The 69,746-nt window shown below is 47.4% G+C and overlaps 2 protein-coding genes across 2 annotated transcripts; one reads left to right on the top strand and one right to left on the bottom strand.

Annotated features, from left to right (window-relative positions):
- Positions 1-4,462: 4,462 nt before the first annotated feature.
- ZP3 (zona pellucida glycoprotein 3) lies at positions 4,463-11,757 on the bottom strand. Its single transcript, XM_049903763.1, has 8 exons — positions 11,446-11,757; positions 9,359-9,477; positions 8,458-8,561; positions 8,209-8,386; positions 7,988-8,105; positions 5,348-5,439; positions 5,066-5,214; positions 4,463-4,686 (listed from the first exon to the last, which is right to left on the bottom strand). The coding sequence occupies exons 1-8, from the start codon at positions 11,755-11,757 to the stop codon at positions 4,463-4,465; spliced, it is 1,296 nt and encodes a 431-aa protein (XP_049759720.1).
- A 29,135-nt stretch (positions 11,758-40,892) lies between these two features.
- SSC4D (scavenger receptor cysteine rich family member with 4 domains) lies at positions 40,893-50,508 on the top strand. The gene is made up of 10 exons (XM_049904852.1): positions 40,893-41,058; positions 42,684-42,719; positions 42,973-43,278; positions 43,906-43,983; positions 45,085-45,399; positions 46,868-46,945; positions 47,514-47,585; positions 47,693-48,004; positions 48,816-48,893; positions 49,552-50,508. Exons 1-10 carry the CDS (start codon positions 40,893-40,895, stop codon positions 49,866-49,868), a joined length of 1,758 nt encoding a protein of 585 aa, XP_049760809.1. The 3' UTR covers positions 49,869-50,508.
- Positions 50,509-69,746: the final 19,238 nt, after the last annotated feature.

A 69,746-nucleotide genomic window follows, 5' to 3' on the forward strand; every position in this document is an offset into this window, starting at 1 on the left:
GACTTGATTTGTAAACTTTCGCTTAAAGCACAATAAAAATTATTTTTAAAATATGCAAAAAAAAAAAATCAAAACTCACTGTCATGGATTGAATTGTGTCCCCCAAAATATCTGTCAGCTTGGCTAGGTCACGATTCCCTTGTATGATTGTCTACCATTTTGTCATCTGAGGTGATTTCCCTGTGTGTTGGAAATCCCATAACTATGATGTAATAAAATGGTTTATCGGCAGTTATATTGATGAGATCTACAAGATTAGATGGTGTCTTAAGCCAATCTCTTTTGAGATATAAAAGAGAGAAGTGAGCAGCAAGACAGAGGGACCTCATACTGGCGAGAAAGCAGTGCTGGGAGCAGAGCATGCCCTTTGAACCTGAAGTTTCTGTGCTGAAATTCTCCCAGACCAAGGGATGATTGACGACAAGGACCTTCCTCCAGAGCTAACAGAGAGAGAAAGACTTCCCCTGGAGCCGACGCCCTGAATTTGGACTTGTAACCTATTCGACTGTGAGGGAATAAAATTCTCTTTGTTAAAGCCACCCACTTGTGGTATTTCTGTTATAGCAGCACTAGATGACGAAGATGCCGAATTTTGAACATAACTTATTCTGAGAGGTTATTCTATATGCATACAGGGAGATCATTTTGATTCCAGAAAAAGCAAATGGCTCAAAGAAGATAGGTACAATGGGGCTTATATAAAGAGATGATCCATTGCTGTTGAGTGGACTCAGAGTGAGCCTATAGGACAGAGTAGAACTGCCCCATAGGGTTTCCAAGCACCAGCTAGCTGGTGGATTCAGATTCAAACTGCTGACCTTTAGGTTATCAGCAGAGCTCTTAACCGCTGCACCACCAAGGCTCCATTAAAGAGAATAGAGAAATATAGACCAACCATTGGCTAAACTTAACTTGGTTGATTGAATCCTTCTCTCCCTCTTTTACTGAGATCTCGGACTATCAGTTCACAGTATAGTCTCAAACCTTGATCCAACCATATCTTTGGATATTCAAATTTAGTAAGCCTGGCTTCGAGCAGGAAAGAAAAGATTTGCAATTTAGGGTGAAAGAAAAGTTATTGGTAGATTAATTTTGGCCAGCAATTTCTTTAAAGTGAATATCTGGTTTTGTGAGTAAGAAAACCCCAAAATCAAAGCAAGATATCTGTTCTCAATTTCTCTCTTTGGCACTAGCAAACCTGGGTTCTACAGAGTGAAGGCAACCATCACCCAGTGATATTGGGAACGACTTGGGTCTCGGGCAAGGTTGGCCAGCCCACTATGAAGAGCCTCACACTGCACAGCCTAGAGAGCACGACCTCCCATTCCGTGTGTAAGGAAAGGTACAAATGAAAATAAGAGGTTTTGATTCTCCCTGTGTTGTAGGATAAAAAACATCACAAAGTTTAGCAAAGCAAAAAGAAAGGGTTATATTCAAAAGCAAAAGTGGCAAGTGGACAAGCATGCTGCCGGAGCTAATGTCTACCCAAATCCAAGGAACTATTACAGAACAAAGGTGGGAAAAAGGGACAAGCATGCTACCACAACAGCTGTGTCTGCCCCAGTTCAGAGAATGTTGCAGAACAGGCAAGAATGGGAAAACAGACAAGCATGCTGCCACAGCCATGTCTGCCAGAGTCCAAGGCAAGTTATAGAGTCATCGGTATATATTAATGTTACAAATGGACGAAACCATTGAAAGCTTTACCTTTTCACCGATTGGCCAGAAACTGTGATCCTACATTTTGAATCATCTTTCTTAACAGTCAATGGTACAGGTTTCAGTAAGGACAGTCAGGAAGGCCTTCATTGGTCCAACAAATTTCTGTTCACTAAATGTCAATAGAAAAAGGTAAGAGTAGGAAGCCTTTTGTGTCTGTTTGATTGGCTTTCTATGAGAAGTTCCCTAAAAGATATTTTTCTTTCCTAACAGATAATTTTCAAGATTGTCCCATCTATTGTCTTTATCTTAGGGCCCAGTTGATGTGTCCTTGTGAGTCTTTGTGGGCCCAGCTCCAGCTGGGTCACATTCTCTATGCTCAAAGACAGGGAATAATGACTCCAATATTATTTTCTAAATCACCTGTTCAGGATAAGGGAAGAGGTTTCCTTCCTTCTGGGTTCCTTCAGAATTCTTTTTAGGTAACTTATAAATTCCTTGTCTCTTTGAGAAGCATGGGAAACCCTGGTGGTGTAGTGGTTAAGTGCTACGGCTGCTAACAGAAAGGTTGGCAGTTCAAATTCACCAGGTGCTCCTTGGAAACTCTATGGGGGAATTCTACTCTGTCCTCTAGGGTCCCTATGAGTCGGAATTGACTCAAGGGCAATGGGTTTTTTTTTTTTTGAAAAGTATGTAACTCTAAGAGGTCTCCTGAAAGACCTGACAGCTTTCACCTCTTTGAAATGTAACTCCAGGTGAGCCTCCCCTACCTTCCTGTTTCCTGGAAGATTAGCCTCACTTCAGGTATCCTGCCATAAAAAAAAAAAAAGATGCTAGAAAGTTGGCAATTTTGTTTTAATTATGAATGTAATGAGCTGTATCCACTCAGCTGTATAATTAAAGATAAGATTTCTTTTTGTATTGGGTAAGATTTCTTTTTGCCTGTGGTGCGTCACATTCTGGTTTAATGCTTATTCAATAATAAAATTTTCTTTCTCTTCTGTTTTTGCGGAGGGGTTTTCTGGGTTGAGAGTAGATTTCGGTTTTAGTAACTTTTTCCCAACACATGTTATGAGCGCCTGGAAGGCAGCTTAGAGATAGGGTCCCAAGCTCCCTGGGCATCCCTGGGGCACCACTCCCTTGCTAGAGGCTCACAGGATCTGGGGAAGGAAGGCCACTTCATTGGGGTGTAATGTAAAGGGGCTTCCCTTCAATGACAACACAGAACAGGTCCCGGCCCTCCATAGGCCTCCTACCCACCCTACAAAGCAAAGGCTCTCATCTCAGGGCTGGGGACTTGGTCAAAAAGAAGTTCACAGCCCCAGATGTGCTCCTCAAGGCAGCTCTAGGCTCAAGGTGACTATTGTCCAAGACCAGAGGGGAAGCAGAACTAAGGACCATCCTGTCATCGCAACCCAATCATCTGAACACACTAGCTTTCTGCCTGCTCCTCCAGGGAAAGGGGGCTGTAACCGAACACTGCTCAGGTTCTTTTCCTGTCCTATTAGTCGCTTGAGATAAGACGGACACTAAATTGCAAGGGAAACAAAGTGCCAAGTTTATTGTCTTCTCAAATAAGGAGCAGTGAGGGGTCTAGGGACCATAAGACCACGTGCTCCCCATCTGAGGGGTTGGGGAACTTTTTATTTCCAATGGCATCCGGGGGTTAGGTTTGGCACCTGGAACTCTCTGCCCTTGCCCTCCCACGTCCACATTTGGAGATCCGGATCTTCTGTCAGATGTCCGTGTGGCTGGACCCCTCGCTTCTCAAATGGAATCAGGTGGAACCATGGGCTGGGAAATATTTTCTGGTGACAGTCTGGTCCAGGGTCTGGTGAAGGACTCGATCTCTATCTGCACATGCTCCAAGGTCTAGCTTAGGCCAGCTTAGTGGACAGAGCCACTATCTGCTGCGACTTCCTGGAAAATCTTGCTCAAAACAAACTCGTGGTTAGCAAGACAGGGAAAGGAGGGGAAGGGGTGTTGATTGGGGATTTCAGGGCTAGAAGTCCTCTTTCCTCCCTGCTCTCCAACCTAGAGTCAGATCAGTCGTGTCCAGAAGAGATACAAAACCCCTTTGCTAGCCTAGAAGCCAGACTGGCCAGGCTCACTCCACTTTTGCCCCATATTAGGAACTGTGTCTCCCCAAAATGTGTCAGCTTGGTTAGGCCATGATTCCCAGTATTGTGTGACTGTCCATTTTGTCATCTGATATTTTCTTGTGTTGTAAATTCTAACCTCTATGATGTTAAATGAGGCAGGACAAACTACAGGATTAAGATATCTCTAGTCAGTCTCTTGAGATAAAAGGAGCAGAAAGAAGGGACCTCATGCCACCAAGAATTAAGAACCAGGAGGGAAACATGCCCTTTGGACCCAGGGTGCCTCTGTTGTGAAGTTCCTTAGACTAGGGGGAGAGTGATGACAAGGGCCTTCTCCCAAAGCTGACAGAAAGCCTTTCCCTGGAGCTGGTGCCCTGAATTGAGACTTCTAGCCTCCTAGACTGAGAATAAGTTTTTGTTAAAGCCACCCACTTGTGGTATTTCTGTTATAGCAGCACTAGATGACTAGTCTCCTTGGAGACATCAGGTCCCAGATTACATTTGCCCCTGGGAAAAGCAGCCCTGTCCCCAGGAAGGCTACGTTGCCTAGAACCAGGGAGAGTACAGTTTGCCTCCCATTGTACAGACAAACACTGGAGGTATGGTAGTATTTGTTGGATTGTACATTTCAGCCCACGGCAGATATTTCCAACCCCTACACCCATAAACAGTCACCACACTACACACTTGAGGTTGCTTTTTTATTGGGAAGCAGACACAGGACACATCACAGGGTAGGAAACAGCACGCCACCTGGTGGCAAGACCCAGGACAACAGCAGCCAGAGTCAAGGTCACCACCACCACCAGGCCTAAACCCAGTGCCATGGAGCTGTGAGCAGCAGAGGTCCATTCCTCCATTCCATGGTCACCAGCCTTCCCCAGGAAGATCAGAGGCCCCACAGTGACGTCTGCTTCTTCTGCCACTGTAAATGATACCCAAGTTTACCTTAGTTCCCTGCCCCTGCTTCCTGCTCCAGGAATCAGCTCAGAAGTTGTTCCTGTTCTTAGCTGCTGAGCTGGGGGGTTTCGCCCTAACAGTTGTATTCTCTTCCCTACACCCCGAGTTATGTTTCAGTAGAATCCCAGGATAATAGCAGTGCTGCCCTGGCTGAAGCTGGGATGGGGGCTTGGAGCCCCTCCTACTTATCCCTAAGCTTTGTGGCAGAAGGCCTTAAGCCCCAACCCCCTAGGGGGGAACAGCCTGAATGGGGACAAGTTTGCAACACTGTTCTCCCATGAAGTGGCAGCAGGTACCCTAGATAGTAGGGTGGGCAATAGCCCTGTGGCTGCCCTAAGACATACCATGCCTGCGTTTGCGGGAAGCAGACTTCTGCTGCTGGCTCGTTAACAGCTGCTCTGTGGGGGACAGCTTCCTAGAAAGGCCTGGCCTGCCACAGTCACCCTTGTTACAGCATCCACAGATGTCATCAGTGCCTTCTACTGGGGACCAGCTAAAAAGGAAAGAAGAGGTTTATCAGGGTTTTGCTGCCTGCAGGAAAGTCCGCTGATTAACGTGTATACTGGAGGAATAGACGTGAGGGGTGACTAGCTGGGTTCTACTCTAGTCATAAGATCTGATCTTACCTGTTGGAAGACTTGCTGAAGGAACAGGCTTTGTTTAGTTGGTCTGGGGCTTGGTTGGCTGGAGTGACCTTCAAATGGCAGGTGATATAGATCTGGAAGTAATAGCTATTATTAGGCAAGCCAGTTCTTAATATAATCTTTAACCCTGTGAGGATGAAGAGCCCCATTTTGGAGATGCAGAACTAGAGTTCCAAAGGTTAACTCACCTAAGATTGCAGAGCAAGTAGCAAATCTGATCCTAGGTTGAGACTCATGATCTTTACCTCCCCAACCTTTCGGTGAACTTGTCTACTTAGCATGCTGAACCCTGGGCCCATAAAGTGAGAACCTCAGGGATGGTGCTGGGGAAATAGGACACTTAAGTACTTAGCAGGGCTCTTAAGGCTGCCACCTGACTAGATGACATGCTATTTTTCTTCTTTTTCAGGAGATGTGATTGTGAGCATTGATCCATTTTTCAATGTAGAATTGAATGGGGCAAGTTACTTCTGTGACTTGAAGTCCTTAGGTACTAGAGATCTCTTCAACTAGCTTCTTTGGAGTTCTCATTTCATACCTGGAGTCAGCTTTCTGGCTATTTCCTTAGGCAAGCTTCCCTGATCTGCTATTCTTTCTCAGGTATATGCCTCCTATATGTTGTTAACCTGCCATCAGGTCAGCCCAACTCTGACTCCATACACAACAGGAACAGAACACTTCCCAGTCCTATATCATCCATGATCAGTTGTAGATCAGACCATTGGGATCCATTGGTTTATACTGGCTGATTTCCAGAAGCAGGTCACCAGGCCTTTCTTCCTAGTCTTATTCTGAAAGCTCTGCTGAACCGTGTTTAGTATCATAGCAACATACGAATCTCCACTGACAGGAGTGGTAGCTATGCATAAGGTACACTGACTGGGAATCGAACCCAGGTCTCCTGCATGGAAGGTGAGAATTCTACCCGAGACCACCAGTGTTCCCTAGCTGCCCTATAGGAATCTATTATCAATCTGTCCATGACATGTGAACCAGAAGGTGACACTAGACTAGTACCCTGGCCTAGACCTGGCAGAACTATAACTTCTCAGAAATGGTACTTGACCATCCTTGTCTAACAAATGCTCGAGAAGGCGCATGAGTAGCCTGCCTGGAGCCAAGGGCTCCAAAACCCAATTGAGCTATCAACTCCCCTGCAAGATCATGATCTCCTTATCCCAGTAGAGCTGGTACCCAATCCTACTACCTCAAGTAGGCGCTGATCCACTTGTCAGAGTCATCCCCAGGTCAGAGTTTCCCTTCATATTCTAGGTAGGTCTTCAATACCTGCCTGCCCTACTCTGCACGGACGTGGAGCCTCCTAGCTGAAAAACTTCTGCAGAGCTACAAGCCTTGGCCACCACCTAGTGGCTAAGTGTATCAGCAGGAAAACTATCTCAAAAAATATGACACCACTTAAGTTCTTTGGGTCTTTTAACAAGCCAGGGTACACTTCTAATTATCTGTCTTCTGTAAACCTGCCTTGCTCTGTGCTTCTAGCTACCCCATTAGAGAGGAGCTTCCTGATCCTTTAGCATCCCTAGTTCAGGAAAGGAACTACTTTTATCTTTAGCTTCCTTCCAGTACATTCTTCTGGTGCTACCTGGAGCCTATGCTATCTTGGTGGCTTTGCTCTAGCTATTGAATAAAGTTGTTCCTTCTCTTTATGTGCTATGGCTCTGCCGAGTCATTCTTCCCCACTGCTGGAGAACTTTCCTAGAGCTTAGGCTACCTCCCGTTGATCAGCACTGTTCTCTAGTTGTAGTTACCCCCATTCCCCCGGCTCCAGTTCCTGGAGATGCAGATACTAGCTTAATTTTAACCCATGCTGATGGCCACCACCTGTGCTAAGATCCACCCCCCCCCCCCAACCTTTTACCCACTGGACCACCTCTGAAGTCAGCCTTGACTTGTAAATTCTCAGCCCACTGCAGACAAACTAAATCAGAAACCCTGAGGGTAGGGCCAACAACGTGTTCAATAAGCCCTTAAGGTGGGGCTTATGCACATTCAGGTTTCAGAAACACTGATCTAGACTATGATCAAGCCCAAGAAGCCATCCCATTAAAAAAAAAAAAAAAAAAAAAGAGAGAAAGAAAATCTTGCCCTTCAAGGATACCTCCAGGAAGGCCGACAACTACTTTTTGTCAAGTCTTTCACTCAACCCTTGCTCATCTGGGTTCCTGCCCTGCTGACCTAGGCAAGGTCAAGGTCCATGGTTGTATGGTTGTTGGTCCTCATCTTATTTGAGCTGTCAGCTGAGCCTCCTGGGGCTCCCATTCTCATTTGTTTTATTCCTACAGCCCCTGGCTCCTTCCCCATCCTTTGTGGGGTGTTTTAAACCTATTTCTTTAAAAGCTTATGTTGCTTATGCCTTCTCTGGGAGCATTGGTGACACACTGGTTATGAGCTCGGCTGCTAACCAAAAAGGTCCACAGCTCGAACCCACCAGCTGTTCCTTGGAAACCCTATCTCCATCAAGCTCATGGCTGTTTCTGCTTGGAAAGTTAGAACAGGAACAAAGCAATCAAGTTGGTTGCTTACACGGAGAGCTAGTGAATGACAGGATTTTAAGCTTGGTCAGAGTTCAGCCTTATCGCAGAGTAGAAGAAAAGCTATTACCGTGTTTCTGGAGTCATTAGCGAAGTGGAACACATCCACTGTGAACTGGAGAGTATCTGGACCCGGTCTGGGGGCTCTGAATACAGAGGAGGCATCGGAGAGACCGTCCACAAGACAACTGTGACGAAGACAAAAATGACATTAGAGCCTATGTAAGGTGGCTGTTGGGTTGTCAGGAGCCCCTTGTTGTAAAGTTTCCCTAAACATAGCCCAGCCCTCACCCGTGGAAGTCCACAATGGTGTGATGAGGGGAGGTGGTCCTGGCTGGCGTTGGCGTAGCCACACAGTGGTCCACAAACAGTCGCAGTGGCATATGGCTGCCCAGGCGTACCTCTGCCTGAAGATGGGCTGTGTCTCCCAGGCGGAAGGTAGGAGTCCTCTTCTCAGTGCTCCAGTCCTCTGAAAAGCAGTCCAGGTTTAAAGATGCCAAGAACTTTCCCCGCCAGACCCCTCCAGCCCTCCTTGCTTACCCTCCATCAGGCGCAGAGAGAATGCCAACTTCTCCTCTGAGAGCACCGTGGTCCTGAAGGGCACCCAAGTGGGCAAGACCGCATGGCTGCTTACATTGCCCTGCCTGGGAGAAGAGCAACAGTTGTTGCCCACCTTCCCCAGGGCTCACCCCAGCTGGGCCCCCATGGAGGGGGTATCTCATTTCTACCCTACTGCAAGAATCCTCAGCTGCAACCAAGCTGAACAGTCTAAGCCTGCCCCTTGACCTTCTAGAACTCCCACCTCCTCTATAATGGGACTCCATTCTTGGGTCCATCCAGCCCTCCTGTGACAGCATCTGGACTGCAGCATGAAGACCACTACATCTGAAGCTAGAAGCTTGGTTTCTAGTAGGGCTTCAAACCAGTTCTGGTTTGAACTCCCACTGAGAATTTGCATTTCTAGCAGGTTCCCAGGTGATGCTGTTGCTGCTGGTTAGGGACTTTTCTGAGAACCACTGTATAGCAGTGGTTCTCAAAATTATACATAAGAATCACCTGGGATCTTAAGATGTAGGTTGAGTCAGCATATCTGGGGTCAAAATGTAAGCCCTGATTTCTAGACCCAGATCTGCTCTCCTTGTTGACTAACCCTAGAGGCTTGGGGGGGTGGGGGTCAGAGTCTGAGGCCAGCAGTGCCTTCTCTGCACCCCCCAGGATTCTGTGGCTGCTACTAAGAGGTAGCCTAATTTGGGATGCATTTAGGAGGATCAAACTAGACCCAGCAAGTCCTACTCCCACCTAGGGCTAAGGACAGTAACCACAGCCTCAAATATGTGGTGTCTCCCAGCTGGGCCTGCAGGTGTTACAGGTAGGCTGATAGTCAGGTATGAGGGTGAGGGGCCTTTGACTCAGGGCTGTGGCAGGTTCGGTCTTCACTGACCTGGGATAGTGGCACTCTATGGGGACCTCAGCATGGTTAGTCCTCAGGATGGACAGGTTTCCCACAGGGCGGGGGCTGTGGAGCAGGAAGGTGCTGTACACTAGAGCATCATCAGTCACCTGAAGGAAAAACAAGGTGTTAACGCTTCCAGGATCAGGTACCCAAGGTGCACCTGCCCCAGGCAAGGATGGCAAGGGCAGCCTGCCGGGGGCTGGAGAGGGGAAATACAGGATCAGTAATAAAACCTGGCTTTACCGACCTGAATGAGAGCCTGGATAAGGGCACCATTTTGCACCTCAGATTCTTCACCTCTGAATGGTGACACCACCTCTAGAGTCTCTGTCAACTAAGTGCCAGACACCAAGCGGTGCCTGATGACTAGACAAATCGGGATATGCTCTCTCCTCCTCCTGCTGCCTCCCCCACCTCACCGTACACAGGTTCCTTTTTCAGAGGAGGCCTAGGGCCAAGAAAGTCCATTTCACAGGGAGGGCAGCTGGTGTAGCTGTGGCCCAAGGCAGGAAGAACACCAAAACAAAAACCAGATCCATTGCCATCGAGTCGGTTCCGACTCATAGCAACCCTATAGGACAGAGTAGAACTGCCCCATAGAGTTTCAGAGCGCCTGGTGGATTCGAACTGGCCTTTTTTGGTTAACAGCGTTAGTAGTACTTAACCACTACACCACCAGGGCATCCCAGGAAGCGCGCAGGCAGGTGCTATCAGGGCAGTTTGTACCCTCCAATTGTGCTGCACCAGAGGCCCAGTTAGCTTCCTGCCCTGACTGGCTCAGTCCTCAGAGTAGGGCGTCCCAGTTCTCTCCTAGCAAATGTCCCAGGCAGAACTGGCTGCCTGGTTTGTGGAACCCAGTGCAAAGTGAAGATGTGAAGCCCCTCGTTCAAGAATTAGTTTCACAGTGGCAGCAGAGCGTTAAACCAAGCCTGAGACACAGCTCCAACACCTGTGACTGACCCTGGCCCCAGGTGATTCTTACTGTACTAGGGAAAGGAATTGCCAAGGTTTGCTCCTCACTGGAATCACCTGGGGTCTGAATACTGATATCTGCCTCTTACTCCCCTTCTGATTTAATTGGTACAGGGTGCAGCCTGGACAACAGGTTTTTAGATGTTTCCCTCAGTGATTCTAATATGTAAAGTTTGGGAATTACAAATAACTCCTGCAGCTCTCTGCCAACACGCCCCGACCCCGGAAACAGGGGCCGTGAGTCCTCAAGGCAAGTCTGGGGACTATACCTAACACCGGAGCTCTGGCTAGAGGACTAGGCTTGGCCACACCCACTTGGAGTCCAGAAGGCTGGGGCCTCACAGTTGGAGGGAGGACAGGCCTTCCACAGGGCTAGGAATTCCCCTGGGGAAACACAGCTAGGGCCCTGGGTTCTGGCCCTGCGTTGCTGAAAGACCCCTTCCTTGTAATCTGAGCTTCTGTTTCCCCACTGCTTTGGGGGAGTGATCTGTCTGTGATTCTCTTTATATGAGGTCCCTTATTTTTTAATTTTTTTCAAGCACCTGCCTCTCCCACTTGAGCTACCTCTCCCACTTGAACTACCTCCAAAGATTGGATTAAGGTCTGTCTCAGGTTCTTGAACACAGAGGTGACGGTATTGCCTTCCTCCTCCTTTTACCCACTTTTAATTCAGGGTGGCCAAGCCATTAGACACGAGTGAGGAGGCAGGTCAAAATCTGGTCTTCCACAATGATTATTTCTGGGCTTTCTGAAGTGTCAAAATCTCTCTTCCATACAAGTGTCTAGTGCCCCCAACCAAGTGCCTGATGCCCTATCCCACACACATACCCACGCACACTGTCCTGTAGGCCTATATCTCCTGGATTCCCTCCAGGGGGTTCATAAATCCTTAGGAGGAATTGGGGTAGGGTGCCCCTTCTGGCCCAGAGTTCACTGCTGCCTCTGGACCCTACCCCACCTCCCTGATTCAGGCAGCTAGAGGTCTCCTGCCCCATCCCCAGCTTCAGGCCTCAGCTGCTCCACCTCCTCCACCCACGAGTAAGAGGGAACTGCTCTCGTTCCATCTCCCCCTCCGCCTCCCACGACTCCCACCCAAGCCTCACCTGCACACGGTTGCCACACTCATGCAGCCCAACCTCAAACCTGACCACGTCGCCAGTGTCCTCAGAGACCAGGGGCTCACAGTGCTCAGGGCCCAGGGTGAGGTCTGAAGGTCTGACGAGCTTCCCAGTGCCAAAGAAGTTTCTGCTGACAGTGACCACCAGCTGAGCCTCCAGGCATTCCACCAGCACAGGTTGTGGGGATGACACAGGGCCATGGGCTCCACCCTGAAGGAGCCAGAGGGGGTGGGGGTAGCACAGCTCCGTCCCTCCCCAGAGCAGAAGGCAAATGAAGAGCCTGTAGCTCAGCCCCATGATACCTGCAGAGCCACGCCAGCACGGTCCACAGCAGTACCACCTAGCCATCTTATACTCCCAGGATGATGGCCCACTCACACCTGGGCTCCCACGTGCCTCCCTTCCCCAGCCAATCCACTGGGCTAGGCACTTGCCACTCAAAGCGGTCCCTGGTCCAGCAGAATGGGGTTCACCTGGGAGCTTGTTAGAAATGCAGCATCTCAGCCCCCACCCAGCCTACTGCATCAGAATCTGGGTTTTAGCTATCTCCAAGTGATTTGTATTTACACGGAAGTTGGAGAAGCGCTGAGCTGGCAGCCTGGTCAGCCGTGACTTCTGACCCCTTCTCTATGCCACCCTACACATCCAGCCCTTTGCTGGCCCTGCTTTCAGGAAGCTCACAGCCCAGTAGGGAGCCAAGAGCTGTCACTAGGTTGATGGGAGGGAACAGGAGTAAGGCCTTGATTGAAGGGTGGGGAGAATTTGATCAGAAATGCCAGGAAGCACAGTCCAAGGGGAGAACAGGAGGGGCATCAATTAAGAGACAAGAGGAGTTTTATGACTAGAGGGTTCAGACAGAGGCAGCTGTGTGAACAGAGGTGTAGAAAGGGGAAATCACTGGTCAGGCTTGGGTCGGGGGGTACCTAGGAGCTCAGAGTTGCTGAAGCATCAGGCCCTGGGGGTGGGAGGTCAGGTGGCAGTTTAGGAGGCTGGGGAGGTGGGCAGGGAGGATCAGGAAGGTTCCAGGCTGAAATGTTAGACTTTGCCTTTTGGGCTAGGGAGGTCATGGGAAGATGTTGAAGCAGGTGAATGATCTGGTCAGCTGTGGCTAGGAAGGGGCAGGACTGGTGACAAGAGTCAGGAGGCTGCTGCCCTTGTCCTCACGGAGGGTGGTGAAGGACTGACAGACTCAGAGTCTACCAATGGCCTACTGTGTGGCGGGCCTGGGCGAAGCTCCTTCAGCTCCTTGTCTTTGACCTGATCAGCAGAGAGAGCCAGGTGAAAGCCCACCCCAATGGTCTGTTCCTGGTGAAACACCTCCCTCTGGGTTTCCTGCCTGACAGGCCCAGAAGGAGGGTACCAGCTGAAGCTGTGGCACTGGGACAGCTAGCTGGGGACACTGTGTCCTAAGAGAGGACCCTGCTGGGAGAGGCTCATCTGCATGCTTGTTACCTTTAGCTGTGTCTGCTGGTTGTACTGGGATTAGGGTTGGGCCAGCTGGGGACCAGAGAGCAGAGCCTCCCTGAAGTCTCATATCTGTCCCCTCTTCCTCCCTGCCATGGAGCTAATACCCCTTAGAGGGTTCAAAAAAAAAAAAAGATATGGAGAAATCAGTGGAGGTAGGTGTGTGATTCTAAGGGGTGAGCATGTATGATGAGGAAAGTCTGGGTAAAGATGAGAGAGAGGCCGTAGCACATGGAGTGGTGGTGATCATGTGGAGGGAGGCCTGTATGCCCCTTTTCAGGAAAGCGGATGTGCCTCCTAGAGACCCCCTATCACCCAACCTCATCCCAACCCCAGCCCAGATTCTAGAGTCTTTTGCATTTTGGGGGGAAACACTGCCCCCTTGGTGCCAGAACGTACCAACCACAAACATGTGGCTGCCGGTCCCGAACATTTTCCTTAAAATTCTTCAGAGGCCAGATACTGGTTTCTAAACATCATTCTCCTCTAAGAACAGGATCTAGGGTTCCTTAGAGAAATGGCTAGTTCCAGGACCAGGAAAGTACAAAGTGAGCCCGGAACATCTTGTTATGCCAAAAATGCTCAAAAAGTGATGAGGACATCTCAAAATAATGCAAGAACCAGCTTGAAGGGAGGGGAGATCCTAGTGGCCAAATTGGGGACATTTGTGCATCAAAATGAATGATGACAGGACTACACATTGATTGAATAAGAATCCGTGAGCATCCATGCTGAGCATACATACATACGTACATACAAACACGCACCTAAACGGAAAAAAAGGAAACTCTCCCGTACAGTAGAATGCTGGCTAATAATCATAGAAGGAATGTTGGATTTAGGGGAGAAAAAAAAATTTTTTTTTTTTCAACCATCATGGCAGTGTAAGAGATTTAGGCAAGAATTATGAGTGGATGTTAAAAATTACTTGATGAAGGTTTGAATAAGAACAGGACATTTCCACAGTCTCAAAGAGTCTCCTCACAGATTACTTATTAATTACAAAGGAATCAATTCTTACTTTACAGTGGCTAAATCTAGCAGGTATCACTTTAGCCAAGTTGACAAAGTTAACGTAACCATTAGTGGAATAAGCTGACATCTTCAGCCTCTTGATGGGAAGCAGCGGGGAGGAGCCCAAATCTCCTCTGTGGGATTCCTGCCAAAAATTCACAAACCTGAATCTAATCATGAGGAAACATCAGTCAAACCTGTTAAGAGACCTTCTACAAAACATCTGACCTCTACTCTGTAAAAGCTTCAGTGTAATGAAAGAAAGAGAAAGGCTGGAAAACCCCAGGTTAAAGGAGACTGAAGTGACATGGGAAACTCTGGCGACGTAGTGCTTAAGTGCTACGGCTGCTAACCAAAAGGTTGGCAGTTCAAATCCACGGGCTGCTCCTTGGAACCTCTGGGGCGCAGTTCTACTCTGCCCTATAAAGTCAATATGAATCGGGATCAATTCTACAGCGATGGGTTTGGTTTTGGGTTTGGAAGTGACATAGGAGTCCCTGGGTGATCCAAACAGTCAAAGTACTTGGCTGCTAACTGAAAGGTTGGTGGTTTGGGTCCATCCAGAGGCACCTCAGAAGAAAAGTCTGGTGATCTACTTCTAAAAACTCACCCACTGAAAACGCTATGAAGCACAGCTCTACTCTGACATGAGTTGATTCCAACTTGATGGCAAGTGGTTTGTTTTTTTGGAAGGGACATGAGTCACACGACAACTAAATGCAAGGCTGGATCTTGGATGGGCTCCTGGAATGGGGAGGGGGGCTGGCATAAAGGACATCACGGGGACAATTGTGAGATTTGAATATGGACTATATGTTAGATAGTAATATCACATCAACTTTAATTTCCCGAATTTGGAAATTATACCAGGAGCCCTGGTATCCCAGTGGTTAAGAGCTACAGCTGCCAACCAAAAGGTCAGTGGTTCGAATCCACCAGTTGCTCCTTGAAAGCCCTATGGGGCAGTTCTACTCTGTCATACAGAGTTGCTATGAGTCAGAATCGACGTGACCGCAATGGGTTTTTTTTTTTTTGGTAAGAAAACTTTTGTGTTCTTAGGGAATACATGCTAAAGGGGTAAAGGGACATGAAGCCAGTGGTCTAGAAAAAAATGAGGCTATATATGTACATATGTAAGTATATATATAAGTGTGTGTGTGTGTATGTGTATATACATATATGTATACATTTGTTGTTAGTTGCTGTTGAGTTGGCTTCAACTCACGGCAGCCCCATGTGTAATAGAACGAAATGTTGCCGAGTCCCGTGCCATCTTCGTGATCACTGGTATGTTAGAGTCCGTTGTCTGTGCCTACTGTGTTAGTCCATCTCACTGAAGGTTTCCCTCGATTTTGCTGACCCTCTAGCAATTACAATGCCCTTTTCTAGTGATTGGTCCTTCCTGAAGATGTTTTCAAAGTAAGCCAGGTGAAGTCTCACCATCCTTGCTTCTAAGGAAGAGTCTTACTGTAGTTCTAATACTGATTTGTTCATTCTTCTGGCAGTCCATGGTGTATTCAATATTCCTTGCCAGCACTACAATTCTAATGCATCAATTCTTCTGTATGTGGTGTGTATGTCTATACGGTGTGTATGTCTATATGGTATATATGTATACATGGTGTATATATACAGTAAAACCTGCTAAACCCAGAACCTGTGTAAGGCAGTAAGGCAGGGAGCCTGTTGGAGAAGGAATACTCAAATGTATTCCACTAAAACAAGCAATACAAGAGGGATACTACTACACCCTGTCAGAAGTGAAAAACTTACGAGACTTGGAAAAACAAGGCAGTCCTGTCAAGTTCTGGCTCTCACAGGTTTCACTGCACATACACACACACACAAAGAGAGGGAAAACCTATGTAGTAAAATGTTGATATTTGCTGAGTGCTGAATCCGGGAAAAGGGTAAATGGGAATTCTGGGTATGATTTGTGCAACTCTCCTGTCAGTTTAAAACTATTTAAACATAAGAAGTTAAAAAAAAAAGAACAAGTGAGAAAAAAGACAATGGGACCCATTTTCAGAAGAAGGTTGTTAACCAAGTTCACAAACCAACTGCTAAAACCAAACAAGAGGTTCCTCAAAATAAAACCAAACAAAGATGTATGAAATCTTTGAGGAAAAGATTACAAAACTTTATTGAATGTCATCAAAGAATGCCTAACTACGTGAAGAGATATTTCATGTCCATAGGGAAAAATTCAATATCAGAAAGATACCACTTCTCCCAAATTATAATTTCTGTCAAAACCCACACACATATGAGTAAGTGTGTGGAACTTGACAAACTGATTCTAAAATTTATGTGGAAGAGCTAAGGGGCAAAGAAGCCAAGACTTTGAAAGAAAACAAACAATATGGGGGGACACATCTTTCACTGATATTAAGACATATTATAGAGTTTGGAAACCCTAGTGGAGTAGTGGTTAAGTGCTACAGCTATTAACCAGAGGTCGGCAGTTGGAATCCACCAGGCGCTCCTCGGAAGCTCTACCGGGCAGTTCGACTCTGTCCTACAGGGTCGCTATGAGTCGGAATCGACTTGACGGCAGTGGGTTTGTTTTTTTTTTGTGGAGTTATGATAATTACAAAAGCATGGTATTAGCACAAGGTTAGAACAGAAAAACTGGAATGAATGAGAGAGCGTCAAAACAGCCACTTGCATATGTAGAAACAGAACACAGAGAACAGATGGACTTTTCAATGAAAGGAACTGTGAAAATTATTTTCCATATGGGGAAAAAAATTGGATTTCCTCTTCACACTACGCATAAAAGTTAACCTGAAAGCGAAAGAGCAAATCTTTAAAATTTTTACCACTAGGATGAAGTGGTAGGTGCTGATGGGGTTATTTCTTAAATAAGACCCTCCCCCCACCCCACCCCACCCCAAAAAACACGGCACAAATCAAAAAAGAAAAATGACTTCTGAGGGCACTTTCATAATATGACAAAATACTTGCCACAATAATTTCCGTTTGATTATTCACGATATATCAAAGACCAGATTAAGTACCTTAATCCTTACACTCATATAACCAAAACCACACCCGGTGCCGTCGAGTCCATTCCGACTCATAGCGACCCTATAGGACAGAGTAGAACCGCCCCATAGAGTTTCCAAGGAGCACCTGGCGGATTCGAACTGCCTACCCTTTGGTTCGCAGCTGTAGCACTTAACCACTATGCCACCAGGGTTTCCTACACTCATATAGGAAAACATTATTAGCCTCATTTTACGGCTGAGGGGGCAAGCACTTAGACAGGTTAAGGAACTTGCCCAAGGCCACACAGCCAGCAAGGACCCAAACCAAGATTCAGCCCAGATCTAGGGGACCCCAGTTCCTGTTCTTCTACCTCTACACCTTACTATCCCTCTGATACTTTACATTAGAGTTCATAACACCCAGCAGACTGGAAGCAATCCATATTTTTGCCTACTCCAAAGAAAGGTGATCCAACGGAAGGTGGAAATTATCTAATGATATCATTAATATCACACCCAAATAAAATTTTGCTGAAGATCATTCACCAGTGGTTGCAGCAGTACACCAACTGGGAACTGGCAGAAATTCAAGCCGGATTCAAAAGAGGATGTGGAACGAGGGATATCATTGCCAATGTCAGATGGATCCTGGCTGAAAGCAGAGAATTACCACAAAGATGTTTACCTGCGTTTTATTGACTATACCAAGGCATTTGACTGTGTGGATCCCAGCAAATTACAAATAACATTGTGAAGAATAGGAATCGCAGAACACTTAATTGTGCTCCTGAGGAACCAGTGCATAGACCATGAGGCAGTTGTTCAAAGAGAACAAGGGGATACTGTATAGTTTAAAGTCAGGAAAGGTGTGTGCCAGGGTGGTATCCTTTCACCATACTTATCCGATCTGTGTGCTGAGCAAATAAACTCAGAAGCCGGACTATATGAAGAAGAACGGGACATCAGAATTGGAGGAAGACTCGTTAACAACATGTGACATGCAAATGACACAACCTTGCTAGCTGAAAGTGAAGAGGGCTTAAAGCACTTGCTGGGGAAGATCAAAGACTACGGCCTTCAGTATGGCTTATACCTCATCATAAACAAAACAAAAATCCTCACAAGTGGACTAATAAGCAACATCATGATAAACAGAAAATACTGAAGTTGTTAAGGATTTCCTTTTACCTGGTTCCACAATCAACAGCCATGGAAGCAGCAGTCAAGAAATCAAAAGATGCATTGCATTGGGCAAATCGGCTGCAAAAGCCCTCTTTAAAGTGTTAAAAACCAAAGATGTCACTTTAAGGACTAAGGTGATCTTGACTCAGGCCATGGTGTTTTCAACCACCTCACATGCATGCGAAAGCTGAGCAATGAATAAAGATGACCGAAGAAGAATTGATGCCTTTCAATTATGGTGTTTGGGAAGAATATTGAATATACCATGAACTGCCAAAAGAATGAACGAATCTGCCTCAGAAGAAGTACAGCCAGAATGCTTCTTAGAAGCGAAGATGGCGAGACTTCATCTCATATACTGCAGACATGTTGTCAGAAGGGATCAGTCCCTGCAGAAGGACATCATGCTTGGTAAAGTAGAAGGTCAGCTAAAAAAAGGAAGACTCTCAACAAGATAGATTGACACAGTGGCAGCGACGATGGGCTCAAGCATAACATTGTTAATGAGATTGGCGCAGGACCAGGCAGTGTTTCGTTCTGTCATACATGGGGTCGCTATGAGTTGGAACTGACTCAAACGCACCTAACAACAACAATAACAACAATGTGGGTGTGGGGGTGGAATAAATACATCCAGACACACAACTCCAACACAAAGAAGTGTTCAAAGTTTACATGGCTGTCTCCTCGACTAGCTCATATTGGGTATTCAGTTGGTGCTTAAAAAATAGTACTTTCTTTTCTGCCTGTCACCCTGGGAATGGCTGGCATGTGATAAAGAATAGGAATAGCCACAAATTGTGAGGCAGCTGGAAAGTGCCAGACACATATGCACACACAGATAATCCTACTGCCATTTCATTAATTCCAGAACCGAGCTTCTGCTGGAGGGATCCCAATGGTTTGAGACTGGGCACATTTTTTTGTGCAGTGGGTGAGGTGAAAAGACATGTAATGGTATAAAAGGAAAGGGGCTTTAGAGGCTTGAGAAACTTTTCACTATCTCATTATTAAATGTCAAATAGTATATAAAATATACCTCCTTTGTGACCTTGATTGCTGCCAAGGAAAATAAATATTTTGTACAATGTTTTGGCTTTTTATTTAAAATTATCTTCAAAAATACAGAAGTGTCTAAAGGAGAAATACAATCCACTCCCTCCCACCCCTAACCATTGGTAACCATTGTCACTGTTAACAGTCTGTGGGGAATCCTTCCAGGCTCTTTCTTCTATGCATGTATAAAAAAAAAAAAAAATTTTTTTTTTTTTATAGCCATTTAAAAAGACACTGTCTTAGTCATCTAGTGCTGCTATAATAGAAATACCACAAGTGGATGGCTTTAACAAAGAGAAATTTTTTTTTCTCACCGTCTCGTAGGTTACAAGTCCAAATTCAGTGTGTCAGCTCTGGGGGAAGGCTTTCTCTCTCTGTCGGCTCTGGAAGAATGTCCTTGTCCTCAATCTTCCCCTGGTCAAGGAGCTTCTCAGGTACAGGGAGCCCAGGTCCAAAGGATGCACTCTGCTCCTGGTGCTGGTTTCTTGGTGGTATGAGGTACCCAACTCTCTGCTTGCTTCCCTTTCCTTTTACCTCTTGAGAGATAAAAGGTGGTGCAGACCACACCCCAGGGAAACTCCCTTTACTTTGGATCACAGAGGTGACCTGGGTAATCCCACCCTAATCCTCTCAACATAAAATTACAATCACAAAATGGAGGACAACCACACAATACTGGGAATCATGGCCTAACCAAGTTGACACATATTTTGGGAGGGGTACACAATTCAATCCATGACACTAAATGCAATATGGTAAACTGGATTGGATCCTGGAACATAAAAAGAACACTAAGGGGAAGACTGGTAGTATCCAAATAAAATCTGAAGTTTGGTTGATATTAATGTACTAATGTTAATTTCTTACTTTTGACAAATGTGCCACGGTTGTTTAAGATGGTAACAGAATGGGAAACTGAATGAAGGGTGTATAGGAACTCTCTGTACTGTTTGTGCAACTTTTCTATAAATTTAAGAAGTTTCTTTAGAAAATACACTTACGATGTGGAGAAATTAGAATCCTCATTACGTTGCTGATGGAAAAGCAAAATGGATCAGCCACTGTGGAAAACAGTTTGGTGGTTCTTCAAAAAGTTAAACATTGAACTACCATAACCGCATCCAAAACCTTTGGCCACAGAGTTGATTCCAACTCACAGCAACCCTATTGGGACCCTGTAGGACAGTGTAGAACTGCCCCGTAGGGTTTCCAAGGCTGTAATCTTGGCAGACTGCCACATCTTTCTCCTGCGGAGCGGCTGGTGGGTTTCAACCTCCAACCTTTTGGTTAGCAGCCAAACACTTAACCACTGCACCACCAGGGCTCCTTTAGAACTACCATATGGTCCAGCAACTCCCCTGCTAGTTAAAACAGGTATCAAACAAATGCATGTACGTGGATGTTCATAGCAACACTATCCGTAATAGCCAAAAGGTGGATACAACCCAAATGTCCATCAGCAGACGAATGGATATAGAAAAGGTGGTATATCCATACCATGGAATATGATTCAGCCATACAAAGGAGCAAAGTTCTGATAGATGTTACAACGTGGATGAACCTCAAAAACATTCTGCTGAGGCACAAATTGCACAATGCCGTGAATGTAACTAAATCCCACTGAGCCGTTATGCAAATTTCACCTCAATAACTTCCTTGTACATGTATCTTTGCACGTCTGCATGAATATTTCTGTAGGGTTAGTTCTTAGAAGTGAATTTGTGGGTCAAAGCTATACGTGTTTAAAATTTTCATGGATACAGCCACATTTTTGCTCCACAATGATTAAATCCATATTTGTTCCCATCATATGATAATTTCTGTCTCACCCACACCTGGCCTTTATACTCCTTGTCCCTAAGGTTCACACTAATCCAGCAAGTGGGGAGCTATTATCCATCTTATATTCCTTACCAGACAGAAAAAAAGGGAGGGATGTGTTATTGTGAGGATTAAGTTAGATGATGTTTGGAAAATACCAGATGCATGGCAGCACTAAGTCATTGTTAGTTTTCATCCTTTTTTACTTCATCCTTATTCCCCTGAAAACATGAAAATCTTTTTTTAATAATATTTTATTGTGTTTTTTTCTTTCTTTTTAATTGTGCTTTAAGTGAAAGTTTATAATTCAAGTCCGTTTCTCAAACAAAAACTTGTACACACATTGTTATGTGACCCTAGTTACTCTCCCTACAATGTGGCAGTATACTCCTCCTCTCCACCGTGTATTTCTTGTGTCCATTCAACCAGCTCCTGTCCCCTTTTACCTTCTCATCTCGCCTCCAGACAGGAGCTGCACATTTCGTCTCATATATCTACTTGAGCCAAGACCCACACTTTTCACCAGTATCATTTTACATCTTGTAGTCCAGTCTAATCTTTTCTGAAGTGTTGGCTTCAGGAATGGTTTTAGTTCTGGGCTAACAGAGAGTCAGGGGGCCATGTCTTCTGGGGTCCCTCCAGTCTCACTCAGACCATCAAGCCTGGTCTTTTTACTAGAATATGAGTTCTGCACCCCACTTTCCTCCGGCTCCATCAGGGACTCTCTGTTGTGTTCCCTATCAGGGCAGTCATTGGTGGTAGCCTGGCACCATCTAGTTCTTCCAGCCTCAGGCTAATGGCATCTCTGATTTATGTGGCTCTTTCTGTCTCTTGAGCTCATGTTTTCCTTATGTTTTTTTGTATTCTTTATTCTCCTTTGCTCCAAGTGGGTTGGGACCAATTGATGCATCTTAGATGGTCCCTTACCAGCTTTTAAGACACCAGATGCCACTCACCAAAACGGAATGCAGAACGCTTTCTTAAGAAACTTTGTTATGCCAACTGACCTAAACGTCCCCTGAAACCGTAGTCCCCAGACCCCTACTACTCTGGCCCTCAAAGTGTTTGGTTGTATTCAGGAAACTTCTTACCTTTTGGTTTAGTCCAGTTGTGCTGATTTCCCCTGTATTGTGTGTTGTCCTTCCTTGCACCTAAAATAATTCTTGTCTACTAGTTAGTGAATACCCCTTTCCCCCCTCCCCACCCTTGCAACCATCAAAGAATGTTTTCTTCTGTGTTTAAACCTTTTCTTGAGTTCCTATAATAGTGGTCTCATACAATATTTGTCCACCTGCAACTGACTAATTTCACTCAGCATAATGCCTTCCAGATTCCTCCATGTTATGAGATGTTTCACGGATTCATCATTGTTCTTTATCTTTGTGTTGTATTCCACTGTATGAATATACCATAATTTGTTTATCCATTCATTCATTGGTGGGCACCTAGGTTGTTTCCATCTTTTTGTTTTTGTGAACAGTGCTGCGATGAACATGGTTGTGCATGTATCTATTCGTGTAAGGGTTCTTATTTCTCTAGGATACATTCCAAGGAGTGGGATTGCTGGATTGTATGGTAATTCCATTTCTAGCTTTTTAAGGAAGCGCCAAATCGATTTCCAAGGTGCTTGTACCATTTGACATTCCCACCAGCAGTGTATAAGTGTTCCAGTCTCTCCACAACTTCTCTGACATTTATTATTTTGTGTTTTTTGGATTAATGCTAGCCTTGTTGGGGTGAGATGGTATCTCATTGTAGTTTTGATTTGCATTTCTCTAATGGTCTTGAGCGTTTCCTCACGTACCCGTTAGCCACCTGAATGTCTTCTCTGCTGAAGTGCCTGTTCATATCCTTTGCCCATTTTTTAACTGGGTTATTTGAATTTTTGTTGTTGAGTTTTTGCAGTATCTTGTAGATTTTAGAGATTAAATGCAGATCAGATTTGTTGTAGCCAAAAATTTTTTCCCAGTCTGTAGGTTGCCTTTTTACTCTTTTGGTGAAGTCTTTGGATGAGCATAAGTGTTTGCCTTTTAGGAGCTCCCCGTTATCTAGTTTCTCTTCTGCTGTCTGTACATTGTTAGTAATGTTTTGTATTCTGTTTATGCCGTGTATTAGGGCTCCTAGCTTTGTCCCTATTTTTCCTTCCACAATCTTTATCGTTTTAGATTTTATATTTAGGTCTTTGATCCATTTGGAGTTAGTTTTTGTGCATGATGTGAGGTATGCATCTTGTTTCATTTTTTTGCAGATGGATATCCAGTTATGCCAGCACCGTTTGTTAAAGAGACTATCTTTTCCCCTTGTAACTGACTTTGGGCCTTTGTCAAATATCAGCTGCTCATACGTGGACGGGTTTATGTCTGGATTCTGAATTCTGTTCCACTGGTCTATGTATCTGTTGTTGTACCAGTACCAGGCTGTTTTGACTACTGTGGTGGTATAATAGGTTCTAAAATCAGGTAGAGTGAGGCCTCCCACTTTGTTCTTCTTCTTCAGTAATGCTTTACTTATCCGAGGCCTCTTCCCTTTCCATATGAAGTTGGTGATTTGTTTCTCCATCTCATTAAAAAATGCCATTGGGATTTGGATCAGTATTGCATTGTATCTGTAGATCACTTTGGGTAGAATAAACATTTTCACAATGTTGAGTCTTTCTATCCATGAGCAAGGTATGTCTTCCCACTTATATAAGTCTCTTTTGGTTTCTTACAGTACTGTCTCATAGTTTTCTCTGTATAGATCTTTTACATCTCTGGTTAAATTTATTCCTAAGTATTTTATCTTCTTGGGGGCTATTGTAAATGGTATTGATCTGGTGATTTCCTCTTTGATGTTATCTTTGTTGGTGTAGAGGAATCCAACTGATTTTTGCACGTTTATCCTGTATCCTGATCCTTTGCTGAACTGTTCCGTTAGTTTTCTTGTGGATTCTTTAGGGTTTTCTATGTATAAGATCATATCATCTGCAAAGAGAGATACTTTTACTTCTTCCTTACCAATTTAGATGTCATTTATTTCTTTTTCTAATCTAATTGCTCTGGCTAGGACCTCCAGCACAGTGTTGAATAAGAGTGGTGATAAAGGGCGTCCTTGTCTGGTTCCCATTCCCAAGGGGGAATGCTTTCAGACTCTCTCCATTTAGGATGATGTTAGCTGTTGGTTTTGTATAAATGCCCTTTATTATGTTGAGGAATTTCCCTTCTATGCCCATTTTGCTGAGAGTTTTTATCATGAATGGGTGTTGGACTTTGCCAAATGCCTTTTCTGTATCAATTGATAAGATCATATCATTCTTGTCTTGTTTTATTTATGCAATTGATTAAATTAATTGTTTTTCTAATGTTGAACCATCCCTGCATACCTGGTATGAATCCCACTTGGTCATGGTGAACTATTTTTTTGATATGTTGTTGAATTCTATTGGCTAGAATTTTGCTGAGGATTTTTGCGTCTAAGTTCATGAGGGATATTGGTCTGTAATTTCCTTTTTTTGTGGTGTCTTTACCTGGTTTTGGTATCAGGGTTATGCTGGCTTCATAGAATGAGTTTGGGAGCATTCCAACCTTTTCTACGCTCTGAAATACCTTTAGTAGTAGTGGTGTTAACCCTTCTTTGAAAGTTTGGTAGAATTTTCCAGTGAAGCCATCAGGGCCAAGGCTTTTTTTTGTTGGGAGTTTTTTAATTACTTTTTCAATCTCTTTTGTTATCGGTTTATTTAGTTGTTCTACCTCTGTTTGTGTTAGTTTAGGTAGGTAATATGTTTCTAGAAATTTGTCCATATCCTCTAGGTTTTCAAATTTGCTAGAGTACAATTTTTCATAGCATTCTGTTATGATTATTTTAATTTCGATTGAGTATGTTGTGATATCGCCCACCTCATTTCTTATTCATGGTATTTGCTTCCTCTCGTGTTTTTCTTTTGTCAGTTTGGCCAGTGGTTTATTGATTTTGTTGATCTTTTCAAAGGAAAAGATTTTGGTCTTAACTCTTTCAATTGTTTTCCTATTCTCTATTTCCTGTAATTCTGCTCTAATTTTTATTATTTGCTCTCTTCTGTTGCCTGAGGGCTTCATTAGCTGCTGTCTTTCTATTTGTTTGAGTTGTAGAGTTAATGCTTTGATTTTGGTCCTTTCTTCTCTTTGTATGTGTGCATTTACTGCTATAAATTGACCTCTGAGCATTGCTTTTGCTGTGCCCCAAAGGTTTGGGTAGGATGTGTTTTCATTCTCATTTGATTCTGTGAATTTCTTTATTCTGTTCTTAATTTCTTCTATAATCCACTAGTTTTTGAGCAAGGTGTTGTTCAATTCCCATGTGTTTGATTTTTTTTTTTTCTTGCTTTTTCTGTTACTGATTTCTACCTTTACAGCTTTATGTATTATAATGGGCCTACACAGGTCTATGCAGAGGTGAAAGGCATTTAAAGTCCATGGACCACTTATGCCTGTGCCTAGGCAAGGAGCTGTTTCTGCCCTGAGTTCCTAGCTTAGGGGAGGCGGCAGATTATTTTTTCCTGTTTGTTAATTTGTTCCCTCCCCAAGGCCGGGAGAATGGCTCAGGATGTGTCACAGATCCTACTTCTGTCCCAGGGGACACAGCAATCTCTGAAGCTGGCTCAGACCTAGTGCAGAGCAAGAAGGGGGCAGGTAAATGGGAGAGAGGTTTTTCCCAAAGGGGTGTTTTTTGGTCCACACAGTAGGTTAGATGCATGTACTTACCTTTTGCCGCTTGAGTGACACGTTTCACTGATTTTAGAGGCATGAGTGAACTCTTCGCACCTCCGCCTCTCCTTATGTAGAAAACACATCCCGAAGCCACTACTTTCCTCACTGCACGCGTGCCAGCAGATCCAGTCTGTGGGATGCTGGTTCCTGCCGGGTCAGGTACCATGTACCTCTTCCCCTGCCACTCAGCCTGATTCAACTTTGCCTTTGATGTTCAGGGCTTCTAGACTGTCACATAAATCTATTCTGTTGTTTTTTCGGATCTTTGTTGTAAGAGGGACCACAGCAAGCGCGAGACTACTCCGCCATCTTTGCCCTGCCTCCTCTTCTGTTGTGTTTTAGGTGAAAGTTTACAGAGCAAGTTAGGTTCCCCTTCAACAATTTTTTACAAATTATTCTGTGCCATTGGTTATAATATTTACAATGTGTCAGCATTCTCATTATTTCCATCCTGTTTGTTCTGTTTCCATTCACCTAGCTTCCTTTCCCCCCCTCGCCCTCTCATCTTTGTTTTTGGGTAAAGGCTGACCATTTGGTCTTATATAATTAATTGCTTAAGGGAGCGTATTACTCACAGGTGGTACTGTTTATTTTATAAGCCAATCTATTATTTGGCTGAAAGATGACCTGCAGAAATAGCTTCGATTCCAAGTTCAAAGATTATCTTAGGGCAATAGTCTCAGGGCTTCCTCTAGTCTCCATCAGTCCAGTAGATCTGGCCTTTTTTAGGAATTTGAGTTTTGTCTTACATTTTTCTCCCATTCTATCCAGAACCATCTATTATATCCCTGGTCAGAACAGCTGGTAGTGGTAGCCAGGCACCATTTAATTCTTCAAGTCTCAGGTTAGAAGAAGCTGTGGAGCGAGTGGGCTATTAGTCCCATGGACTAGTTTCTTCTTTGAGCCTTTGATTTCCTTCATTCTCTTTTGCTCCATGTGAGTAGAAACCAATAGTTGTATCTTAGGTGGCCGCTCACAAGCTTTTAAGACACTGGACACTACTCACCAAACTAAGGTGTAGAACATTATCATTGTGAGCTATGTTACGCCAATTGACTGAGTTGTCCCCTGTAACATTACAATTTTATCAGAGATCCAAGTTTAAGATACACTTTCTTATATCATTTGTTTTTCCAGGTTTCTACATAATTTCTAGAACCATGATTTAAAAGCATAAAGGTATAAAAATAATATATGCAAACTGTGGTATATCCATACAATGGAATATTATTCAGCCAGAAAAAGGAATGAACTATTGATACATAGATGGATCTCAAAATAATTACGATGAGTGAAAGAAGCCAGGTCAAACAATAATAATTACTACATGACACTATTTATATAAAACCAAACCCACTGCTGTCGAGTTGATTCAGGCTCATAGTAACCCCATAGGGTTTCCAAGGCTGTAAATCTCTGTGGAAGCAGACTTCTACATCTTTCTCCTATGGAGCTGCTGGTGGTTTTGAACCACTGACCTTTTGGTTAGCAGTCAATCACTTTAACTAATGTGCCAACAAGGCTCCTTTCATTTATATAAAATTCTAGAAAATACAAACTAACCTACAGTAACAACAGATCAGTGGTTGCCTAGGAGTGGAGAAAGGTTTGGAAGGGAGGTTATGTTTTAAGGAGGGGCAGGAGAAAACCTTTGGGAGTGATGGGCATGTTCATTATCTTGGTTTCATGGGTATAGCCATATGTCAAACCTTATCAAATTAAAAATTTTAAATATGTACAGTTCATTATATGTCAGTTTTACCTCAATAAAGCTGTTTAAAGAGACAAAATAATAATATATGTACATGGTAAAAGTTTAAATGGTAAAAGAGTATAAGATTAAAATATGAGTCCCTTCCTAGGCACAGCATTTAAAGCTCACCCACATATTCCATGTGTCCCCCATATATTTCCCAGCTTCCTTTGCAGTATGGTGGGGTCACGTGGCTGGTCTGATTGAGGCACACCAATGTTGTTACTAGGTGGAAGCCCCAGGTTCTCTCTCAGCATGGCTCGTACTGGTTGTACAAGGAAATGCAGTCAGTCGGTGCTTACTGATGCCAAGACTGCTTGCTAAGGACAGGCAGGCAGATTACTTTTAAAGGGGTTTACAAGTAGACAGTTCATACAAGTTACGTCATCAACATTCTTGATCATGCTACGCAGGCGCAGTGGGGTTTCCATATAACCTGTAAGCAAAAGCAGGATTCAAATACAAAGCTGGGGGGCGGGGAGTGCAGGGGGAAGCCCAGCAAAGGAAACAATTTTGCAATATAACACTGTAGGGGAGGAAGCCAGGTAAAGAATACAGGCTGTGGGGGCTCTGTTTCAATGTGTTACAGAGTAGAACTGATCTCCATAGGTAGGGTTTTCTTGGCTGTAATCTTTACCGAAGCAGATCACAAGGTCTTTCTTCCATGGTGCTGTTGGGTGGGATAGAACTCCAACCTCTTGGTTAGTACCTAAGAGTAAACCGTTTGCTCCACCCAGGGACCGCACTCATGTGCCTAGAGCTGTCATTTTTAACAGCTACAGAATATTACCGTGCTTGGAAGAACCATTCCTGTCTACACAATTAGACACTCACATTCCTCCCAAATGTTGCTCTTGCATACACTACTAGCTGCCGGGCATCAAGTGAACAGTGGTGAACAAAGCAGTCACGGCTCCTAACTCATGAACTTTATGGTCAAAAGAGACCTTATCTACATTATTGCCAATCCTCAAAACAAACCTACGAGTAATGGTTGAGTATCTCTATTTGCGTGTCAGAACACTATAGCTCCAAGAAGGTAAATATATGAGCTGAATACTATTCATTTTCTAGAGCTGCTGTAACAAAGTACCATGAATTGGGTGGTTTCTAAGAACAGAAATTTATTGTCTCACACAGTTCTCAAGCCTAGTAGACTCAATTCAAGGTGTCGACGGGGCCATGCTCTCTCCTAAGGCTCTAGAGGAAGATTCGGTCTCGTTTCTCCTGGCTTATGATATCCCAGGTGTTGTTTGGCTTGCAGCTGCAGCATAACTCTGTTGTCACATGGGCATCTGCCCTCTGTCTGTCTGTCTGTGTCTCTGCTCTTTTATAGGACACCAGTCATATTAGATTTGGGTCCACCCTTCCCTGGTCTAACTGAAAACATATTCGAAGACCCTATTTCCCAACAAGGCCATATTCGCAGGTATCAGGGGTTAAGACTTCAGCATAAATCTTTGGAGGGGACACAATTTAACCCATAACAAACACCTAGCATGACTTAGGATAGAGTAGATGTGCAATCACTCTGTGAGTCTTGGGGAGTCGCAAGACTCGCACCTGATGGAGGCAGGATTCACAGCCAGGCCTGCCTGGTTCACTACACCAGGCATGAGCTGGCCGGAAGAGCACACAGTCTCATGGGAGACACAAACATCAAGCAAATCCAATACGTTCTCAATGGAGGCAGGTCTGGACCAGAGCCAGGTGGTGCATAAAGGACAGAGCGGCTGGGCTATTGGAGGGAGTCCGAAGAGCAGAGGCCTGGAGGAGAGGTGGAAGCAGGCCTTGTGGACAGCTGGGTGATCCTTCCAAGCAGAAGGATCAGCATGGGAGAATGTGGGTGAGAGAGTCTGGCACACTGAGGAAACTCCAAGTAGGTGGTTAATATAGCTGGAACAGAAAGCAGGCAAGATTCAGAGATGGAGACAAGACTGACCAAGTTGGTGAGGTTGTGCAGGACCTGAAATGTCAGGCCAGAGTTTGTATTTATCCTGAGGGTGACAAATAAGAACTACAAAGGATTGAACTTGATCAGCCTTGGGCAATGGCAGCCTGGTGGATGGAGTCTTCCCTCCTGACAATAGAAGGGGAACTTTGACAAGGTAACCCAAGGCTGGGAAGCTGATGACATCCTTTGAGCATAAAAGGTCCATCTTCCTGCAGTGAAGGATGTGATCCTGCTTAGCTCTTCCAGCCTAAGGTTCTCCCTTCTCTCCTCCAGCTTCAGGATCTGAGGCCTTGATAACCAACTTGCCATCTATAAATTTCACACAAGAGGAGGAATAACCTGGTGGAGGTGTGCAGAAATGCAGAGGAGTAAAAAGACAGTGAGGGAGTGGGGGAAGGAGAGCTCAAGGGAGAGGGAATGGCCACATTCTCTGGCAGCTATGGGTTTGCCATGTTGAACACATCAAGATCTAGGGCAAAGGCCCTCTGCCTGTGTGCCTTTCTCAGGGTCGAGCTGCACAGTCTATATTACTTGAACTAGAAGCAAAGAGATGTTGAACATTTTCCAGAAGACTGGGTGTCCTTGACTGGCTGGCCACCTTCTGTGGTTAAGGGTGTGGTACTGAGGTTTCTGGAGCATGGACCTTTTTGAACAGGACTGTGGGAGTAGAGAGTAACTGGGTCTGCTGTCTTAGGGAGCGTAGCCCAGAAAGAACATTCTAAGAAGATGACACTTAAGCAGAGACTTGAATGAGGTGGTAGAATGAGTTATGCAAATATCTGGGAGAAGAGAGCTGTAAGTGCAAAGGCCCTGAGGCAAGAGCAGGCTTGGCTCCTTGTTCAATGAATAGCAAGGAGGCCCAAGTGGCTGGAGCAAAATAAATGAGAGGGGGAAAGGTAGGAAGCAAGCTCAGAGAAGTACCCAGCGGCTGATTTCTAGAGGGCCTGTGGGCTTTAAGATTTTATTCTACTGGGAAGCCACTTGAGCGTGAGAGCAGGAAAGTAACAGGCCATGATTTACCTTTTAAAATGATACCCTGGTCACTGTGTGGAGGATGTACTTAGTGGGGCATGGATGGACGCAAGGAGACCAATCAGAAGGCTACTGAAGAGATCCAGGTACAAGATGATGGTGGTTTGTATTAGAGCGGGTTTCTCAACCTCAGTACTATCAACATGTTGGATTGGATGAGTTTATGTTGTGGGAGGATGTCCTGTGCATTGTAGGATATTTAACAGCACACCTGGTGTCATAGATTGAATTATGTCTCCCCAAAAATGTGTGTATCAATTGGGCTGGGCCACGATTCCTGGTATTGTGTGATTTTGCTATATGTTGTAAATCCTGCCTCTAGGATGTTAATGAGGGCGGATGGGCGGCAGTTGTGTTAGTGAGGCAGGACTCAGCCTACAGGATTAGTTTGTGTCTTGAGGCAATCTCTTCAGAGATAAAAAGACAGAAGCAAGCAGAGAGACTGGGGACTTCATACTACTAAGGAAGCAGTGCCAGGAGCGGAGCACATCCTTTGGACCTGGGGTTCCTGCACAGAGGAGCTCCTAATCTGGGGGAAGATTGATGAGAAGGCCAACAGAGAGAGAAAGCCTTCACCTGGAGCTGACACCCTGAATTTGGGCTTTAACCTACTAGACTGTGAGAGAATAAATTTCTCTTTGTTAAAGCCATCCACTTGCGGTAACTCTGTTATAGCAGCACTAGGTGACTAAGACACCTGGCCTCTACCCACTAGATGTCAGCAGCACTCTCCTCACCTCAGTTAAGACAACCAAAAATGGCTTCACATGTTGCCAAATGTCCCCTGGGGTTGAAATTATCCTTCTCTGAGAACTGCGGTATTAGAGCGATATCACAGAGGAAGCAAGACAAGGCTGTAGACATATTTTGAAGGTAGACTGGGAAAATTTGCTGATGGAATGGATGCTGATGATGGGATGCAAGAAAAAGAAGAATCGAGAACGACTTCAGTTGTCTGCGCAACAGGGTGTGCCTGATTCACAGAATGTCACAGCTTTTGTCAGAAGGCTCCTCTGGGCCATTTGGTTGCCCAATAAATGAGCACTTTCCCTTGGGGTTTTTCTGTCTTGTCAGTCCTTAGGCCTGCTGCTTCTGAAGGAAAGTGCTAGACAAACGTAACACCCCTGATTCTGGTCATACAACACTCTCCTTCGGCACCAGTGCCTGCTCCCTGCTTTAAGGTACGAGAGTTGTCTGTGGAAAAGTCAAAGAATGAGGCTTCAGTGACTCCACAGGGAAATATTTGACACTTTTCTCCTATCCTCTGGAATTCACGCTTGCATGTCCTACGGAAATTGTTGCGTTTCATATCAGCACAAATGAATTTCACAATGTGAATGTGAAGCAGTTAAATGGGTTTCAGGGGATTCCCACTTCCACCATTTTGCCTAGATAAATATACCAAGAAAGTAGTTTGGGCACTGTTTTAGGGTGGGCTCTCTAGAGGAGCAAAACCAGTGAAATGTATATACATAAACATAGAGAGATTTATTTCAAGGAAATTGCTTACACAGTTGTGGAGGCTGACAAGTCCCAAATCCATGGGTCAGGCATCAGGCTGGAGGCTTCTCCTAACTCATGTGATTACAAGGGCTGACAAACCCAAAATCTGCAGGTCAGGCGGCAGGCTGCTGTCTCACGTCCCAAGAATCAGAGGTCAGAGGATGACAAATCGGATGAAGGATTCAGAGAGAGCTTTGCCTGAACATCCATACTTATTGAATGCATGCCACACCCCCAATGAAACTGGCTTTCACTCGATTGGCTTTCAATCTATTGACTTTCAACTGATTGGCTACTCACATCAGATCACAAAATGGAGGATGATTACATAATATCTGCAAAAACCACTGATAATCATGGCCTAACTAGGTTGACACATAACCTTAACCACCGCAGACACTCTTGTCAGATTTAATGGAACAAATTTCCTGGCAGTATGGAAGACTAAGAAGTTCAGCCAGAATGCTGCTTAGAAGCAAAGATGGTGAGACTTTGTCTCACTTACTTTGGACATGTTACCAGGAAGGACCAGTCCCTGGAGAAGGACATCACGCTTGGTAAAGCAGAGGGCCAGTGAAAAAGAGAAAGACCCTCAACAAGACGGATTGACACAGTGGCTGCAACAATGGGCTCAAACATAGCATCAATTGTGAAGATGGCGTAGGGCCAGGCAGTGTTTCATTCTGTTATACACAGGGTTGCTGTGAGTCGGAACTGATTCAATGGCACCTAACAAAAACAACGTGAAGCACTGCTAGAAGTTCCTGGTCTTGTATTAGGAGGTCTCTTCATAACTGACCCAAATGAAGTCATCAAGTATTTGAGTGTCGCTGACCTCCCAAGGAGACAAAGGGCAGAAGAGGCTTGGGAAAGGCATTCCAGAATGTGAGGCCCAGGGAGAATACACTTACAGCCTGTACACCAGGTTCTCCTGCTCCAGCCAACCGAACCAAGCCCAGCTCTTTGCAAAGGATCTTTGAGAAGGTAAATAAATGAGTGAATCATCCCTGGGCACCTGCAGCTTCTCATAGCAGAAATTAAAAAAAAGAAGAAAAAAACACTTGTGGGAATCTGCTTTTCATATTTCGAGGTGATGATTTAGAGAAGTGCTAAAAATGTTTGTTTCTATTTATAAACATTAGTCTGTTTTGTTCTTGTAACATTGGATTAGATTTTTTAAAATTTTTTATTTCAAAATATTATAGATTCACAAGAAGTTGCAAAGAGATGATGAAGGTCCTCTGTACCCTTCACCCAGTTTCCCTCAATGTTTGGCAGTTTCTCAAAAAGTTAAACATAGAATTACTACATGACCCAGCAATTGCACTCCTAGGCATATACCCCCTCAAATTGAAAACATGTATTCACACAAAAACTTGTACATGAATATGCATTGCAATATTACTCATACTTTCATTATGAAACAACCCAAATGTCCATCAACTGATGAATGGATGAACAAAATGTGGTATATCTACACAATGTAATATTATTTGACTGTAAAGAGGAATGAAATACTGATAGATGCTACAACACGGATGAACCGTGAAAACATTATACTAAGTGAAAAAAGCCAAGCACAAAAGGCCACATATTGTACGATTCCATTTGTATGGAATGTCCAGAATAGTCAAGCCCATAGAAGCAGAAAATAGAGTAGCAATTGCCAGAGCCTGGGGATGAGGGAAGTAGGGAGTCACTGCTAATGAGTATGTGATTTCTATTTGGGGTAATGACACAATCTGGAATTAGATACTAGTGATGATTACACGACTGTCAAAATACTAAAATCCAGCAAGTTGTACACTTTAAAATGGTGAATTTTGTGGTATGTAAATTATATCTCAATTATATATAGATATAAAACCCATCGCCATGGAGTTGATTCCTACTCCTACAGACCCTGTAGGACAGAGTAGAACTGCCCCATAGGGTTTCCAAGGCTGTAATCTTTACAGAAGCAGGCTGCCACACTTTTTTCCCAGAGAGGCTGGTGGGTTTGAGCTAACGACATTTTGGTTAGCAGCTGAGCACCTAACCAATGCACCACCAGGGCTCCATATATAGTAAAAAAAAATAGATATAGATATATAAAATCTGACAGGAGGAAGATATAAATGTGATAGTCACCTCTCTATACACAGACAGCATTAAAGCCTTGAGATTGTTCAAGATCTTTTAGAGAGGACTGAGCCTCGGGCTCCCCTCTGCTTACCAATGATCTTTTGCAGTGGGCAAGTGAATGAATTCTGGCCAATGAGACTTCAGTAGAAGTCTGTTGGTGTGGGGAGGTTTCTGGGAGAGTCTTCCTAGCTTTTAAAAGGGACATAAAATGAGGATATTCCCTACTTTCTGGCCCTGAATATTGTCATACACATGAGATACTCAGAATTGAGGCAGCCATCTTGAGTCCTTGAGGAAAACCACCTAAGAAGAGATGTCAGCTTGCTGAGGATGGCAGAGTAAGCCCACAAGAAGGACCTGGGTCCCTGATGACGTTATCACAGCACTGAATTAACCAATCCTGTAATGACCTTACCTCCGGACTTCTTGTTAAGTGAGATAAAAATTCCCCTTTTTTGAGCCACTTTGACTGGGGTTTTTGTTACTTGCAGCCAAAAGCATCATAATTAATAGACTATCAAATGCTGCTGAGACATCAAGTAATGTAATGACTATGGCAGAAATTGTAGCTGTCCCCTAGTATCTTCTTACACAATTATAGAATTTTTAGCTGGGCTATGGCCCTGAGAATAAGTTCCAGTCATGGAGTCTGAGCAGAAGTGATACGATTGTGTCCTTTAAGGGCAGGAGCAGGTCCTTCCCTTCTCCCTTCCTTTCCTTTTCATTGTCATAGTCATCTCTCTGCACATAGATGACACTTAAGGCCTTGGGATTGTTCAAGATCTCCTAGAGAGGACCGAGCCTCGGGAATGATGGTAGAAGTTGGAGGAGCCATCTTACAGCAAGAGAAGGAAACCCTGTGTTGAGGATGGCAGAGCAACAAGGGAAAAGGAATCTGGGCCCTTAATGCCTGTGAGTTGTCATGCCAGTTCTAGACCTCCTATCTAGACTTGCTGGTGAGAGGAAAAATAAATTTGGATATTTGTTATTTTCTAGTAGATTATACTTATTTTTCAGCAAATACACTCTCCTCCTCCCTTATCTGGGAGGGATATGCTTTCTCTGCCCATTGATAACAGACTTAGCCATGTGACTTGCTTTAGAAAATGGGACATAGGCAGATGGGGTTGTATGCCATGCCCAAACAGAGGCATAAAATGTGCTTGCATGGTTAGGCTTGGTCTTTTGGGTTCCTGCCCTCCACCATGGGAGGAGCATGCCCCAGGTAACCACTGCTTCTTTAGCCTGGGTCCTGGAATGAGAGACACATGGAGCAGACCTAAACCCACCCACAGCCTAAAGGAGAGCCATCTTTGGGAGACCTATGGGAGAAAAATATTTTAGAGTAGTTTGTTATGCACATTATCACAGCAAAAACTGACCAAAACAGGTTCTCTCTGTTGTAGTGTCAGAGCCTATATCCTAACTAAAACAAGGAGTAAAGAATATCCCTTGAATCTCATGACATGGACGTCACTGGTGACCTTACCAAGAGTTACCTCTGTGAAGTGGTAAGGAGTGAAGACAGATTGGAGGGGGCTGAGTAGTGAGTGAGAGGGAGGAAATGGAGATGCCTGTCCAGACAGCTCTGTGCTGGGGAGAAACGTGGGGCAGTAGCTGGAGGAGGAAGTCTTGTGGTAGCCATGGACATGCTCTGCTCAGATCTCCCGTCAAGAAAGAACTTGCTGATCAGCTGTGAGGAGTGCAGGCAGCTGAAGGCCTCCAATTGTGGTACCTTTGGGATCTACTGCACATTCTCCCTGGGCATCTCCCAAGTGACTGAGCATGGTGAGGATAGTAGAGCCTGGCCATTTCTACCCTGAGAAGCCAACTGTAAAGAGGCCCAGGGAGAAGGCATGACAGTTGTCTGTGGAAAGGTTAAAGAACAAAGCTTCAATGACTCCAAGGGGAAATATTTTCTTCAAAGAATGGCAAGGAGGCCAGAGGGGCTGGAGCAGAAAGAATGAGAGAGGGAGAAGTAGAAAGTGAGGTTGCAAAGGTTTCTTTGTTTGCTTTTAATGAGAGAGACCAGAGCATGCTTAAAAGCCTGAAATGACAAATCCAGTTGAGAAAGAGCAACTGAGTGTGGAAGGGAAAAGATGTGCATCAAAGAGAAATACCAGACTTGTTGGCCTGACAGAGGCTGGTGAAGCCCTGGACATTCTTTCAGCTCAATAATGAAGTCACTCCTGAGGTTCACCCTTCGGCCAAAGATTGGACAGGCCCATAAAACAAAATGAGACTAAAGGGGCACACCAGCCCAGGGGCAAGGACTAGAAGGCAGGAGGGGACAGGAAAGCTGGTCATAGGGGACCCAAGGTCTAGAAGGGAGAGTGTTGACATGTCGTGGGGTTGTTAACCAATGTCATAAAACAATATGTATACTATTTAATGAGAAACTAGTTTGTTCTGTCAACTTTCATCTAAAGTACAACAAAAAAAAAAAAATAAAAAAGACGAGATGTGCAGGTGGAGAGAGGGAGGTCCCTAAGAAGGCAGAAGTAGATGGGGTCTGGACTGCAGGGGGTGGTGGGTATCCTCAGGCTGAAGGAGGGGCAGCTCTCTTGTGGCAGAAAATGGGGGGGATGGGTGCAGGCACACTTGGTGTGTAGGCCTGGAAGCAGCAGAGTGGCAGGGCTTTTCTCTCTCCTATCAGTGGGAAGAAAGATCTGGGCCGACAGTCAGAAAACCAGGCCCAGTGAGACACATGGGCTGTGTCACAGTTGTCCTTTTCTGGCCTCAGTCTTCCCAGCTGCACAATAAAAAGCCTGGACTAGATCGCTGGTCCCCGAACTTGTCTAATCCCAAGGAGATTTTCAAAACTGCACTTTTGGAGGGTCATCTCCCTGAACCGCTGGATCAGACTCTCTGGAGCATGGGTGGTGATGGCAGGAATCTGTACATCTTTTTAAAGTCCCCTGAAGGGAGGCTAGGGAGAACTTGAACATGCAGCCAAGCTTGGGAACAGCCCTGCAGTGACTCTAAAAGCCCCTCCAGCTCTAAGAGTTTGTGATTCCAACAAGAAGGTGCAGAACCCCAGCACAGCACTTAATTATAACTACAAGCTACACAATAAGTCACATGTCACTTCCTGTCCCCTTCAGAGACCCAAAGGTCCAAAAGGCACCAAAGGTCCAAGAGGAACAAAACAGTAAGGCAAAGTCACCAGCATTTCAGTGAAGTCCTGCCCCCGTGGAAACACGTGACCATGTTTCTAAACTCCCAGTTGGGACACGGCTCAGGATATGGTCAGGGGGACTCCCTGGGGGCAGAAGGACTAGGAATTGGATCACAGCGGTCTCAGAAGATCAGGGATGCTTGGCCGCCCTGCAAAGGGGTGGAGATCTATCCAGGCCTTTCTGAAACCTGATCCGTGGGGTAGGGGAGAGCCGGAGGAGGCCCTGAGAGTCCATGTCTCCCCTCCCTAGCTCCTCCTCTGCCTGGGTGCACCTTCTCTGGGGCTGCTCCGGACAGGTGCAGACCACCTGCCTTCTCCCTTTGCCTCCCTCTGCCCCTAAGTTTGGGTGAACAGGCTGGGGCCACCAGGCAGCTCCATGGACAGGGTCTTTGCCTCTGCTCACCTTCCAGCTTTGAGAAGAAAAGAAGGGTCTGTGTTGATTTGCACTGGGGGGCTTCTTCCCCCTGCTAAACTTTCAGGGGCTGAGAAAGAGACACTCAACCTTGGACTGACTGTGGAAGAAGGGACAGAAAGAGCCCAAGACATTCCCCCAGGTAGGAATCCTTCACTTTTGCTGGGGAGTTGGGAGGTGGTGGTGGTGTGTGTGCCTTTGCCCACTGGTCAGATGGGGAGTTGTTCCTGATGATTTCCAAGGACCCTTCTGACTCCTTCATTCTATGATTCTGCTGCCCTAAAGTACATTCAGTCATTCGAAAAACATTTCCTGAGTGCCTACCCTGTGCCAGGTACTACTGCTAAAAAAGATCTGCCCAGCCCTCAAGGAGTTCACAGTCTAGATGAGGAGATGGTAATAATAGCAATAGTTACCACATTTATGGTAGACCAGGCACTGGGCTAATCCTTTTATCAATGTTAGTTTACTTAATCTAGCAAAAGCTGTGAGAGGAAAGTGTATTACTAAGCCCACTTTACAGATGAGGACAGCAAGGCGTATCAAGATGAGGTCACACAGCAAGCAGCTGGCGGAGCTGATGATTCTAACCACCATGTTGTATGGCCTCCCTGCACTGTAAAGAGACAATTCAAGGCAGGAGGGACACTGGTGAAGGATGGAGAGGGAGTGTGAGAGTTTTCGAGAGCCACATTCACTGAAGGCAGGGAAGGGTTAAGCCATATCTTGACCAAAGTTTCCAGGGTGTGGGGCAGAAGCAGACTCGAGGGGGCCAAGCTTGGAGCTAGAGGGAGAGGCAGGCATTGGGAGGCCACTGGGAGGTCTTGAGTCAGCTGGGATTTGAGGTCAGTGGGATCTGGATCAGGGATCCTTCTCTCTCATTCCCGGCCAGGGTGGTAGGGTATAGAGTGGGGGGACTTGAGGATTCCTGGCCACTTTCTTGGAAGCTGTCCCAACACTCATAGGGTGGGGGCTGATGTGGCCTGGGGGGGCCAGTGTCCCAGCGGCCTGAGACGTGGTTAGCCCTGAACCCCAGGAGATGGTGGATGGCCCAGATACCTAGAGGTCCCCCCTCCCCACAGCTCTCAGCTCCATCTCCCAGCTGTCCCCAGGCCAGGCAGAGGGAGGACAAAAGCTGATTATTCCACTGGGGGCTGTATGGGGCCCCATGAATGGGGTATTGAGAACACTGCGCCCACATCCAGATAGGTTTTCATCCTTTCACCAGCCAGGCTGTCTGTATGCCAGGGTGGAGGCAAAGCCAGGGAGTGATGGGGTGGATGGTGGAGTTCCTGCTGGGAGGAGTACCCCATATCCCCTGGTACCCCAATATATCCCAAACAGAACCATCTTCCCCACCACCTCCTCCTACAGTCCCCATCAAGGTGACGGACCCCAAGGCTAGGAGTCAACTGACGCTTCCCTGTCCCTAGCTCCCACAACCAAGAGAAGCCCAGTCCTGCCAATTCAGTCTCCCAGATAGCTTTTCCATCTGTCCTTCCTCTCTACCCCTCATTATCTGGGATCTGGATGATTGCCTCAGCCTCTAAACCAGCCTCCTATCTCTCTCCCATTCGATCCATCACTCATACACTTAATGTCATACTCTTGCTAAAAGTCTTCAAGAAAAGAGAACATGGGGGGCTTCTAGGGTGCTGGGTACACAGTGTGAATGTTCACTGAGCTCTACACTTCAGATGTATATGCTTTTCCGTATGTATACTTCAGTGTTGTTGCTGTTTGTTGTCACTGAGTTGATTCCAACTCACCGCGATCCCAGAGTAGAGCTGTTCCATAGGGATTTCAGAGCTGTGAACTTTTGGAAACAGATCACCAAGTCTGTCTTCCGGGGCGCCTCTGGGTGGGTTCAAACCAGTAACCTTTTGGTTAATAATCGAGTGCTTAACTATCTGTGCTACCCAGAGACTCTTCAAGGGCTTCCCACACCAAAAGGGGAGAATATTCCAAATAGCGTTAATCCCCCAGCCCTTTACTATTTTCCAGCCACGTGAACTACAATTTTCTTAATATTTTTCTTTAAACTGACTCATGTCTTTTGACTTTAATTTTAAAGGGAAACTTTATACTGTTCCAAGAAACGGAAAACCAGAATCTTTTCCTGTAAATTGTTGTTGTTAGTTGCCATCAAATTGGCTCCGACTCATGGCAACCCCACACACAACAGAACAAAATGCTGCCTTGATATAAACAGAAGCCACTATACATAAAAAGGAAACCCTGGTGGCGTAGTGGTTAAGTGCTACAACTGCCAACCAAAGGGTCAGCAGTTCGAATCTGCCAGGCGCTCCTTGGAAACTCTATGGGATAGTTCTACTCTGTTCTATAGGGTCGCTATGAGTCGGAATCAACTCGACGGCACTGGGGTTTTTTATGCATAAAAAAAAAGAAAACCAATGAAATTAAAGCAATAACTGTATTGTCTATACCCCAAACCCCAGTGCCATCAATATTATCTATATTCCCCTAAAATTATCTGGGTTGCCACCACATGGGAGATTAAAATGTAAGGTGAGGCTGATCAGAAGATACTAGAGGGCTTTGAAGAGAAGGCTCTGCAGCTACGACTCTGGGATAGTACCTGTGGGTACGGCTAAGGAAGTTAGCAGTGGGGTAACATAAACAGATCTATGTTTCCCCCTAAAATTATATGGGTTGCCAAGCTTTGGCATATGCCACCCTGGAGGATGAACGCTGAGCCCTCAGCACAGCTGCACGGGTCTGTCATCGTTTGGGCCCAGTCAACTCCCCAACCTCGTTTCTGCTTCTTGATTTCACATACTCTTTCCAGGGGTCCCTGGGTGGTGCATATAGTTTACACTTTCAGCTGCTAACCAAAAGGTTGGAGGTTCAAGTCCACCCAGAGGCACCTGGTGATCTACTTCCAAAAAATCAGCCATTGAAAACTCTATCGGTAGAGTTCTACTGTGACACACACAGGGTCATCATGAGTCAGAATTAACACAACAGCAACTGGTTTTTGGTTGTTGCTCCAGCCAAATCCAACTCCCCATTAGTTTCCATACATGCTCCTGTCTTTCTCAGCTCCAAGCTGTTGCCCATGCTGTGGTCTGTACTCAGAACACCAAACTCAAGTGGAAATGTCACTTCCCCCTGAAGCTTTCACTGCCCCCCTCCAGCCCGAAGTAATGTCTTGGGGATCTTTAATTCCAGATGTTCCATCTGTGTCTTCTCCACGGCCCCTTGATGGGACCATCTGAAAGGCCATCTACTGGCTGGACACACAAGGAAACAGAGATGAGAATTGGTCCCCAGCCAGTTGAGAAGAGCAGGGGGTGGAGGCCAGGAGATGGAAGCACTGCCCCTTCACCCCTTCCCCCAGCCCTGTCCTTCTTCCTCCTCCTGCCACTGGGTGAGTGCTTTCACCCCAATCTTTGACTCTCCCCTTTTCTGGCTCTCAGTTTTCCCAGCTATAAAATTATGGTGGGAGGTGGGTTGTGGATGAGCTGGTTTGCAATGTTCTTTCCAGCTCTGATCTCTGCCCAGGGTTGATGAAAGCTGAGGGTCTGAGGTTGGGGGACTCAGTGCTACAGGCGAGGGCTAAATATACAGAGTGTGGGTAGTTAGGGACCACTGGAAAGAGAGAAAGAGAATGGGCTCGCCAGTGGCTGTTTGAGAGGCAGCTGGGAAGATAGATGGAATCAAATGACCTAGACTACCTGACCTTGAGAAAGAAGAAACAGTGTCTCAGTTTCTTCACCTATGAAATGGGTACACTAGTATGTGCCTCAGAGGGTAGTTGTAAGGAGTCAATGAGGTAATATGTGTGAAAGTGTCTGAGAACTCTAATACCCTATGCACAATAAGGGGCAGTTACCCAGCTTTAAATTTTTGTGTGCTAGGCCAGAGTCCCCATTTTTCTTCCCCACCTCCCCTCTCAGGCCAAGTGCTCAGAATTGTGTGTGAATAAGACCGTGACTGTCTGGGTTGGAATCCCAGCTGTAGCCTTTATCTGCTCTGTCGCCTTGAGCAAGTTGGAGAACCTCACTATACCTGAAGTTTCCCCATCCATATAAATTGTCCCACTGATTAAGTGAGGCAAAGCACATAAAGCAATAAGCACAGTGCCTGGCATGCATCTATGTGATAGCTCATGCAGAAGGACTCTTTGGGAGGAAATCACAGTGAAGCACAAAGCTTTAAGGTGGAGCTACTGAGCATCCAGAAACCCTGGTGGAGGTGGCGTAGTGGTTAAGTGCTATGGCTGCTAAACAAAAGGTCGGCAGTTCAAATCCACTGGGCACTTCTTGGAAACTCTACGGGGCAGTTCTACCCTGTCCTGTAGGGTCACTATGAGTCAGGATCGACTCGATGGCAGTGGGTTTGGGTTTTTTGGGTACCCGAGCACCTGCTGAGTAATCAGCTGTGAGCAGGGGGCCCTGCGGGACACAGGTGAGATAGGTATGCCCACCTCACCAGGCAGAGGCCCTGAAAGGGGCACATACATGGTGCCCATGCAACTCTTCCAAGTAGAAAGCACTTCCAGCTGAGGGCTAGAAGAAGGGGTTCTGAGCCAGGTCTTGAAGGGTGGGCAGGGCTGGAATGAGCCAGGTTAGCCAGCAGGGCAGTCCAAGCAGAGGAGATAAGGTGCAGTAGACTGCTGGGAGGTTAAGTAAGGGGAAGCTGGTCAGAAGACACTAGGATGCTTTGTGGAGAAGACTCCAGGGCCAGGACTTTATCCTGCAGGCACCGGCAGCACTAACGATTTAGAAGTGGGGTAAGATAAGCAGATCTGTGTTTGAGACACACCTTTCTGGGGCTGCGGGTGGGCCAATGGAAAAGATGTGAGGCAGCGAGGCTGATGGGGACAGGCAAGGAAAGAGATGATGGAGCTTCTGAGAAGCAGGGGTAGTAGAGTCAAAAAGGAGGGGGATGATGGTGAGGACCATTGTGCGGGGGCAGTGCTGTGTTCCTGAGGCTGGCAGCCCTTTCTCGTAGACGGCAGAGGCACCAATGGTCTTCCTCACTCTGTTTCAGCTAGCGCCCTACAGCCCACTCCACTGCCCTTTCCAGGTAGGTGCCCCTGCCCTCCCTCCCTGACCCCCTCACTCAGACTCTCAGAAGATGTCAAGGAGAGACTAACAAGCCCTGCATTACTCTAGAGGCCCCCACCTCAAAGGGATTGCTCCGGCCTTCCCTTTTTACACAAGGGAGAAATCAGGCCCAGAAGGACTGATCCCAAGTCTCCCACAGCTTCACGGCAAGGTGGGCAACCCCTAGGTTGGGCCCAGTGATCCCCCTACTGCCAGCTCTACCCTCTCCACAGAGCTGAGGCTGGTGGGGGGCCCGAGTCGCTGCCGGGGGCGCCTGGAGGTCCTGCATAGTGGCTCCTGGGGCAGTGTCTGCGACGACGACTGGGACGTGGTGGACGCCAATGTGGTGTGTCGCCAGCTGGGCTGCGGCCTGGCGCTGCCGGTGCCCCGGCCCTTAGCCTTTGGCCAGGGCTGGGGTCCCATCCTGCTGGACAACGTGGAGTGCCACGGGCAGGAAGCTGCGCTGAGTGAATGCGGCAGCCGGGGCTGGGGCGTCCACAATTGTTTTCACTACGAGGACGTGGCTGTCCTGTGTGATGGTGAGCAGAGGCCTGAGTCTTGGGAGGGCAGACTGTGGGAAGCAGCAGGGCTGCAGGCTAGATAAATGAAGGGACTTCCCAGTGGTAATCCTGTTTCATGCAGAAGACCGGGCCAGGGGCTGCACGGGTGTCAGCGTGACCTTATGCTGAAAGAAAACCAGCATCACCGCTTCCATGCATGGCTTCGATTGCCCAGTAGACCCCCTTTCCCATTTTTAAAACCAGGTGATTGGGGCCACACTGGCCTTAAGCTCCACTTGGCATCGCACTGCAGGGAAAACTTGAGAGGTTTTGACCTTGAGAGCAATGGTTCTAGATTTCAAGAGAACCACCTGAAAGGCTTGCAAAAACACAGATTACAGCCCCATCCCTAGAGTTTCTGATTTACTAAGTCTGGGGTGGCACCTGGGAATGTGCACATTTAACAAGTCCCCCAAGTGATGCTGATGCTGTTTTAAGAACTACTGCGTTAGAAGTGCTCAGGACTCAGAGTTCCTGGCTTTGACCCTTTGTGTGGCCAGAGCCTTAGGGGTCCGTGTCCCTGCCCCTCACACACCCTATAGGTGTGAGGATGGAGACCAGAAAGATCCATGGATCTTCCTCCCTTCCGCCCTGCTTCCTTCTCAGAGTTCTTGCCCACGCAGCCCCCAATAAGGAAAATGTTAACCAGCAGAGCTGTCCCCACAGCCTCCCAGAATGGGAAAGGTAAGTAAGAGTAACGCGGGGGACTACCTGGGTCTTTGGAGATAAGTAAGAGTAATGAGGGGGACTGCCTGGGTCTTTGGAGATAGATCCAGGGAGGGTCCAACCTTAGGCAGTGGAAAGAGAGGAATTACAAATGGGCAAACTTGGTCATTCCCCCACCCTACCCTGACCCTCTGTAGCCCCTCGGGCAGCTCACAGTCTGGATAGAGAAATAAGGACACAATCACTCTGTGGGAGGATTAAAAATAAAGTCAGCAAAACGTTGGAGAGGTAGGTGTGGGGGCTGGAGCTTAGTCTAATGGAGAGTCAGATAGGGCCGGAATCAACCTGACAGCAATGGGTAGAACTGCCCCATAGGGTTTCCAAGGAGCACCTGGGGGATTTGAACTGCCGACCTTTTGGTTAGCAACCATAGCACTTAACCAACTACGCCACCAGGGTTTCCAATGGGTAAATTGGGTCCAAAAATGATGATGTAGAAGAAAATGAAAAGTGCCCCACAAGAGGGACAGATAAAGAGGCAAGAAAACCTGGAGAAGGAAGAGGGTCCCATCTATTAGGAGGAGATTAGGGAGCTTCATGGAGGAAGGACTGTTGGAGCTGGACTTTGAGCAGTGACGGAGCTTACATCCAAAAAAAAAAAACCAAACCCACCGTCGAGTCGATACTCATAGCGACCCTACAGGACAGAGTAGAACTGCCCCATAGAGTTTCCAATTAGTGCCTGGCGGATTCGAACTGCCGACCCTTTCCTTAGCAGCCATAGCAAGCACCTAACCACTACGCCACCAGGGTTTCCACCAGGCAGTGGTAAACGATAAAGCGGCACACGCTGGACGAGGGAGGGTTGGCTTTAGGCAGGGAGTGACACAATCAACTGACCTGTCCTGTGGTCCCACAAACCACCCCCAATCTGGACTGCGAGGAGGCAGGGCACTAGGGCTAAGAGGGGGAGCAGATCCCCCTGAGTTTTAGGTCCTGGGGCACCGGGAACTGTGGATATGCGGAGGGCTTGGAGCACCCTGGGTGAGTGGCTGTTCAGACGCACTTCTGGAGGGAGGCCGAGCTCTGTGGGAGATGCCCCCTGCCCTCCCTCACCAGGTGAGGGCAGTGTGCGCCTGGTCGGGGGCACAGGCCCATGTCAGGGCCGAGTGGAGATCCTGCATGGCGGCCTGTGGGGCACCGTGTGCGACGACGACTGGGGGCTGCCGGACGCCGCGGTGGTGTGCCGTCAGCTGGGCTGCGGGGCGGCTCTGGCCGCCACCACCAACGCCTTCTTCGGCTACGGCACTGGGCACATCATGCTGGACAACGTGCAGTGCGAAGGAAGCGAGCCCCGCCTAGCAGCCTGCCAGAGTCTGGGCTGGGGAGTGCACAACTGCGGGCATCACGAGGACGCCGGCGCGCTCTGCGCAGGTGCGGATTTGGGGGCGGGGCGGGGCCTCGGGGCGGGGCGGGGCCGCGGCCCTTGGGGCTAGCCCTGACAGCTAGAGGAGGTGAAGAGGTGTCAGGGCGGGGGTTGGGGGGCTTTTGGCTGCCCTGGTGGCGCAGTGGTTGAGAGCTGCTGTTGCTAACCGAAAGGTCGGCAGTTCGCCACCACCCACTCCTTGGAAACCGTATGGGGCAGTTCTACCCTGTCTGTAGGATCTCTGTGAGATGGAATCGACTCCATGGCAACGGGTTTGCTGCTTCCTAGGAAAACCCAAAATTTACTTTTAATATCTCAATGCTGCTCTAGAAGTGCCTCAGAATATTACAATACCAAAAAAAAAAAAAAAAAAACCGTTGCCATGGAGTTCAGCTCATAGCTACCTTATAGGGCAGATTTGAACTGCCCCATAGTTTCCAAGGAGCACCTGGTGGATTTGAACTGCCGACCTTTTGGTTAGCACCGGTAGCACTAAACCACGATGCCACCAGGGTTTCCAATTATTACAGTACTCCCCACAATATCCCACTACTTCTTGTGGTACACTCTACAACTGTGACAATACTGCAATTTTGCCCTACCAAAACTCCAGAAGTACCTAGCAATCTCCCAGTACTCTTCATTGAATACTACTTCAGATTAAAATAACAATAGTATTGGCTTAGAAATACTTAATAAGTCTGTGACATGTAAGCCAGGTATGTCTCCAAAACAGGAACACAGTCCTCTGTAACCCTGATGCGCTATTATTTCCTCCCCACCTGGCCCCTCTCCATTTGTGGGAAATTTTTTCAACAAGTAGGAATAATAGGGCCAATAATGTCAGTTCTCAGGTGGACTTCACTCTAGAAGATATTAAGGGCTTGCCCATGATTCCTCCTAGCTCATTATTCCCAGTTTACAGGTGGGAAAGCTGAGGCCCAGAAAGGCACAGGCTTATCCATTGTCACAGGGTGGTGCCTTGGCTAACCTCACTGCATGGCATTGGGCATACCCCTTGCCCTTTCTAGCACTATTTAAAAATATATACATATAATAACAATGTCTTGTTCATGAACAAGACTCTTGATAATGAGGCTTGTCCTGCAAACTTCTCAAGACTGCAGATGTCCCTCCCTGGCAGGTAAGGCCTTCTGTATCTCCATGTCCTGGGTTTCAGAATGGGACACATGCTGAGAACAATGTGTCCCATGACACAATGCCGAATGAAAACACTGAAGAGAAATGAAAGCATGTCTGTGAAAGCCTTCTTAAACTGTGAAGCATTGTACATTTGTGCAGCACAAGTAAATTCAAAGCTAGGCAGATCTCCTTGGACCCCAGCTGGGGCTGGGCCCCTCCCTGGAAGTGAAATCTGTTGTCTTTTCCAAGGAGGCCCTCCCATCCTCCCCAAAAGCCCAATGGCTGAGGGGGAACCAGACTGGCCTCTGATCCTTCCCTCCTCTCCTGCTCTAGTGCTGGGTCCCCCCACTCTGGCAGTACCGCTGCCCTCAGCCACAAGAGAGGACTGGGCTGGGCACACAGAGCCATTGGGTAAGGAAGTGCAGCCCTCCAGGGGTAGAGTGGTGAGGGCAAGATGGGTGGGGCTGGGAATTGAGTCAGCTGCTCCAGAACTTGGAAATGCAGACCAAGGTCAGGGGGCCCTAATGTACCAGGCCAGGGTTTTAGCCAGATGGTAAAGAGGTGGGCAAAAGAACAGATCAACAGACAGAGCAAGGATGAAATCCACAGAGCTCTAGAAAGTTGGGTGGGTATTCAGACATTTCTTTAAAGCTTTGAATTAAAATTTGGGTTGGTGCTGAGACTGAAAATTGAGAGGCCTTGTGATGGGGTTTGAGAAAAAGGGCTGAATCAAGGGGAGACCTGCGTTTGGCAATAGGACTGGAATAATAATTGGGATTGAAATTAATGCCCGGAATTAGGATTCAATTCATTCCAGTTAAGTTTCCTGACGACCCCACTCCAGGCAGGACAACATGGTGACTCTGGGATTGAGGTTGAGTGTGGGGTGCGTCTGGTACAAGAAAGGCCCCTGTGTTCTGCTTCAGGCAAGTTGGCCTCCTTGTCCCCTTCAAACGTTCTAGACGCCTTGTCTCCGCAGCTACCGGAGCTGGGGCCCAGCCTTCCAGGGAGACCGCACTGCTCACAAGTGCCTGGGCCGCGGGGAAGAAAAGTAAGTGGCGGAGTCGGGGTGCCACCGGGGAGGGGGGGTAAAGGGGGGGCCGGGGCTTTGACTGGGAGCCAGCAGCCCCTCTGGCCGCGGGTCTCTGCGCCCCGCAGGCGGGCGGCTGCGGCTGGTGGGCGGCCCGGGCCCGTGCCGCGGCCGCGTGGAGGTGCTCTACGCCGGGGGCTGGGGCACCGTGTGTGACGATGACTGGGACTTCGCGGACGCCCGTGTGGCCTGTCGTGAGGCGGGTTGCGGGCCCGCGCTCGGCGCCACGGGCCTCGGCCACTTCGGCTACGGCCGCGGCCCGGTGCTGCTGGACAACGTGGGCTGCGCCGGCACCGAAGCCCGCCTGAACGACTGCTTCCACCTGGGCTGGGGCCAGCACAACTGCGGCCACCATGAGGATGCGGGCGCGCTCTGCGTAGGTGAGGCACGCGCAGGCGTGCACTGCGGCGCGGGCGGGGCAGGGCAGGAGCTGAGGGATGGGCGGGGCCGCGCGTGAGGACGTGTGGACGTGAGGACGTGAGGACGTGTGGACGTGAGGACGTGAGGACGCACACTCCGCAGGGAAAGGAGGAGTCCTACCGGCGGCGCGCTCTGCGGCTGCGCGAACGGGCGGGGCCGGGTGGCGCCGGGCGGGGCCGGGCGGGGTCGGAAAGGGCCTCCCTCTGCAGTGCTGGAGTCGGGTGGGACCTGGGTGGGGCGCTGGGCTCGGAGGCAGCCGGGGAGTGAGGGGCTGGGCGGGCCCGAGGTGAGGCCTAAAGCCAGGCCTGGTGAGATAACAGTGTAACGTCTGTAAGAGTTTGTGGGGGCTTGGGTCGGAGTGTTGTTGCTGTTTGCTGAGTCAAGGACCGGTCAAGCTCTAGTTGGCAAAGTTAATCAGACTTCAGGGAGCGCCTGACTTTTGGGACAAGTCAATGGAAAGGGGTGACACGAGTTTTTAAAATGTTTCTGTTCACTGATTGGTGTTGGAATTGAGATCTTCACACTCATTCCGTGCCCCCCTCCATAGCCTTGGCCACAAAGGGCTAGGCTTCAAAGGTTCTGCTTTGAGCTCCAGGGCCAAAGAAGCAAAACCCCGTTTCGGATTCAAGAGGTGGGGAGCAGTGCAGAATCCTATGAAGTCCTTTCTGTCCCCAGAACAAGCTTCCTTCGGGAGGGTAGATTACCTGGCCCCAAGGAACATGGTACCCAATGTGACTACCACTTCTTTCTCTCTGCCCTTGGCTGAGCCAGGCCCAGAGGAGCTGGGACTGCAGGTCCAGCAGGATGGCTCTGAGACCACCCAGGTGCCCACTCCTCGGCCCAGGGACGGTAGGTGCCTAGAGGCCCCAGGAGTGAGGTGGGGGCATCGATTGGGATTAGGAAGGGCTTGGATTGAGGGAGGTCACAGCCTGGGGGTTTACAGCTCTGCAGATTTGCACCGGTTTCCTGAATCCTTGTCCTTTTGTACTGGTCTCAGGCCTCATTATCAGGGGTATGGTGTCCAGAAAAAGGGAGGTGGGCTTTAAGCTAGAGCTTTCTAGAGAGTCTCTAGAGGTAGGATCAAAATGAGGGGTTGGAGATCTTGTCCTGAGATCAGTGAAAGAATTCAGTCTGTGGTGTGTGTGTGTGTGTAGGAGTGGGAGGTGATGACCTTCAGGGGACACAATGAGACATAATGACAGTCTCCAATGAGCTGGCCTGGGGTTGAGGTGTTGTAATTTCAAACAGAGAACTAAGGACAGAGCAAACATGAAGTACCCCACACATACTGGGTACAATCATTGTACCCTTCCAGTCATTGGAGTTTGAGTCTGGGCTGATGCTATCCTTCTTTAGTCTCATTGGTCTGCCCTCACAGCAGCTTTGAGGGCAGTTCTGTGTCTCAGACCACTGCCCTTTGCCTACTCTACCTACCATTACTTGATCTAGCCTAGGAGTGGCCTGGCCTGGCCCAGCCCCTTCCAGCCCTACACCTTCTCCCACACAGGGCATCTGCGTCTGTCCAGCGGCGCCCACAGATGTGAGGGACGTGTGGAGCTTTTCCTAGGGCAGCGGTGGGGCACTGTCTGCGATGATGCCTGGGACCTTCGGGCAGCCGGTGTCCTGTGCCGCCAGCTGGGCTGTGGCGAGGCCCTGGCGGCCCCTGGCGAGGCCCACTTTGGCCCAGGCCGAGGGCCTATCCTCCTGGACAATGTCAAGTGCCGTGGGGATGAGACCATCCTGCTGCTCTGCTCTCACATCCCCTGGGATGCCCACAACTGTGACCACAGCGAGGATGCCAGTGTCCTGTGCCGGCTGTCGTGACCCAGCGGCTCTGCAGACCACCTCTTCTGGGACTCTGCTGTGGCCTGCCCCTCCTCTCCCAGGAAGCCCTCCTCCTGCACTCTGCCCCTCTCTCCCTGCTGGGGAGAGAGCCTGCCCAGACTGTGCTGATGTGTGGGGGAGCCTGGTTCTATCCCCATCAACTTGTGTGACCTCAGCCTGTCATCAGCTATTGTGGGCCCAATTCAATGAAAGCTCCCAGATTCTGCTCAACCCGAATGGAAAATGGGGCAAAGGAAATGACTCCTAACTCCTTCTCTCTGGTGGGGCACCCTTGACCCTTTCTTCCTGGACCCAGGCCCAGGAGGCTCAGGGGCTGTCTGTAAAGGGGGAATCTCTATATCCCTCCCCCATCTTGGGACCCCCAAAAATAGGGAAGGCAGAGAAGCCCACAGCTCTTTGCCCTGCCCCGTTCCATGAGGGCCTGGGCTCAGATGGTGCTTGGATGGACAAGGGGACTGAGGGGGCCAAAGCAGGGACAGTGGCCCCTTCCTGCAGCTAGATCCACTTATGCTGCCCCCACCAGAGAGCCTCCACTTTGCAGTAGCAAAGAACCCTGGGGGCCTGTAGCCACCCATTCCTCAGTGCCAAGGTCAATAAAGCATTGTCCTCCCTGTCTTTAAACTGAAGTCAGTGTTTGGGCATTATATGTGGCATCGGGCATTCCCTGGAGGAAACTGGCTTAGGGATGGAAGGTAGTTCAAGAGCATCACCAGGGTGATCTCAGCAGGCCTAGCACATCCTGGAATTGCTGACTCACAGTGTCAGGCCTGGGAGGCCCCTAGAGTGGCCTGTAGCTCATTCCCTCTTTCATTTTATGTAGACAGACACCAAGGCCCAGCCAAAGGAAGGGGCTGGCTCAAAGTCACATAGTGAGGTGATGAAGTCACTAGAGGAGAAAAAATTCTGGAGGCAGAAAATTAGATAAGGAAGAGCTAATAGGGGCTTCCCCAAGGACTGGCCTTAGGTATCAAACAGATCTGCTCTGCTCTGCTCTGCTCCGCTCCGCTCCACTCCAGCCAGAGAGAAGTAAGCGATCTTTCCAAAAACATCTCTTTCAGCCCCAGGATAGGTGACTTGCTAGTTTCAACTGTCCAGTGTCAAGACCACAGGCTATGTCTATGGCTCTTGTAAGAAATTGCCAAAGACTTAGTGGCTTAAAACAACACAGATGTATTATCTTTCATTTCTTGAGGTCAGAAGTCTACAGTGGGTCTCACTGGGCTAAGTTCACAATGTCAGCAGAGATGGTTCCCTATGGAGACAGGGGAGAATCTCTCTCCTTGCTTTTTCCCGCTTTTAGAGGCTCATTCTTTGGCTCCTGGCCTCCTTCCAGTCACCAGTAGCATCACTCCCACCTCTAAATCTGTCATCACATCTCCTCCTCTGACTCTTCTGCCTCCCCTTTCAATCTTGTAAGGACCCTTGTGATTACCTGGAGCCCTGGTGGCGCAGTGGTTAAGAGTTTTTGGCTGCGAACCAAATGTTGGCAGTTCAAATCCACCAGCCACTCCTTGGAAACCCTATGGGACAATTCTATTCTGTCCTATAAGGTCGCTGTGAGTCAGGATAGACTCAATGGCAATGGCTTTTTATTTATTTATTTTTTGGTTTGTGATTACCTGGCACACTAGGCCCACCTGGGTAATCTAGGATAATCTCCCGTCTTAAGGTCCTTAATTTAAGCAAAAATGCAATATCACTTTAGCCACGTAGGGTAACATATTCACAGGTTCCAGGGATTAGGACGTGGACATCTTTAGGGGGCCATATTTCTACCTACCACAGGATCCAAATCTGAGTCCTAGCTCCCTGCCAGGGACTGAGGTGGACCCTATCTCCATCTGTCAGGGAATTCTCTGATACCCACTGTGTCACTAGAGAGATTAGGGCTGGAGAAATAAAAGGTGTGACAAGGCCTAAGGATACAGGGAGTTAGAGGAACAGGGGTGTTCTAGCCACCCTGCAGCCCCAGCACACTCACAGATTCAGCTCGGCGCATGGTCACAGCCACCCCACCACACACACGTTTCAGTGTGGCCCTCCCTTTTCTCAGCAATATCACAGCTTCCCAACTCTGGACTCCTCTTTCCCGATCTAAAGAAAGTATTTTCGTCAACATTCTCTCAATTGATCCTCACAGCAGCTGTGTGAGGGAAATATTGTTTTCCTTTTTTACGGACAAGGAAAACTGAGGCTCGGAGAAGGGAAATAATTTGTCCAAGTTTGCCTAATTGAACTGGCACTAAAATCTCTAAGATCCTTGATGCCCATTAATACTGTTCACCAACATTTCCAGGTCTCCTCGTTCCTGGTGCTGTAAGGAAGTACCACAAATTGGGTGGCTTATAAGAACAGAAATGTATTGCCTCACAATTCTGGAGGTTAGGAGTCTGAAGGAGAATCTGTTCCATGCCTCTCCTAGCTTGTGGCAATGGCCAGCGATCCTTGGTAATGCTTAGCATTACTTGACTTGTAGATTAATCTCTGCCTCAGCAGATGACATGGTCATCTTCCCTCTGTATCTCTGTGTCTGTGTCTCTTCTCATTTATAAGGACACCACTCATATTGGATTAGGACTCGCCCTAACTGATAACATTTTCTAAGACCCTATTTCCAGATAAGGTTCTATTCACAGATACAGGGGTTAGGACTTCAACATATCTTTTCAGGAGACACAGTTCAATCCATAACATGTGGCATGGCCATATGATATGCTTTGGCTGTTGAAATGTGAGTGGGAGTATCCTCCCAGGCAGAAGTCTTCAAAGACTGGTGCGTGACTCACCAAGTTCCCTTCCCCTGTCAAGGTGACCAATAATGTTCCAGATGCTAGCGCCTCCATCAGCCTGTGTTCCTGAGGGAGGATCACCTGGGGCAAAGCCTCCGCTGACTTAAGATGGGCATAGAGCGTGAGTGAGGAGGCAACCTTCGTTGTTGTAAACCATTGCGATTTGGGGTGGTTATTAGAGCAGTAATACCTAGCCCACCCAGCTGAGACACCCAGACTCCCAAATTCTTCTCTGTCTTGTGAAGCTTACCTGAAACCTGCCTTCTAGCCAGTTATTAAGGCTGCTTCTCTTCACTGTTTGATTCAGCAAACTTTGGCTACCCCTCTATGTGGCAGATCCAGCTGGGACTGAGAACACACAGATAGATGAGACAGGGCTTTTGCCCTTAAGAAACTCAATACTGACTTGAGTGCCCTACTCTCTCCTGAAATCAGCCTGTTCCACTCAAAACTTTGTTCCTTAACCCCGAACCTGAGTTTCCCTGTTTGGTAAGTAGCACTACCAACCACTGGCTAAGCCAGAAACCTGGGTGTTGTCCTCAACAACCCCCACCCCCAACAACTACTCAATTACTAAATCCTATTGGTTCTATCTCCCAAACCCTTCTTGAATCTGCCCATTCTCTCCATCCCCCCATTTCTCACCATAGTCTCTTCACTGTCTCCCTGACTCTGACCCACTCCCTACACAATACCTACGGTGAGCTTTCTTATGTTTACAAGTCTGATAAGGCTGCATCTCCACTTAAACTCCTTCCACCCACGGCTCTCCAGTGCTCTTCCTCAGCTCCTTAGCTCAGTTTACAAGATCCTGCACAGGCTGGCTCTGCCTATGTTTTCAGCATCATCCCAGGACATTTGCTGCCAGGATCTAGCCAGGCTGAAACCACTTGCAATTTCTCTAATGTCTGGGCTTTCTTCCCATGGGGCCTCTGCACACTCTGTTCTCTCTGCCTGGAATATTCATTCGTCACCCTCTTCCCTCCTTCCCTTTAGCCAACTCTTCTTTAGCCTCAAGTCTCAGCTTTCATTTTCTCCAGAAGGCCTTCATAAACACCCCTCTCCAGGTCTGGACTAGCGGCCCCCATTGCACCCTACACCTCCACAGTGACAGCATATAGCCCCTGCATGTCATCAGACTGCTGGTTGGCTGTATCTGCCACTAGCCCAGAAGGACTTTGAGGATTGGGGCTGTATCTATTGTGCCCAACTTTGTGCACAGGGCCTCTCACATAGTAGGTGCTCAAATAATATTTGCTGAGTGAATGGAGGACATGAGCAAATATTTCTTGAGTGCCTACATACTCAGCTGAACACCGTGCTGGGCTCTGGAGCCACAGAGCAAGTGATCTTGACCAGGTTCCTGTGTGTATGACATGGAGATTACCTTCAAGAGGAGCAGACTGATGATAAAAAAAAAGATGATAAGCCATTGAACAAATAAATAGACAAGATAGTTTGAGCTAGTAATTAGTGCTGTAAAGAAAAAAAGCAGGGTGATACTGTAGGGAGTAGGTGGCAAGGGGAGGCCTCTCAGGAAGTGGGGCTTGAGCCGAGCCTGAGCAGGTGAAAGGGAGCTAGCCAAGCCCATAGCCGTCGAGTCGATTCCAACTCATAGCAACCCTATAGGACAGAGTAGAACTGCACCATAGAGTTTCCAAGGACTGCCTGGTGGATTTGAACTGCTGACCTTTTGGTTAACAGCTATAGCACTTAACCACTATGCCACCATGGTTTCTGAAAGGAAGCTGGCCAAGAGAAAGTTTGGGGAGGACTGTTCCAGGTCCTTTGGTGGGGACTGAGCCCAGATCTGCAGAAAGACCAGAGGGGAGCATTGTGATTGGAGCAAAGAGGAGCTTGCTGAGTGGAGGTCAGAAAAGCTGGTAAGGGCCAGACTATGCAGGGCCTAGGGCACAGGGAGGAGTTTTAGTCTTAAAGGCGATGGGAATTCATTGGTGATTGAGTGATACAGGTATTCCAAATGTCAGCCTCCTGAAGATCTCCTCCATCTTTCAACTCGCTGAGTGCACCTTTAAGTTTTAATTAAAAAACCCTAGCCAGGTACCTCCCTTTAAGGTAGGGTACCCAGCATCCTCAGGATTTCTTAGGGAGCTTTGATTCTGCTAACCCCCCCTGACTTCTGGTGATTTCTAGATCTCCCATCTGCTTTTGTCTCCTGCATGATCCTCTTCTTTCCTGCTCACTAAGCCCTTCGTTCCCAAGGAACCACCAATTCCAGGCTGGGCATGTAGCACATGTGGCTGATAGTTTGAAGCAAGTGCCCAACAAACGACTGAAAATTGAAAACTAGATATCCCTGTTTTTAAAAGGTCATTATGAGTTGGAATTGACTCAGTGGCAATGGGTTTTGTTTTTGTTTTAGTGTATTTCCACACATGTCCCTACACCACCACCTTCACCACACACCCACATACACATTTCCAGAGAATTTGCACTGATTTTCTCTGCTCTAGCCCTAACAGGGAGCCCTGGTGGTGCACTGGTTAAGAGCTCAGCTGCAAACCAAAAGGTCAGCAGTTTGAATCTACCAGGTGCTCCTTGGAAACCCTGTGGGACAGTTCTACTTCGTCCTATAGGGTTGCTATCAACTCCATGGCAGCTGGTTTTGTTTGGTTTAGTCCTAACAGCTTACCCCAGTGCCAGGACTTTCCATCTGTCCTACAACCCCCTTCCTTCTTCTCCCTAGCTTGAAAAGCTCTCTGACCTCCCACATTCTTCCTCATTTCTTTCTCTCCCTTTTTTTAAAAATAGTTGTTCTATTGAGCTATAATTCACATACCATGAAGTTCAACATACCATAAAGTATACAACTCATTGTTTTTAGTATATTCACGGAGTTGTACAACCATCGCCATTATCTAATACCAGAACATTTCAACACCCTCCCCCCCAAAATCCCATATTCATTAGCACGCACTCCTCATTCACTTCTCCCCCCAGCCCCTGGCAACCACTAATTTACTTTCTGTCTCTATGAATTTGCCTATTCTGGACATTTCATAGAAATGGAATCATACAATATGTGGCCTTTAGTGTCTGGCTTCTTTTACTTAACCTAATGTTTTCAAAGTTCATGTTGTTATGGATGTAATTGTGTCCCCCCAAAATATGTGTTGTAAATCTTACTATTTCTGTGGTTACAATCTCATTTGGGAATACGGTTTTCTTAATTGTGTTAATGAGGCAGTACTAATGTAGGGCATGTTTTACATTAGTCTCTTTTGAGATATAAAAGAGCAGATAAAGCAAGCAGCAAAAAAAGCACAGATCGGGGAAGACAGATGCCATGCCACATGAGATCTCCAAGGAACCAAGAAACAGAAGCTGAAAAGGGACAAGGACCTTCCCCCAGAGCCAACACAGAGAGAAAGCCTTCTCCTAGAGCTAGTGCCCTGAATTTGGACTTCTAGCCTCCTGACTGTGAGAAAATAAATTTGTTTGTTAAAGCCACCCACTTGTGGTATTTATGTTATAGCAGCAGTAGATAACTGAAACAATGTCTTAGCATGTATCAGCATTTCATTCCTTTTTATGGCCAAATAATATTCCACTGTATGGATATACCACATTTTGTCTATCCATTCATCAGCTGATGGGCACTTGGGTTGTTTTCACTTTTGGGCTATTATGAATAATACTGCTGTGAATATTCCTATACCAGATTCTGTGTGAACATGTCTTCAGTTCTCTTGGGTATATACCTAGGAGTGAAACTGCTAGGTCATATGCAACTAACAACAACAACATGGTAACTCTATGTTTAACTTTTCGTCAAATATTTCCACAATGGCTGCACCATTCTACATTCTCATCAGCAATGTATGAAAGTCCCAAAACATTTCTCCACGTCCTCACCAATAATTGTTAATATCTGTCTTTCTGATTACAGTGGGGGGTGAAAGAATCCCTGGTGGTGCAACAGTTAAGCACTCGGCTGCCAACCGAAAAGTTGGTGGTTTGAACCCACCCAGGGGCCCCACAGGAGAAAGACCAGGCGATTTGCTCCCTTAAATATTACAGCCAAAAAAACCCTATGGGGCAGTTCTACTCTGTCCCATGAGGTCACCATGACTCAAAAATCAACTCCACAGGATCCAACAGCAAAAACCAAACTCGTTGTCATCAAGTTGATTCTGGCTCATTGTGACCCTACAAGACAGAGTAGAATTGCCCCATAGGGTTTCCAAGGAGCGCCTGGTGGATTCAGACTGCTGACCTTTTGGTTAGCAGCCATAGCATTAACCACTATGCCGCCAGGATTTTCCATCCAAAAACTGTATGGGCAAAATCCTATCTCAGTGGTTTTGGTTTGCATTTCCCTAATCCCTAATTGTGGAGCCCTAGCAGCACAGTGGATAAGACCTTGGCTGCTAACCAAAAGGTTGGCAGTTCGAATCCACCAGCTGCTCTTTGGAAACTATGGGGCAGTTCTACTCCATCCTATAGGGTTGCTATGAGTCTATGAGTCGGAATCGACTCAATGGCCATGGGTTTGAATTTTTGTTTTATCTCTAATTACTAATGATATTGAACATCTTTTCATGTGCTTATTGGCCATTCGTATATCTTTTTTGGAGAAATGTCTATTCAAATTCTTTGTCCATTTTTAAATTGGGTTCCTGCCTATTTCTTATGCGTAACTGTCTAGCTGTCAGGTCTACAGTCTAGCCTTGAGGCTTCCCAAAATTGTCCTTTTGTCTGGCTAATCAAAGCTGTCTCTCCTAATTGGCATTCTGCAGCCACGTATGAAACTAAGTCGTTTGGTTTCCCCTCTCATTTCACTGTCACTACAAACCTGACAGATTGAAGTTAAATCATTCTTTCCATCTCAATGATAAAGCGCCTGAGAGGTTGAGGGACCAGCCAGGGTCACCCAGCTAGTAAATCGGGGATTCGTACCTGGGACTGTCAGACAGGCTCCAAAGCCCCGCGCTCTTTCTGCTAACTCGTACTATCTTGCCTCATTAGCGCCCCGCGAAGTGTTTATCCTTATCTACAGGACAGAACAGAATCTAAGGGCCAGAGAAGGGTCGGGGGCTTTCCTGGGTCACCCAAAAAGATCAGGGTAAGCAACTAAGTACTCCCATCTCAGCTCTGAAACCGCCCCTCGCCCACCCCACCCCCAGCTCAGTGGCGCGGGGTGGGGAGGGCGGGAGGTGTGGCTCGGCCCTTACAGCCCGGCGCGCCTTCCTGCTGAGTCACTGCCTCTCCACGCTGCTGCGGCGATGGGAGAAGGGGAGTAATAGCCCTCCCCGTGTGAAAACTGAGTCTCCGCCCCTGGCCCCACGGCAGCCTCCTGATTGGAGGGGCTGGGACAGCCACAGCCCATCACAGCGGGCTTCAGAGCGCGGGTGGGCGGGCCCGAGGGCATAGGAAGGCGGCCCCGCCTCCGCTCCAATCACCCCATTCCCGCCGCGCCCCTCGGAGCCTCTGGGAGCGTCCAGGGCGGGGCTGGCTGGACTGCTGGCCGGTCCCTTGGGCGCGTAGCCCTGGTGTGGCCTATGCGGGGACAAGAAGGAAGAGTCGGGAAAGGCCCCCAAGAGCCCGGACCAAAGGCCAACCCTTTGTAGTCTGTGCGACCACTCGCAGTTTGACGCCACCACCGCCTGACACCCTTGCCTGGGCTGGGATCTTTACTTTTGTCTTCAGAGAGGTCTTTACCCCAGAAAGGCCCGTTAAAATTGAAAAGCCAGTTTTCGATAAACCTGGAATTAGAAAGAGGCAGGCCTGGGCACTCGCAGACGTGCGCACTGGACTGAGTTTACCTCATCCAGGTGGAAGAAGTCACCCAAGCAAAGGCATGGGGGTTGGAGTCAGGGGTCTTTAGGGTTAGTGACACCCGCCCCTCCCCCCCATGGAACTCCTGCACCAGACCACCCAGAATCCTTAGTAATGTTATTTGTATTAATGTTATTCCTAGATTGTAAATCCTGTATATCACTCTCTTTCATTTAATTGGAGCCGTGGTGGCGAAGTGGCTAAGAGCTCAGGCTGCTAACGGAAAGGTCAGCGGTTTGAATGCACCAGCCACTCCCTGGAAACGCTATGTGGCGGTTCTAGTCTGTCCTATAGGGTCGGTATGTGTTGGAATCAACTCCACAGCAAAGGTTTGCTCTTTGGTTTTTTTCCTTTAATTGGAGCCTTGGTGGTGCAGTGGTTAAGAGCTCGGCTGCTAAGGAAAGGTCTTTGGAAACTCCACAGGACAGTTCTACTTTGTCCCGTATATAGGGTCCCTATGAGTCAGAATCAACTTGATGGCAAAGGGTTTTTTCCTTTACTACTTCATTCTCAAACAAGTTATTGATAAAAAAAAAGGTTCGCAAATACTAATTACCACAATATTGTAGCTAAAACACCAGCAAATTTGATAAAATCAGCTAATATAAAAACAGTGGCAGCAATGAAAACAGCAGCCTGTGGTAGTAGCCAGTGCAGATGAACCCATGTGATTCTAAGCATCATTGTAAGTGGGTAATAATGACAGCTCTGACAGGAGGACATTAGGAGGTTCAAAAAATAAATTAGCATAGAGTTGTAGCCTTGTAGGTATATTGACACATGTAAGCTGGGCTTACAAAAAAATGTTTTCGTTGTTATAATTACAGGGATATTTTTATTAAAAAATAATAAATTTCTGCTGAAACACTCCACAAAAATTTTACAGTCATTTTGGTGTCACCCCCTCTGACGTTGTCACCCAGTGCAGTCTGCATTCCCCGAACTCTCCTAGTGATGCCACTGTTCGGGGTCACACTGAGTATCTGAGCCTGAGGATCTCTGAAATGTTGGCAAGGCGGGGAGGGTGGCCTCTGGATCTCAGCACTCTGAGCCAGCCACGCCGGGTGCTCTTCTGGGTGTTGCTTCTACAGCTCATGGACAAGGCCTGAACCTTGTCTTCCACCCTGGCCCTGCCTTTCTCTCTACCCACGCACCCAGCCCCTGCTCCTCATGTTTCTTGGTTGGTTTGCGCTTATATCTTATTCTCAAAGACTCATTGCAGCCCTTCTCCTTCTACTCACTCAGCTACTCAATGAGTATTTGAGCCCCTACCTTGTGCCAGGCGGGGGTAGAAAGGCAAATCACAGGGCAAAGCAGGTCCTTGCTTTTATAGACAGACCAGTGGTACGCCAAAGCCTGATGACAGTTAGGTGAAAGAGCAAAGTACTAAATCAGGAGCAGGTTGCAGAGGCCTCTAACTTAGTCTTTAGAGAGGGTCCAGAGAAAGCTTTGGAAAGAAAGCAACTTTTAATGAGGTGAAAGAGAACCTGGCTTTCTTGGAGGAATGGAATAAGAATCACGTGGCTGGAACTGAGGTTCAAGGGATTGTGGATTGAGACTGGAGGAGAGCCTTACAGGCCTCGTTAAGGTTTATAGAATTCATCCTGAGGGTACTTAAGGTTGGAGGTTCAGGTCCACCCAGAAGCACCTCAGAAGAAAGGCCTGGCAATCTACTTCTGTAAAATCAGGCACTGAAAACCCTACGGAGCACAGTTCTATTTTGACACACATGGAGTCAACTCAATGACGACTAGTACTGGTACCTAGGAAGCTAACCAGAGGGTTTTAAAGAGAGGAGAGATTTGTATTTTTTAGAAAATCACTCTGGGTAGTCTGCGGAGAAGAGATTAAAAACAAAAAACCAAACCTGTTGCTGTCAAGTTGATTTTAACTCATAGTGACCCTAAAGGACACAGTTGAACTGCCCCATAGGGTTTCCAAGGAGCGCCTGGTAGACTGAACTGCCCACCTTTTGGTTAGCAGCCATAGCTCTTAACCACTGCACCACCGGGGTTTCCTGGAGAAGAGGCAGTAGGGCAGTAAGATAGGAAGCAGGGGAAGCAGTTTGTAGACTGTTGCAGTAATGCAGGGTCTAGATGATGATGGTTTCGACAGTGTTGGTGGTACTGGTAGAGATGGTGAGCAGAGGATGAACTGTTGACCTGTCCAAAGAGGGCTCTAATGCTGCAGGAGTCTTGGATTGGAGATCCCTCGCTAGGGCCCCATTTATTTATTTGTTCATTTATTCACTCATTCATTCAACAAAGATTTGAGCACCATTCCGGATCAGAAATTATGTACCAGTCTCCCAGTCAGGGGATAGAAAGGGAAGGGTGATGTCTGCAGAGGGGTTGGTGCAAAGCTTCCTGTGACCCCACAACTGCTCAGTATTTGGACACTGACATGGGGGTTCCTACACATTCTTCTCTCCCCAGGACTTGCCTCATCACTTTGCTTCCAGCCAGCAGAGATTACTATTCCCAGTTGGTAGGTAGAGGAAGTGATGCTCAGAATAGGGACTGACCTGCCCAAGGTCAGCCACCCTGAGCTAGAGGCAGATTTGGAACCCAGGTATCCAGGCTCCCACTGGCTTTCCCTCTTGCTGCAGTCTGGCTGTCCACATTGGGATTGTGTCACACTCAAAGAGTCCCCTCCATCACTCTCACACAGGAGAAGTCTCAGTATGAGGGACACATGCTCTTGGCCTGCCTGAGTCCAGGTCTGGCCTCAAGATTCCTCTATTATTAGTAACAGCCAAAGTCTGTACAGAGCTTTGCAGCCTCCAGCTTGCCAGGGGACTTCACATGCAGTGTCCCATTTGATCCACCTGGCCATGCTGGGAAGTAAAAATTATTATCCCTGCTGTCTTAGGCTGGGTTCTCTAGAGAAGTAAAACCAGCGAAGCTCATATATCTATGGAACCCTAGTGGAGTGGTAGTTAACAGCTTGGCTGCTAACCAAAAGGTTGGCAGTTCAAATCCACCAGCCACTCCTTGGAAACCCAATGGGGCAGTTCTACTCTGTCCTATAGGGTCACTATGAGTTGGAATTGACTTGATAGCAATGGGTTTGGATTTTATATACATATACGAAGAGAGAGAGAGATTTATCTCAAGGAAATGGCTCGCGTGGTTGTAGAGGCTGGCAAGTCCCAAGTCCGTGAGTCAGGCATCAGGTTGGAGGCTTCTCCTGACTCACATAGCTACAGGGGCTGAGGAACCCAAGATCTTCAGGTAAGACAGCAGGCGGCTAGCTTACAGGCTGCAGAGGCCGACAAATCTTAAAATTGGCAGGCAATACAACAGGCTGTTGGCTCAAGTCTCAAGAACCAGAGGTCAGATGATGAGCTAATGCAGGATCCAGAGCAAGCAAAAGCCAGCGAGCTTTGCCAGAACATCCATATATATTGGATGCAGGCCACAGCCCCCGAGGAAACTCCCCTTACAACCGATTGGCTGATCACATCACATCACATCACATCATGGAAGTGATTACATTATATCACAAAATGGAGGATAATTACATCATTACATAACTGCCAAGCTACATCATTACATAACTGCCAAACCACTGAGAATCATGGCCCAGCGAAGTTGACACACAACCTTAACCATCACACCTACTTTACAAATGAGGAAACTGAGGCTCAAACATGGAAACTATTATGTACGCATTGAACTCCATTGAGGTTCAGTGATACACAACTAATACATATTCACTGAACTCTGATCACCTGCTACCGTGCTGGGCTCTGTGGGATACAGAGATGAATGGGATCTGGGCTTGGCTGCCCCCAAAGAGGAGACAGTATATAAGGATTAAAATGCATATATATTCCTCTGGAGAAGTGTTGTGGGCCTCAAATGTGGAAGTTCTGGGAAGCCTTCTGGAGGATGAATCATTTAAGCTGTGGTTGAAGGCCATGAATTTCAGTAAGTGGTGATGAGGAGTTGTCCTCTACGTCCTCTCCCAGCACCCTAGTCTCACCCTCTCGTCATATGTCATTATTTGTCTCACCTCACTCAACATTTGGATGAATGACTGGGCTAACGAACTAAGGAGAGGCAGAATGAGGCCAGGTTTTGGGTGGACTTGGTGACGAGGAGGGTCTCTTCCAGCCTGGCAATGGAGAGTATTTAGCCCTCAGCCTACCCCTTGAATGGTCAGAGGACAGCAATAAAACACACCCACCCCTCCTTGTTTGGGTGGGCTTGACACCCAGCGTAAGGGCTCAGTGCTGGGATTTGAGACAGGGGAGATAAGTACACTTAATTAGTAGGCTCTTTATCAGTGTGCAACCCTGAGAGCTGGGATCAAAATCTACTTCCTGACTCCCACTCTCAGCTCAAACTGCTCAGCCAGACTTTTGAAACTATTCCCAAAGAGTTCTGGGTACAGGAGGTATTCGTTCACTCCACGTTCTTGTTGGACCTGAAGGATGCACTTACTCCCCCATTCCTAGTCTTACCCAGGTCCATATCTATATGGGGCAGGTGAAAACATGTCAGAATCACTGAGGATTGGGGTAGTTGTTCCCATTTTACAAATGAGAATAAAGACTATGAAAAGCTCAATGGTTGCCTGAGTCTCACAGCTAGTGAGAAGCAGAAGTGGGGTCTATGCCTCCAAAGCAGTCCCCTTCAACTACCTCATGCCCTTGAGGAAGTCCTCAATGGACACTCCTCGGTTTGCCTATGGGGAAACAGGGCCACTGGGCTGGGCTTTCTGCAGCAGGTTGTAGAAATGGAAGAGATGGCCCAGCTGACTGTCCTGGCAGCCTCTGCCTTCCCAGAGGAGCCATCCATCTTGCCCTGATTGGGTCCAGCCCAGCGGCTTCTGGGATGAGTCTTGGGAGCCTGGCCAGTTTGCTCAGCACCTTCTCTCCCTGTCTCTGTCTCATACAGTCTTTCTTCCTGTCTGTCTCTCTGTCAGGATCCTTGTCTGTTTCTCTCTCTCTGGATCTGTGTCTCCATTACTATGTGTCTGTCTCTCTGCCATTACTGTTTTCTCATCTCTATCTTTTTGTCCACCTCAGGGCTTCGTCCTTGGCCTTTTCCCTGTCCCAGGAGTAACCCCAGGACATCCGGCCCCTAGGAATCACAGTTATCTCCACTCTGCCATGTGCCCCTTCTCAGCCACCTCTATGACTCAGTGGATACAAAAATTACAGAGAATACCATAGTCATGCTCCAATTTGTTCAAGCCCTTGGCTTCCTATTCACTCATTATGAAGCCCAAGAGGCCCAAATTATCCCCATTTTACAGAGATGGAAGTGCTGGCCCAGAGATCAGAGTTATGGGGCAAGATACCAGGGTGGCAGGGCCTCTGTGCCTGGCAGAACTGAAAGGCATGGAGGTCTCCATGCCACTGCCTGCCATGCCACTCCTTCCAAATGCCTTGGGCAAATGCCTTGCAGTTCTGTGAACTCTTTGTCCAAAAGGCCTGGTCCTGCATTCTGGGGGGAGTTGGCCCCTGTTGCAGTTTTTCTCTTTCCCCAGGCCCAGCCTTATCCTGGGGGAATTCAGCATCCACAGGACACAGCATCCTTCACCAGAGCCTCTCAGGGTAACATCTTCAACCCTGGGTCTCAATCCCAATCTGTCAGCCACCCATTCCCCAGGGCTTTCTGTGGGTCTTGGACTACCCAGACTACAACACCCCATTCCCCTGATCCTCTGGCATCCCGACTCCATTCCTCTCCCCTCACCTGTTCTTCAGTGTCCCAGGGGCCTCTAGCCCTTTACCCTCTCCTGGCCTCTCTTCCTTCCCCACCTGGCCTGGTCCTTGGCTAATCCCTGTACTATATTGCGCTATATTGTGCTCCCTAACCCATGGTCTCTTGGCCACAGCTGACCACGGCCTGCTCTGTGTGGTCTGACCTCGACTTTCTCAGCTCCTGGCCCATGCTGCTGAGGGCTACTGGAGAAAACCACAGGGCCGTGCAGATGGGGCCTCTCCACATGGCGTCAAGACCCAGCTGGTCCTGGCATGGCCAGTCCTTCCCTGGCTCACTCCCCACCCTCTTCAGAGTCTCCTCAAACCTTCAGTGCTTTTCTCCAGCCTCTTCCCCTCCTCCTCCCCATGACTCAGCAGATGACTTCAGCTTCCACTTCTCAGAGAAAGAGGTTCCCAGGAACCTCCCTGCTCTTCACCCCAAGGCCCATTCCACCCACCTTCCATCTCAGCTGACCCCTTCTGCAGTGCTCCTGACTTCCCCTGCCTCAATTCATCCACCATCCCTTTACCCCCACCCTCTATCCCTCCAACCTCTCTCTCTCCAGGTGCCTTCCCCTGAGCATTTAAACAATCCCAGGCCTCTTCCAGCCTCATCAACCTACCCCCCTTCCTTGAGCCACCAGCAAGTATTAATTTCTCTCTCCTTCAGCTGACCATTAAATTACTCAAAAACACTTGTCTCCAAATCTTAATTTCTTACCTCTCTCCCTGCTGCCATCCTGAACTCACTATAATTGGGCTCCACCAGAATTGAACTTGCCAAGGTTAACAAAGATGCCCTAACTCGGGAAAAGGCCTTCTTTCTGTCCTTATATGACTTTTCTGGGGCATTTCGCACCGTAGGGCACCATGGGCCCCATCCTCCTTTGACCTCTGTGACACATGGACTCCTGGTTCTTGTCTTCCCCTGCTCTCCCAAGTGGTCCCTCCATCGTTGCTGGCCTTGCCCCCTTCTCATTTATACTCTTCTGGGGCCCAGAACGCCACCTTCCACTGAGAACCAGAATTTCTATTTCCAGCCCCAAACTGGGCATCCCAGTTGAACATCCTGGGTATCCCACCTGGATATCCTGTCGCACTCGGCACTTCCCAAAGTGAACCCACCATCTTTCCCTCAAACCTGCCCTGTCTGGGAGAATGAGACCATCCCCATCAGCCACTGTGTTGAAATGAGTTCCTTTATCTAGCCTTTTGCCTTGGTTCTTTGGAAAAATAGCTTGGGAGATTTTCCCGCTAAGCCCTGAGGAGTTACCTTTGCCCTAGTTTTCTACTCCAAAGGGTTTGTTACTTTTGTCCGGGTTGATTGACATTTCCTGTGTAAACTATAATCAACTTGTTTTTGATACTTTTTGTCTGGTCCTGGGCTGTAGCCTGCCCTGTGACTGGTGTATACCTTGCAGGGAATTGGTCAATAGACTATGCAAATGAGGTGAGGTGTGGCCTACTATCCAAATGAAATGTCTGTGGCCTACCAAAAAAGAAACTCATCAATTTGTGGCCCTGTGGAAGGACCATGCCTTGATATTGACAAGAAGTTGGGCATTTAAGAAGCCAGTACCACAGAGATTTTAGAGACAGAAAGAAGCAGGAAGAGAACAGGAGGAAGCAGCAGAGGAAGAGGGAGTGGGAATGAGAGAGGGGAAGAGAGAAAGAGGAAGGGAGGGAGAGAGAGAGAAGGCAAGGAACCTCTTAAACGGATCAGAGAGGCTGTAACCCGCAACACTGAGGAGGGCAACAGACCTGGAAGGGGCGGTGACAGGTGGTGGGGCCAAGAGGAGCCTGTCCTGAGGGGGGCTAAGAGAGCTTGTTCCCAGCGGGCTGAGAGGTGGGCTGAATGACTGAGAGGCGCTGAGAAAGCTATCGGGCACTTGAGGGCAGGTTATCACTAGGCAAGGTAAGCACATTTTTTCATCACATCAGAGAATCTCCTTGTAGGTGTCCTTGGCATCTGTCCTGCCCAACCCCGTAGCACCTTTCTACAGAATCAAAGCCTCTTTTCAAATTTAACGGGGACAGATTACCCAGTGAGCAAGGTAAGCATGGGCTTACAATTTCACATGTGAAATTGTTCACTGCAGATTAGTAAGGAAACACAAGTAAGCCTGTGCTTACCTTGCTTATTGGGTAATCCACCCCTGCCTGCACTGAAGAATGGAGACTTGTCCTTCACACTTCCTGAGCTCAGGTTGTACCCTGTTACTTCCTTAATAACCCACTTAACTGCAAGTGTGTTCTGTGAGTCTGTGTGGCCATTGCAACAAATTATTGAACCCAGAAGAGAAGTAGAGAGTGTCATGGGAGGGACGGCCGGTGTCAGAATTTGTAAAAAGGTTGGAGAGTAGAGGTATGTATCTGACCTCTACCTCATACAATCAGTCTTGGGCTGATCTTGCTCCTGGTCATTATCCCTGCTGTTAGGCAGATTCTACTCTGGCCATTTCACACCCACTTTATCCTAGGAGTCAAGCAGGACATCTTCCTCCTCCCATAGCCATTACCTTCACCCAGCCCCCACCACTTCTCACCAGGGCTATTACAGGAATCTCCCAAATGGTCTCCCTCCCTCTAACCCAGCTGCCAGAGTGACCTTTCTAAAATGCAATCCTGACCCCATCTCTCCCTAACTTAAAATCCCTCTAGGCAGATGAATCTGTAGGGCCCTCAAAGAGCGTCTGGTCAGTCCCGAGGTCCCCAATTTTGGTGCCTCTCAGGACCATTTTTGTTTATCCTTCCCCCTAACCAAAAACCAAACCTGTTGCCATCCAGTTGATTCCAACTCATAGTGACCCTATGGGACAGAGTAGAACTGCCCCATAGGGTTTCCAAGAAGCAGCTGGTGAATTCGAACTGCTGACCTTTTGGTTAACAGCTGAGCTCTTAACCACTGCGCCACCAGAGCTCCAGCCCAGGAAATCCCCATGATGTCATCGAAAGCCAGAAAATCCCTGTGATGTCACTGAGAGCTTCTGGTCTGCTCAGGATAACTGGGGTTCAGATGGTTTCAGCCAAGGCAAGAAAATGTAAAGGTTTTAGTGTTAACCCAAGTGGATTGTTTTTAGTTAACGGATCAAAGGAGGGACATTTGCAAAGGAGAGATAGAGATCCAGAAAAAGGAAGTCATTCGTTCGGTACTCAGCAAGTCGTTGGTAGAACCAGGTGTCCGGTGTTCTTTCTGTCAGCTGCACCAGGCTCCTGAATCCAGCTTGGATGCCTGCAGCCTTGGTCAGTGCACTTGGAAAATGCTCTGCCTCCCAACTTTCCCACAGGGCCTCACCTCTGACTCACTCTCCTAGAGACCACACTCCTTCTTACTCCTATGAGTGAGCACAAGGTGCCAGGCCTGCCTTCACTGGCTATGAAAAGAAGCCAAAAATAAAGAAATTTCCTCCACCGAGGTAGTGCTTCTAGATGATGAGATGAGGAAGAGGAGACACACAGACCTGGTTTACAACCCAGCCCTCCACTTACTAGCTGTGTGACCTGGTCGGGTTACTTAACCTCTCTGTGCTTTGGATTCTTCATCTATAGTGTGGCTTTCCTACTGTTTACTGGGGCAGGGGGGCAAATGCATTTTCTCTGGATCTGCTCTTTCATTTCTTTTCAATTACTGGTCTTTCCTCATCATCTGACTGTTAGAGACTGAAGGGAGGACTTAGAGGGAGTTGGACAGAGCATTGATTGTAGGCCCTGAGGCTACCTTTTAGGTAGACACCTGGCCCAGCCTAGGTTGGGGGTGACTGCCCTAGAGTTGAAGGCCAAACCATAAGTAGTCATAAAGCATTCTTAGGCTTTGCACAACTCTCTGGACACACATTGTCCCATGTCCTAGCCTTCCATCTCTGACCATCCCTCCTTTCCCATCAGGCATCAGGAATTGTGGATGTAAAAGCACGTGCTAAAAGCCCACTCTTCATTCCTGGAGAAATTGCCCATTGTGGAGACAAAAGGGCTTTGCATGTTCTGGCCTCAAATTTAAAAGCTATTGGAGGGAAGAAAGGTTATCCTTTTTTCTTATAATATCAGATGATAGAATGAGGAATGATGGGCAGAATGGAATGAGGACATCAGAACTGTTCCACAGTGGAAGGGGAACCTCAGCAGGTGGTAAATTACCTGTAGCTACAGGTGTGCTCGAAAGAGCTGACAACCAAGGAATGAGGTTGCTGTATAAGGAATTCCTATACTGAGTGAACAAGAGTCCCTCTGCAGTCCCTTCCAATTTACTGACCCCAAACTTCAGGAAGGCAAGTTGGAAATCTGGCTGGCTCTGAAACCTAGAAGTCAGTGCAGGCCCCATCTCCTGAGTCATCTTGATATACTCAAGGCTCACCATGGAGAGGGTGTTTTTTGTCCCTACCTGTCCCCAAACTCAGAGCAAACATTGGTGCTAGTGTCTGCTCCTACCTCCTGTACCCTGGTGCAGCCTGAGCTCCTGTCTGCCTGCTGTGTCAGCACCAGCGTTCCTATTACATGACCAAGTGGGATTTGTACTCTGAAAGCATTAGTGCTGAAGCTAACTCAGCAGAATGGCAAACAAGAGGGAATGCCAGATCTCTACCCCTTCCAGCTGGCCCCAGGAAGGCCTCATGACCACACTACTTCCTCTGCGGGCAATTCAGCCCAGCCTCCTTCAGATGTGCTAGGACCTTTGGAGATTACTCTGGTCAGACCACTGGTGGTGGAAAAATTTATGAGAGGGCATTGAAAACATACAGATTCCCAGACCCCACCCCTGGAGAGTCTGAGACAGTATTTCTAGATTGAGTATGGGACTCTGTATTCTAGATAGGCTTTCCCCAGGTATTGGGGCACTGTGATGCCAAGCTGGGGAAGCCAGGTTGAAAACCTCATTCAGCATCATCCTTGAGTGGTTGGTCTTCTGATCCTGCTGATCCACTGCTCCTTGACCCGTGATCCCAGGTCCTACCCTCTCCAGGCTCAGCCCATACCATCACTGGACAGCTCCAAAGGACGGAGAAATTGCTTCCTTGAACTGAGCTGAAATTGGTGGCCTCTCTAAAATCTTGGCGTCCTCTAAAAACATAAAACATCCTCCTCGCTCTGTATGATCAGCAGGCCACCACCATCGCCATCACCATGCACCTTCCATGAGTCATTTACCCTCTGTTGGAGTTCCAGGTACCAAAATGCTCTTTTTAGAGTCTCTACCAAGTCAAAGGATTCTGCCATTCATTTCATAGTACCCTTCAGAGGGCAGGGGGTAGATTTCTCTTTAGGATTCAGTGGGGGAAGCCAAGGTCTAGATTGGTGAAGCACTTGGCCCAAATTCACACAGCTGGATTTAGGGAGAAGATTCTAGTGCAGGGTCCTTTGCCCTGGAGCCTCCATCTCTTGAAAATAGTTTGTCTCTTTGAAGCAGTAGCCAATTTTTTATGGCAACTTTTTGAGGTAAATTTTGAAGTTCACTCTTTTTAGTGGAATGCAAAACTTAAAATGTAAAAATGTATTAGAATTTTTAATCTATCCCTCTCTCTAGCCCAATCAGTTAGGGGATCTTAAAGTTAGGCTCTA

The sequence above is a fragment of the Elephas maximus genome, chromosome 12 (genome assembly GCF_024166365.1).
Source record: "Elephas maximus indicus isolate mEleMax1 chromosome 12, mEleMax1 primary haplotype, whole genome shotgun sequence".
NCBI lineage: Eukaryota > Metazoa > Chordata > Mammalia > Proboscidea > Elephantidae > Elephas > Elephas maximus.

Coding starts and splice junctions, on each gene's coding strand:
- ZP3 (XM_049903763.1), bottom strand. CDS start 11,757: ATGGGGCTGAGCTACAGGCTCTTCATTTGCCTTCTGCTCTGGGGAGGG. Junction 9,478..11,445: donor AGTGTGGCAACCGTGTGCAG/GTGAGGCTTGGG, acceptor TTTTTCCTTCAG/GTGACTGATGATGCTCTAGT. Junction 8,106..8,208: donor ACCATTGTGGACTTCCACGG/GTGAGGGCTGGG, acceptor TCTTCGTCACAG/TTGTCTTGTGGACGGTCTCT.
- SSC4D (XM_049904852.1), top strand. CDS start 40,893: ATGGGACCATCTGAAAGGCCATCTACTGGCTGGACACACAAGGAAACA. Junction 41,059..42,683: donor CTTCCTCCTCCTGCCACTGG/GTGAGTGCTTTC, acceptor ACTCTGTTTCAG/CTAGCGCCCTACAGCCCACT. Junction 48,005..48,815: donor TGCGGGCGCGCTCTGCGTAG/GTGAGGCACGCG, acceptor TGGCTGAGCCAG/GCCCAGAGGAGCTGGGACTG.